Source organism: Saimiri boliviensis, chromosome Y (assembly GCF_048565385.1).
Source record: "Saimiri boliviensis isolate mSaiBol1 chromosome Y, mSaiBol1.pri, whole genome shotgun sequence".
Lineage (NCBI taxonomy): Eukaryota > Metazoa > Chordata > Mammalia > Primates > Cebidae > Saimiri > Saimiri boliviensis.
This window is the reverse complement of record NC_133471.1, coordinates 14,641,148-14,713,236: the sequence shown is the minus strand read 5'-3', so window position 1 is coordinate 14,713,236 and position 72,089 is coordinate 14,641,148.

Here is a 72,089-nt window from a genome sequence, read left to right as displayed (position 1 = left end):
TGTGTGCATGTTGGAGGCATACCTTCAATAATCAGTAAGACAGTTGACAACTCTGTCTTAGCCTTCACTTACTGTTTGCATGCATCTTCAAGGTGAGCCAGAGATTAGGGCCTTCTTAGGTATGAATACATGCAAGTGACATTCTAGATCCTAAGGAACATGTCAGAGCTTTGCAAATACCCCTATGGAGATAGGGGTCCGTACACCTATGGAAGTTTCTCAGAACTTCCTTTTATTTTTTTTTTCTTTTTGCCAGTCTTTCCCCCAGCACCAGGTTCAATAGATCCTTCTCTTTGTTAATATCAAAGTCTTAAATAGATAAATATTATTATATTTAGTAAAATTTATTAAATGACTACTTTTAGTAAAATGATTAATTCACAAAAGTAAAAATAGAAGTATAGTGAAAACAACATGATTAGAAGTTATAATAAAAAATTAAGCACAGCACACATAATTTTTCACTCATATTTTTCTGGTTTTGAAGGCATATATACTCCAATTGGGAAACATTCTGTGAATGCAACCAGCTTTTCCACATGTGGTATATAAGAATGTTGAACATATCCATCTTGTAAATACTGATTCTGAGATTCAAATATGTCCCTAGTAAGTTCTAGCCTCTCACTATCTCTTTTCCTTCTTCTTACACTTGCCTTGACAAAATACATTACTTGCATCATTTTGAAACATTTGCTGTGTCACAACTTTGTTGAAGAGGCTTCAGCTATTTTTCTTCCTGTGTAAGTGGAAAACATTTCTTAGGTGATCGAAAACTGGATTGATTGATGAATCCAATGGTTCATTTTTATTTCTACATTTATTTCCTTCTTTTTTTCTAATAAACCTTTTTCAGCTTTATTGGGTATGACTGATAAATGGAAATGGTATATTTATAATGCATATAATTTGGTGCTTTGATACATGTCTACACTGTGAAATGATGACCACAGTGCTTGTTAACATTTGTAATCTCACATTGTTATGATTGTGTGTGTGTGTGTGTGTGTCTGTGTGGTGAGGACACTTAAGATCTATCATCTTAGTAAATTTGAAGTATACAGTACAGTGTCAATAAATATAGAAACCATGATGTTTGTTAAATTTCCCCTAACCTATTCTTCTTGCGTACTGTAACTTTCCTTTTTTTTTTTTTTTTTTTTTTTTTTTGTATTTTATTTTATCCATTTTTATTTTTATTTATTATTTTATTTCTTTTTATTGCACTTTAGGTTTTGGGGAACTTGTGAATAACATGCAAGATTGTTGCCTAGGTACAGATATGGCAATGTGGTTTGCTGCCTTCCTTCCCTTCACCTGTATCTGTCATTTTTCCCCATGCTATCTCTTTGCACCTACCCACTCCCCCATCTATTCCGCATTTCACCCCAATGGACACCAGTGTGTAGTGCTCCCCTCCCTGTGTCCATGTGTTCTCATTGTTCAACACCCACCTGTAAGTGAGAACATTCGGTGTTTGATTTTCTGCTCTTGTGTCGGTTTGCTGAGAATGATGGTTTCCAGGTTCATCCATGTCCCTACAAAGAAGATGAACTCATCGTTTTTGACGGCTGCATAATATTCCATGGTATATATGTACCACATTTTCACCATCCAGTCTATCATCAATGGGCATTTGGGTTGGTTCCAGGTCTTTGCTATTGTAAACAGTGCTGCAATGAACATTCGTGTGTGTGAGTCCTTATAGTAGAATGATTTATAATCCTTTGGATATATACCCAGTAATGGGATTGCTGGGTCAAATGGGATTTCTATTTTTAGGTCATTGAGGAATCGCCACACTGTCTTCCACAATGATTGAATTAATTTACACTCCCACCAACAGTGTAAAAGTGTTCCTATTTCTCCACATCCTCTCCAGCATCTGTTGTCTCCAGATCTTTTAATGATCGCCATTCTAACTGGTGTGAGATGATATCTCAATGTGGTTTTGATTTTCATTTCTCTAATGACCAGTGATGATGAGCATTTTTTCATGTTTTTTGGCCTCCTGTATGTCTTCTTTTGTAAAGTGTCTGTTCATATCCTTCGCCCATTTTTGAATGGGCTTTTTTATTTTTTTTTATTTTTTTATTTTTATTTTTTTCATGTAGATATGTTTTAGTTCTTTGTAAATTCTGGATATCAGCCCCTTGTCAGACGGGTAGACTGAAATTTTTTTTCCCCATTCTGTTGGTTGCCAATTCACTCTACTGATGGTTTCTTTTGCTATGAAGAAGCTGTAAATTTGATTTCCTCCTTTCTGATTTGAATAACTTTTATTTCTTTTTCTTACCTGATTGCTCTGGCTAGAACTTCCAGTGTTATATTGAATAGGAGTGGTGAGAGAGGGCATCGTTGTCTAGTGCCAGATTTCAAAGGGAATACTTCCCTAGTTTTTGGCCATTCAGTATGATATTGGCTGATGGTTTGTCGTAAATAGCTTTTATTATTTTAAGATACGCTCTGTCAATACCTAGTTTATTGTCGAATTTTGTAAAAGGCCTTCTCTGCTACAATTGAGATAATCATGTGGTTTTTGTCTTTGGTTCTGTTTATGTGGTGAATTATGCATATACACTTGCATATGTTGAACCAGCCTTGCATCCCTGGGATGAATCCTACTTGATCATGGTGGATAAGCTTTTTGATATGCTGTTGCAATTGGCTTGCCAGTATTTTATTGAAGATTTTTGCATCTATCTTCATCATGGATATTGGCCTAACGTTTACTTTTCTTGTTGGGTCTCTGCCGGGTTTTGGTATCAGGATGATGTTTGTCTCATAAAATGATTTGGGAAGGATTTCCTCTTTTTGGATTGTCTGGAATAGTTTCAGAAGGAATGATTCCAGCTCCTATTTGTGTGTCTGGTAGAATTCAACTGTGAACTCATCTGGACCTGGGCTTTTATTTGGTGATAGGCTCTTAATTGCTGCTTCGACTTCAGACCTTATTATTGGTCTATTCAGGGTTTCGGCTTCTTCCGGGTTTAGGCTTGGGAGGATGTAGGTGTCCAGGAATTTATCCATTTCTTCCAGGTTTACTAGTTTATGTGCATAGAGTTGTTTGTAATAATCTCTGATGATGGTTTGGATTTCTGTGGAATCTGTGCTGTTATCTCCTTTATCGTTTTTTATTGCATCAATTTGGTTATTCTCTCTTTTCTTTTTTATTAATATGGCTAGTGGTCTATTTTGTTGATCTTTTCGAAAAACCAGCTCCTGGATTTGTTGATTTTTTGAAGAGTTTTCTGTGTCTCTATTTCCTTCAGTTCTGCTCTGATCTTAGTTATTTCCAGTCTTCTGCTAGGTTTTGAGTTTTTTTAAATCTTGCTCCTCTAGCTCTTTCAATTTTGATGATGAGGGTCAATTATAGATCTCTCCTTTCTTCTCATGTGGGCACTCATTGATATATATTTTCCTCTAGAGACTGCTTTAAATGTGTCCCAGAGATTCTTGTATGTAGTGTCTTCATTCTCGTTGGTTTTGAAGAACATCTTTATTTCCGCCTTCATTTCATTGTTTATCCCGTCAACATTCAAGAGCAAGTTGTTCAGTTTCCATGAAGCTGTGCATTTCTGAGTTAGCTTCTGCATTCTGAGTTCTAATTTGATTGCACTGTGGTCGGAGAGTCTGTTTGTTATGATTTCTGTTCTTTTGCATTTGCTGAGGAGTGATTTGTTGCCAATTACTTGGTCAATTTTAGAGTAAGTGTGATGTGGTGCTGAGAAGAATGTATATTCTGTGGATTTGGGTTGGAGAGTTCTGTAAATGTCTATTAGGTTTGCGTGTTCCAGGTCTGAGTTCAGGTCCTGGATATCCTTGTTTATTTTCTGTCTGGTTGATCTGTCTAATATTGACAATGAGGTATAAAGTCTCCCACTATTATTGTGTGGGAGTCTAAGTGTCTTTGTAAGTCATTAAGAGCTCACCTTATCTATCTGGGTGCTCCTGTATTGGGTGCATAAATATTTAGGATCATTAGCTCTTCTTGGTGCAGTGATCCATTTGCCATTATGTAATGTCCTTCTTTATCTCTTTTGATCTTTGTTGCTTTAAAGTCTATTTTTTCAGACATGAGAATTGCAACTCCTGTTTTTCTTTGCTCTCCATTTGCTTGGTAGATCTTCCTCCATCCCTTTATTTTGAGCCTTTGTGTGTCCTTGCATGTAAGATGGGTTTCCTGGATACAGCACACTGATGGCTTTTGACGTTTTATCCAATTTGCCAGTCTGTGTCTTTTGATTGGGGCATTTAGTCCATTTACATTTAGGGATAATATTCTTATGTGTGAATTTGATACTGTCATTTTGATACTACGTGGCTGTTTTGTTGGTTAGTTGATGCAGATTCTTGATTGTTTTGATGCTCTTTTACCATTTGGTATGTTTTTGGAGTGCCTGGACTGTTGTTCCTTTATATGTGTAGAGCCTCTTTCAGGAGTTCTTGTAGAGCAGGTTTGGTGGTGATGAAATCTCTGAGTGCTTGCTTGTTCACAAAGGATTTTATTTTTCCTTCACTTATGAAGCTTAGTTAGGCTGGATAGGAAATTCTAAGTTGAAAGTTCTTTTCTTTAAATATGTTGAATATTGGCCCCCAATCTCTTCTGGCTTGTAGGGTTTCTGCTGAGAGATGTGCTGTGAGTCTAATGGGCTTCCCTTTGTGGGTAACCCAACATTTCTGTCTGGCTACCCTTAGGAATTTCTCTTTCATTTCAACCCTGGTGAATCTGACGATTATGTGCCTTGGGGTTGCTCTTCTTGAGGAATATCTTTGTGGTGTTTTCTCTATTTTCTGGATTACAATATTGGCCTGCCTTGCTAGGTTGGGGAAGTTTTCCTGGATAATATCTTGAAGAGTATTTTCCAGCTTGGATTCATTCTCTTCATCACATTCAGGTACACCTATCAGACGTGGATTAGGTCTTTTCACATAGTCCCACATTTTTTAAAGATTTTGTTCATTCTTTATTGTGCTTTTTTCTCTGTTATTGCCTTCTTTTTTTATTTCATTGAGTTGATCTTCAACCTCTGATATCCTTTCTTCTGCTTGGTCAGTTCGAATGTTGATGCTTGTGCATGCTTCACGAAGTTCTCGTGTTGTGTTTTTCAGCTCCATCAATTCTCTTATATTCTTCTCTATGTTGTCCATTCTCATCAGCATTTTGTCCAATCTTTGTTGAAGGTTCCTAGTTTCTTTGTGTTGGGTTAGAATATGTTCTTTTAGCTCACTGTAGTTTCTTACTACCCACATTCTGAAGTCTGATTCTGTCATTTCATTACACTCTTTCTCCATCCGGTCTGGTTCCCTTGCTGGTGAGGAGTTGTAATCGCTTTTAGGAAGTGAGGTGTTCTGGTTTCAGGAGTTTTCATCCTTTTTGCACTATTTTGTTCCCATTTTTGTGGGTTTATCCACCTGTTGTCTTTGTAGTTACTGTCTTTCAGATTGTGTCTCTGAGTGAGCTTCTACTTTGTGGATGCTGAAGTAATTTTTTTTTTTTTTAAGCTGTCCTAACAGTCTGGCCCCTCTGCTGAGGACTGCTGCGGTACTCTCCAGGCCCTGCTTGCCTGGGGATCACCTGCAGCAGCTGCAGAACAGTAAGGGTTGCCACCAGTTTCCTCTTCCACTATCTTCATCCCATAAGGATGCTCGCCAACTCTCAGTCCATTCTGTCTTTTATGAGGTGAGTCTCTGGATCTATGAGGGTCAGGGAGCTGCTTTAGGAGACAGTCTGTCTTTTATTGTGTCTTATGTTCTGAGCTGTGAACTCTTTTGTTCGTTCAGAGCTGCTGGGCAGGTACATTTAGGTCTGCTGCAGCTGAACTCATAAACCTCTTTTTGTTCCCAGGTGCTCTGTCCTGGGGAGTTAGGGCTTTATGAGTTTCCGTTGTGCTGCTGCCCTTGCTTTTTCTTTCACGTCTGCCCCATGCAGCTAGCAGCCCACCTGGCCACTGTCTGCCTCCAGAGGCTTTGCTGAGCTGCTGTGGGCTCTGCCCAGCTGCCCTGTGCTCTTCTCTGCTGTCCTGTTTATATGGGAATATTTAGAACTGTCTGGCTATGGTGGCCCCACCTCTGTGAAGGTGGACTCTCTCGGTTTTGGCAGGTTGCCTCGGCAATGGAGACCTGCCTCCGTAGTGTTGGAGAGTCTCCGTAATGGCAGATGCCCCTTCCTCACCAAGCCAGACCTTCCCAGGTTCAGCTGTGCTTGCTTTGAAACACTCATCACAGAGGGTTTCCAATTACTGTTTTTGTGTTCCCTGTTGTTGGGGGTGGAGGGTAGGAACAACCGAGCTTGATCACCTGGCTCCCTGATTCAGAGACTTTTTTATTATTATTATTTTATTTTAATTTTTTAAGTTGAATGACCCAGAGTTCCAGTTGCTTGTTGAAAAGGCACCAGGATCTCCCATGCTGCGACTCACTGAGTAGGCTCATACAGAGGCGCCATCTCCTGGCAGACTTTTTGCCTAGGAATCTCCTGGCCTTGCTTGCTATTTCAGATGAATGGGCAACTCTGCTGTCTCAGGGCTGCAATCACCAGCTAAGAGGGCTCTGAGACCAGTGGCTTTTGTACAGAGAACCGCCGCAACAGGGCGTGGTCACAGCAGCCGCGCTGGCCAAATCAGCCCCATGGGGGCTGCAACATCCGCACTGGCCGGAACAGCGGTGCTGGTGACCCCTCTGCCTGGGTATCTCCTGGTCTGTGGGCAATAAAAATTCATCTGGAAATGCGGTGTCCACTCACCCTCTGCACTTTCACTGGGAGTTGAAGTCCTTATCTCTTCTTAGGCGGCCATCCTCCTAGCGGCAATTCTGTCATCTCCAGATTTTTTAATGAGCGTCATTCTAACTGGCATGAGATGGTATCTCAATGTGGTTTTGATTTGCATTTCTCTAATGACCAGTGATGATGAGCATTTTTTCATATGTTTGTTGGCCTCCTGTATGTTTTCTTTTTAAAGTGTCTGTTCATATCCTTTGACCACTTTTGAATGGGTTTGTTTGTTTTTTTCTTGTAAAACTGTTTTAATTCTTTGTTTATTCTGGTTACCAGATCTTAGTTAGATGGGTAAACTGCTAAAAATTTTTCCCATTCTGTTGGTTGCCAATTCACTCTACTGACTGTTTCTTTTGCTGTACAGCAGATTTTGAGTTTGATTAGGTCCCATTTGTCTATTTTGGCTTTTGTTGCCATTGCTTTTGGTGTATTGGTTATGAAGTCCTTGCCTACACCTATGTCCTGAATGATTCTGCCTAGATTTTCTTCTACGTTTTTCATGGTGTTAGGTCTTATGTTTAAGTCTTTAAGCCATCTGGAGTTAATTTTAGTGTAAGGTGTCAGGAAAGGGTCCTGTTTCTGCTTTCTGCACATGGCTAGCCAGTTTCCCCAAAACCATTTATTAAACAGGGAATCCTTTCCCCATTTCTTGTTTCTGTCAGGTTTGTCAAAGATCAGATGGTAGTAGGTATGTTGTGTTTCCTCCGAGACCTCTGTTCTGTTCCATTGATCTATATCTCTGTTTTGGTACCATTACCATGCTGTTTGGATTACTGTAGCCTTGTAGTATAGTTTGAAGTCTGATAGTGTGTTGCCTACTGCTTTGTTCTTTTTGCTTAGAATTGACTTGGCTATGAGGGCTCTCTTTTGGTTCCATATGAAGTTTAAGGTGTTTTTTTCCAGTTCTGTGAAGAAGGTCGTTGGTAGCTTTATGGGGATAACATTGAATCTATAAATTCCTTTGGGCAGTATGGCCATTTTCACGATATTGATTCTTCCTAATCATCAACATGGCATGTTTCTCCATCTGTCTGTGTCCTCTCTTATTTTGGTGAGCAGTACCTTGTAGTTCTCCTTGAAAAGGTCCCTTACCTTTCTTGTTAGTTGTATTCCTAGGTATTTCATTCTCTTTGTGGCAATTGTGAATGGCAGTTCAATCTTGATTTGGCTGTCTTTAAATCTGTTATTGGTGTATAGGAACGTTTGTGACTTTTGCACATTGCTTTTATATTTCAAAACTTTGCTGAAATTGCTTATCAGTTTCAGGAGATTTTCAGCTGAGACAATGGGGTCTTCTAGATATACAATCATGTCGTCTGCAAATAGAGACTATTTGACTTACTCCTTTCCTATTTGAATACCCTTTATTTCTTTTTCTTGTCTGATTGCTCTGGCTAGAACTTCCAGTACGATATTGAATAGGAGTGGTTAGAGAGGGCATCGTTGTCTAGTGACAGATTTCAAAGGGAATACTTCCAGTTTTTGCCCATTCAATATGATATTGGCTGTCGGATTGTCATAAATTGCTTTTAGCATTTTGAGACACCTCAGTCAGTACCTAGTTTTTTGAGGGTTTTTTAGCGTAAAGTCTGTTGAATTTTGTCAAACGACTTCTCTGCATCAATTGAGTTAATCATGCAGTTTTTGTCTTTGCTTCTATTTATGTGGTGAATTATGTTTATAGACTTGTGTGTGTTGAACCAGCCTGCATCCCTGGGATGAAGCCTACTTGATCATGGTGGATAAGCTTTTTGATATGCTGTTGCAATCAGCTTGCCAGTATTTTATTGAAGATGTTTGCATCTATATTTATCATGGATATTGGCCGGAAGTTTTCTTTTCTTGTTGAGTGTCTGCTGGGTTTTGGTATCAGGAAGATGTTGACCTCATAAAATAATTTGTGAAGGATTTCCTCTTTTTGGGTTATTTGGAATAGTTTCAGAAGGAATGGTACTAACTCCTCTTTGTGTGTCTGGTAGTATTCAACTGTGATCCTATTAGGACCTGGGCTTTTTTTTGGGTGGTAGGCTCGTAATTGCTGCTTTGACTTCAGACCTTGTTTTGGTCTATTCAGGGTTTTGTCTTCTTCCAGGTTTAGGCTATTTCTGTTTCTTAGTTTTCCTTCTAACAGTCTGGCCCCTCTGCTGTAGGACTACTGAGGTCCACTCCAGGCCCTGCTTGCCTGGGGATTGACTGCAGCAGCTGCAGAACAGTAAGGGTTGCTACGAGTTTCTTCTTCTGCTATCTTTGTCCCTGAATGATACCTGTCAAATAGCAGTCTGATCTCTCCTTTATGAGGTGACTCTTTGGATATACAAGGTTCAGGGAGCTGCTTGAGGAGACAGTCTCCTTTATTGGAGCTCAAGTGCTTAGCTGTGAGCTCCATTGTTCATTCTGAGCTGCTGGGCAAGTACGTTTAGGTCTGTTGCAGCAGAAATCATAAACCACTTTTTGTTCCCAGGTGTTCTGTCTCAGGGAGTTAGGACCTTATTTATGAATTTCCATTGTGCTGCTGCCTTTTTTTTTTTTTTTTTTTTTTTTTTTTTTTTTTTTTTTTTTTTTTTTTTTCAGGACTGCCCAGCCAAGCAAGTGTGCAGCCTAGTCACTGTCTGCCTGCAGAGGTTTTACTGAGCTGCTGTGGGCTCTGCCCAGCTGCTGTGTAAACTTCCCTGCAGTCCTGTTTATATGGGTGTAGTTAGAACCACCTCTGGCAGACTACCTCTGTAGTGGTGGAGTGCCTTGGTAATGGCAGACACCCTTCCCACACTGAGTTGGAATGTCCCGGGTTCAGCTTCACTTGCTGTGAAACTCTCAATCCAGAGAGTTTCTGATTGCTTTTCTTCTGTGGGGGTGGGAACAGCGGAGCCTGATCACCTGGCTCCCTACCTCAGAGTCTTTTTTTTTTTTTTTTTTTTTTTTTTCTTTTTTGAACTGTTGCCTCTATCCCAGGTATTCAGAATCTGTATGATTTCCCCTGCGGCGACTCACTGTGCCGGCTTAAACAGCAGCCATGAGATTCATGGTGCTTTTTTTTTGCCCAGGAATCTCCTGACCTGGCTCCCTGTTTAGTCCCCTCTTTAGATGAATGGGTGATTTCCCGGGGCTCCAATTGCCAGCCAAAAGGTCACCAGACCAGTGTGTTTTATACAGAGAACCACCACCTGGGGTACTGACACAGCAGCCAGCCACGTGGGGCAAAGCAGCCATGCCTACCACACTGGCCAAAACAGCCATGCTGGCAACACATGGGGCTCCTCCACCTGGGAATCTCCTGGTCTGTGGACAACAAAAATGCAGCATCCGCTCACCCTCTGCACTTTCACTGGGAGCTGCAACTCCAAGCTGTTCCTAAATGGCCATTTTGGATCTTCCAACTGAATATAAAATTTTATAAGAATCCTCCTTTGGTCTGGTGAGCCACTCGCCTGAAGACTTCTCCAAACTGTTCTGCAAAACAGAACAGTTTAAATCAGAGTTTAAATGCAGATGTTTCCTAGACCAACAAATTGCTACAATTTTCTACCATGTTTTCTTGGTCACTGCTTCATCCTGCTGAGGAGCCTGATGGCAGTGAGTTGGCCTGATGGAAGTGTTGAAGGGTGTAATGCAAACACTTATTACCATTTGTAATGCTCTGCTTACTTGCTTATTATCTGTCTCCTCAGTAGTCTCTAAGCAGTGGCATGTGTATCTGTTTTAGTTTCTACTGTGTGCCTAGCACAGTATCTGGTGTTCCACGTTTATTTGATGAATGAATGAATGAACTTGAAAGGAGTCTCAGTTCCAAATACCCTCAGGTTACAGTGAAATTATAGACAAGTTTTTACCTTTATTTGTTAACCTGCAACTCCAGTTAATTTGGTTCCAAAATCTCTTCCAGGTGTAGAAAATCACTCCATGTAATGCACACTGTTGGGTGGAATTCTAACAAAAGTGTTTCTGAACAAGAGCAATTGCATGTGAAACACATTTTCTTGTGACTAGCAAAAATAATTTATTAGCATCTAGCTTACTTAAATTTGATTCCTAGAAAGCAATTATAGTAAAACACAAACGCCTGTGAGAAAGGATGGGATATTTTTCCCTTAGGCCCTACTCATTCACCTTTTCTGGGACTTGGGGCACAATCGTCTTCCCTCAGAGCCTTATCCAGACTAGGAAATGGAAACAGTTTTTATTGGGTGGGTTGGAGATTTGGAGGCTTTCTCGGTTCTAGAGTTATGCCAAGAGGGATTTCATTTTGCTAGAGACTTCCTTAATGCTGGAGACATTTTGAGGCCAGGTCTGGAAGTTCTTTTCTCCTAATTTGCTGAAGAGGAAGGATTCATCCTGTCGCTGCCATTCTGGCCCATACTCTTTATACAGAATAAAAATCTAATGGAATCAAATGGTGGAGATGCCTGGCCAGCCACAGAGAAGGAAGAGGGGAAGCCTCAGGCTCAGGAAGAGGAGGTAAGACACTTACCTTAAGGAAACAAAAAGAGAGGGAGAGAGAAAGGACTTCCCTGGCCTCTCAAGGTGGTTATGTGAGGAGTTGAGTTGGTGATTTAGGAAACAACAAAACTACATTTTGTACCATACTCCTGACTCTGCACTTTAACTTTTAAGGCTTCTCTGCTAATGGACTCTATGAATATATCTCTGTTTTCTCGGAAGATGGAGACTAGGTCATCTTCTGTGAGTGAAACAAATAAATTTCATATGGAAATTTTGAAGATAATGGGGAAAGTGAGAAACAGTTATCATGAAAGTGGACCAGAAAGCTGCCAGTAGAAAATTTAGAAGGCTTTCCAGGCAGCCAAGGGCCTGAGGGTCACTTTGTTGAGAGAATATTAATGTCTTCTGACACAAACCTGATTGGTGAGCTGCACAGCCTTTAAGATACTTTTTTTGAACATAAATCTTTAGGTTTGATTTATGATTTGAATATTTCTCCCTGGTACTCTGTTGTCACCTTGGCCATGCATTAAATTCTTATTATTTGGGGTTAAAAAACTAGTTTCCTGCATCTCTCTTCTGAAGGACAGGGCATGCCTTCTTTCCTCCTTACCTGTAGGACCTAATCCTGTGGCACTGTCTTAATAGGGTCTGGGTAATGTTTGAATTAAATAGATAAGAAAAGAAGGGTGAGAAGTGATTCAGGATGGTATGTTGTCATGAAGGCTGAGGAAGTGATAGTTGATGGTAAGAAGTGCTATGAAAATGAAATGAAGAAATATTGTATATGAAGGAAGTCAGCTGATGACCTTGGAGAGAAGAGCACCAGGCAAACTTGGATTCTGAAGACAGATCACAGACGTGTGTGAAAAGAACACGCAACTGAATATTATTGTTTCCTCAAAATTTGATATAATTTGCAATTCATATTGATACTCTTTCAAATCAGGGAATAATTATTGTACACCTAAGCTTAACAGAAACTAATAGTAGTCATGTTTACCATTTAAACAAAGTTATCAGATGCTACATTTGGATGACCTGAAACTCTATAGCACTGCAGAGATGTTAGATCTTTCTTTCTTTCTTTCTTTCTTTCTTTTATTGCATTTTAGGTTTTGGGGTACATGTGAATAACATGCAAGCTTGTTGCATAGGTACACACATGGCAGTGTGGTTTTCTGCCTTCCATCCCCTCGACTGTATCTGTCTTTTCTCCCCATGCTATCTCTTCCCACCTCCCCACACTCCGTCCCTCTTCCATTTTCCCCCAACAGACCCCAGGGTATAGTGCTCCCCTCCCTGTGTCCATGTGTTCTCATTGTTCAACATCTGCCTATGAGTGAGAACATTCAGTGTTTGATTATCATTTTTTTTATTTTATTTTATTTTTATTTCATTTTTTATATAAAGTTTTGTTCCTGCTTTTTTATCTAACATAATATTATAAACATTTCTCATATTACTGAAAACCCTTTGCAAACTTACATCACTTATCATGCTGAACAGTGTTTTGCAGCATGCATGTAATGTTTAGTTATTTTCTTTCTTTATTTTTTATTGCATTTTAGGTTTGGGGGAACATGTGAAGAACATGCAATATTGTTGCATAGGTACACACATGGCAGTGTGGTTTCCTGCCTTCCGTCCTCTCACCTGTATCTGTCATTTCTCCCCATGCTATCTCTTCCCACCTCCCCACCCCCCATCCCTACCCCATTTCACCCCACGAACCCCAGTGTGTAGTGCTCCCCTCCCTGTGTCCATGTGTTCTCATTGTTCAACACCCGCCTATGAGTGAGAATATACGGTGTTTGATTTTCTGCTCTTGTGTCAGTTTGCTGAGAATGATGGGTCCAGGTTCATCCATGTCCCTACAAAGGATGTGAACTCATCCTTTTTGATGGCTGCGTACTATTCCACGGTGTATATGTACCACATTTTCTCTATCCAGTCTATCATCGTTGGGCATTTAGGTTTGTTCCACGTCTTTGCTATTGTAAACAGTGCTGCAATAAACATTCGTGTGCACATGTCCTTGTAGTAGAATGATTTATAATCCTTAGGATATATACCCAGTAATGGGATTGCTGGGTCAAATGAAATTTCTGTTTGTAGGTCCTTGAGGAATCGCCACACTATCTTCCACAATGGTTGAATTAATTTACATTCCCACCAACAGTGTAAAAGTGTTCCTATTGCTCCACATCCTCTCCAGCATCTGTTGTTTCCAGATTTTTAATGATTGCCATTCTAACTGGTGTGAGATAATATCTCAATGTGGTTTTGATTTGCATTTCTCTGATGACCAGTGATGATGAGCATTTTTTCATATGTTTGTTGACCTCCTCTATGTCTTATTTTGTAAAGTATCTGTTCACATCCTTCTCCCATTTTTGAATGGGCTTGTTTGATTTTTTCTTGTAGATCTGCTTTAGTTCTTTGTAAATTCTGGATATCAGGCCCTTGTCAGATGAGTAGACTGCAAAAACTTTTTCCCATTCTGTTGGTTGCCGATTTACTCTACTGACTGTTTCTTTTGCCATGCAGAAGCTGTGGAGTTTGATTAGGTCCCATTTGTCTATTTTGGCTTTTGTTGCCATTGCTTTTGGCATTTTGGTCATGAAGTACTTGCCTACACCTATGTCCTGAATGGTTTTGCCTAGATTTTTTTCTAGGGTTTTTATGGTATTAGGTCTGTTGTTTAAGTCTGTAATCCATCTGGAGTTAATTTTGGTGTAATGTGTCAGGAAGGGGTCCTGTTTCTGCTTTCTGCACATGGCTAGCCAGTTTTCACAACACCATTTATTAAAGAGGGAGTCCTTTCCCCATTGCATATTTTTGTCAGGTTTGTCAAAGATCAGATGGTTGTGGGTATGTTGTATTTCCTCTGAGGCCTCTGTTCCATTCCATTGGTCTATATCTCTGTTTTGGTACCAGTACCATGCTGTTTTGATTACTGTAGGCTTGTAGTATAGTTTGAAGTCCGGTAGTGTGATGGACCCTGCTTTGTTCTTTTTGCTTAGAATTGACTTGGCTATGCCGGCTCTCTTTTGGTTCCATATGAAGTTGAAGGTGTTTTTTTTCCAGTTCTGTGAAGAAGGTCTTTGGTAGCTTGCTGGGAATAGTGTTGAATCTGTAAATTACTTTGGGCAATATGGCCATTTTCATGATGTTGAGTCTTCCTAACCATGAACATGGAATGTTTCTCCATCTGTCTGTATCCTCTCTTATTTCATTGAGCAATGGCTTGTAGTTCTCCTTGAAGAGGTCCTTTACGTTCCTTGTTAGTTGTATTCCTAGGTATTTTATTCTTTTTGTAACAATTGTGAATGGCAGTTCGTTCTTGATTTGGCTCTCTTTAAGTCTATTATTGGTGTATAGGAATGCTTGTGATTTTTGCACGTTGATTTTGTATCCTGAGACTTTGCTGAAGTGGTTTATCAGTTTCAGGAGATTTTGGGCTGAGATGATGGGGTCTTCCAGATATACAATCATGTCATCTGCAAATAGAGACAGTTTGATTTCCTCCTTTCCAATTTGGATACCCTTTATTTCTTTTTATTGCCTGATTGCTCCGGGTAGAATTTCCAGTACTATATTGAATAGGAATGGTGAGAGAGGGCATCCTTGTCTAGTGCCAGATTTCAAAGGGAATGCTTCCAGTTTCTGCCCATTCAGTATGAGATTGGCTGTTGGTTTGTCGTAAATAGCTTTTATTGTTTTGAGATACGTTCCGTCAATACCTAGTTTATTGATAGTTTTTAGCATAAAGCGCTATTGAATTTTGTCAAAAGCCTTCTCTGCATCAATTGAGATAATCATGTGGTTTTTGTCATTGGTTCTGTTTATGTGGTGAATTACATTTATGGACTTGCGTATGTTGAACCAGCCTTGCATCCCCGGGATAAATCCTAGTTGATCATGGTGGATGAGCTTTTTGATATGCTGTTGCAATCGGTTTGCCAGTATTTTATTGAAGATTTTTGCATCTATGTTCATCATGGATATTGGCCTGAAATTTTCTTTTCTTGTTGAGTCTCTGCCGGGTTTTGGTATCAGGATGATGTTTGTCTCGTAAAATGATTTGGGAAGGATTCCCTCTTTTTGGATTGTCTTTTAATAATTTCAGAAGGAATGGTAGCAGCTCCTCTTTGTATGTCTGGTAGAATTCAGCTGTGAACCCATCTAGACCTGATCTTTTTTGGGCTGGTAGGCTCTTTATTGCTCCCTCGACTTCAGACCATGTTATTGGTCTATTCAGAGTTTCGTCTTCTTCCGGGTTTAGGCTTGGGAAGATGCAGGTGTCCAGGAATTTATCCATTTCTTCCAGGTTTAATAGTTTATGTGCATAGAGTTGTTTGTAATAAACTCTGATGATGGTTTGGATTTCTGTGGAATCTGTGTTAATATCACCTTTGTCAATTTTTATTGCATCAATTTTGTTATTCTCTCTGTTTTTTCATTAATCTGACTAGTGGTCTGTCTATTTTGTTGATCTTTTCAAAAAACCAGCTCCTGGATTTATTGATTTTTTTGAAGAGTCTTTTGTGTCTCTATTTCCTTCAGTTCTGCTCTCATCTTAGTTATTTACTGTCTTCTGCTAGGTTTTGAGTTTTTTTTATCTTGCTCCTCTAGCTCTTTCAATTTTGATGATAGGGGATCAATTTTAGATCTCTCCTTTCTTCTTCTGTGGGCACTCTTTGCTATATATATTTTTGGAGACTGCTTTAAATGTGTCCCAGAGATTCTGGTATGTTGTGTCTTCATTCTCATTGGTTTCGTAGAATATCTTTATTTCTGCCTTCATTTCATTGTTTATCCAGTCTACATTCAAGAGCAAGTTGTTCAGTTTCCATGAACCTGTGCGCTTCTGAGTTAGTTTCTGCATTCTGAGTTCTAACTCGATTGAACTGTGGTCTGAGCGACTGTTAGGATTTCTGTTCTTTTGCATTTGCTGAGGAGTGATTTATTGCCAATTATGTGGTCAATTTTAGAGGAGGTGTGATGTGGTGCTAAGAATGTATATTCTGTGGATTTGGGGTGGAGAGTTCTGTAAATGTCTATGAGGTTTGCTTGTTCCAGGTCTGAGTTCATGTCCTGGATATCCTTGTTGATTTTCTGTCTGGTTGATCTGTCTAATATTGACAATGGGGTGTTAAGGTCTCCCACTATTATTGTGTGGGAATCTAAGTCTCTTTGTACGTCATTAAGAACTTGCCTTTTGTATATTGGTGCTCCTGTATTGAGTGTGTATATATTTAGGATCGTTAGCTCTTCTTGTTGCAGTGATCCTTTTACCATTATGTATTGTCCTTCTTTGTCTCTTTTGATCTTTGTTGCTTTAAAGTCTATTTTATCAGAGATGAGAATTGCAACTCCTGATTTTTTTCGCTCTTCATTTGCTTGGTAGATCTTCCTCCATCCCTTTATTTTGAGCCTTTGTGTATCCTTGCATGTAAGATGGGTTTTCTGGATAAACCACATTGATGGATTTTGGCTTTTTATCGAACTTGCCAGTTTGTGTCTTTTCATTGGGGCATTTAGTCCATTGATATTTAGGGATAGTATCATTATGTGTGAATTTGGTACTGTCATTTTGATGCTACCTGACTGTTTTGTTGGTTAGTTGATGCAGATTCTTGATTATGTTGATGCTCTTTTACCAATTGGTGTGTTTTTGGAGTGGCTGGTACTGCTTGTTCCTTTATATATGTAGAGCCTCTTTCTGGAGTTCTTGTAGAGCAGGTTTGGTGGTGATGAAATTTCTAAGTGCTTGCTTGTTCACAAAGGATTTCATTTTTCCTTCACTTATGAAGCTTAATTTGGCTGGATAGGAGATTCTGGGTTGAAAGTTCTTTTCTTTAACGATGTTGAATATTGGCCCCCAATCTCTTCTGGCTTGTAGGTTTTCTGCTGAGAGATCTGCTGTGAGTCTAGTGGGCTTCCATTTGTGGGTAACCTGACCTTTCTCTCTGGCTGTCCTTAGCAATTTCTTTCATTTCAACCCTGGTAAATCTGATGACTATGTGCCTTGGGGTTGCTCTTCTTGAGGAATAACTTTGTGGTGTTCTCTGTATTTCCTGTATTTGAATATTGGTCTGCCTTGTTAGATTGGGGAAGTTTTCCTGGATAATATCCTGAAGAGTATTTTCCAGCTTGGATTCGTTCTCTTCATCACATTCAGGTACACCTATCAGACGTAGATTAGGTCTTTTCACATAGTCCCACATTTCTTGAAGATTTTATTCATTCCTTTTTGTGCTTTTTTCTCTGTTCTTGCCGTCTCTTTTTATTTCATTGAGTTGATCTTTGACCTCTGATATCCTTTCTTCTGCTTGGTCAATTCGGCTGTTGAAGCTTGTGCATGCTTCATGAAGTTTTCGTGTTGTGTTTTTCAGCTCCATCAATTCACTTCTATTCCTCTCTATGCTGTTCATTCTCATTAGCATTTCATCCAATCTTTTTTCAAGGTTCCTATTTTCTTTGTGTTGTGTTAGAACATGTTCTTTTAGCTCACTGTAGTTTCTTACTACCCACCTTCTGAAGTCTGATTCTGTCATGTCATTTCATCATCCTCCTTCTCAACCAGTCTGGTTCTCTTGCTGGTGAGGAGTTGTGATCTTTTTTAGGAGGAGAGGTGTTCTGGTTTCAGGAGTTTTCATCCTTTTTGGGCTGGTTTCTTCCCATTTTTGTGAGTTTATCCACCTGTTGTCTTCGTAATTACTGTCTTTCCGATTGGGTCTCTGAGTGACCTAGTTCGTGGATGCTGAAGTTACTTTTTTTTTTTTTTTTTTTCTAATGCTTTTCTTCTAGCAGTCTGGCCCCTCTGCTGTAGGACTGTTGAGGTCCTCTCCAGGCCCTCCTTGCCTGGGGATCACCTGCAGCAGTTGCAGAACAGTAAGGGTTGCTGCCAGTTTCCTCTTCTGCTATCTTTGTCCCAGAAGGGTGCTCTCCTACTGTCATTCCATTCTCTCCTTTATGAGGTGAGTCTTTGGATCTATGGGGGTCAGGGAGCTATTTGAGGAGACAATCTATCTTTTATCGGGGCTTAAGTCCTGAGTTGTTAGCTCCATTGTTCATTTAGTGCTGCTGGGCAGGTATGTTTAGGTCTGCTGCAGCTGAACTCATAAAGCAATTTTTGTCCCCAGGTGCTCTATCCCAGGGAGTTGGAGTTTTATGAGTTTCCGTTGCACTACTGCCTTTTTTGATTTTTCTTTCAGGTCTGACCTGCCCACTAGCAGCAAGCCTAGCCACTGCCTGCCCGCAAGGTCTTCGCTGAGCTGCTGTGGGCTCCGCCTAGCTGCCCTGAGCTCTTCCCTGCAGTCCTGTTTATATGGGTGTAGTTAGAACTGTCTAGGCAACGGTGGCCCCACCTCTGTGATGGCGGACTCTCTCTGTTGTGGCTGGTTGCCTCAGCAATGGCGGGTTGCCTCCTCAATGGCAGCCTGCCTCTGTAGTGATGGAAAGTCTCAGTAATCGTGGAAGCTCCTCCTCCACCGAGGTGGAGGGTCCTGGTTCCACTGTGCTTGGTTTGAAGGGCTCAACCCAGAGGGTTTCCAATTACTGTTTTTGTTTTCTTTGTTGTTGTGGGTGGATGGTGGGACCAACTTAGCCTGATCACCTGGCTCCCTGACTCAGAGTCTTTTCTTTTAAGTTGAACAATGCCGCGTTCCAGTAGCTTGCTGAGAAGCTGCCGGGATCTCCCGTACTGCGACTCTCTGAGTCGGCTCAAACTGCGACGCCAGCTCCTGGCAGATTTTTTGCCTAGGAATCTCCTGGCCTGTCTCGCTATTTCAGATGAATGGGCAACTCTGTCGTCTCAGGTCTCTGATCGCCAGCTAACAGGGCTCCCAGACCAGTGGCTTTTGTACGGAGAACCGCAGGGACAGAGCGTGGTCACAGCAGCCGCACGGGTGGAATCAGCCCCGTGGGGGCCAAAACAGCCGCACCAGCTGGGACTGCAATGCTGGCGACCCCTCTGCCTGGGTATCTCCTGGTCTGTGAGCAATAAGAGTTCATCTGGAAATGCGGCGCCCACTCACCCTCTGCACTTTCACTGGGAGCTGAAGTCCTGAACTGTTCTTAGGCGGTCATCTTCCCAGCATTCCCCCTATTTTTATTTCTATTATTATTTTTATTGCATTTTAGGTTTTGGGTTACATGTGAAGAACATGCAAGATTGTTGAATAAGTACACACATGTCAGTGTGGTTTTCTGCCTTCCGTCCCCTTGCATGTATCTGCCATTTCTTCCCATGCTATGTCTTCCCAACTCCCCACCCTTCTGTCCCTCACCCATTTCCCCCCAATAGACCCCAGTGTGTAGTGCTCCCCTCCCTGTGTCCATGTGTTCTTATTGTTCAACACCCGCCTATGAGTGAGAATATGTGGTGTTTGATTTTCTGTTCTTGTGTCAGTTTGCTGAGAATGATGGTTTCCAGGTTCATCCATGTCCCTACAAAGGACGCAAACTGATCGTTTCAGATGGCTGCATAATATTCCATGGTGTATATGTACCACGTTTTCCCTATCCAGTCTATTTTTGATGGGCATTTGGGTTGGTTCCAGGCCTTTGCTATTGTAAACAGTGCTGCAATGAACATTCGTGTGCATGTGTCCTTATAGCAGAATGATTTATAATCCTTTGGATACATACCCAGTAATAGGATTGCTGGGTCAAATGGGATTTCCATTTTTAGGTCATTGGGAAATTGCAACAGTGTCTTCCACAATGGTTGAATTAATTTACACTCCCACCAACAATGTAAAATTGTTCCTATTTCTCCACATCCTCTCCAGGATCTGTTGTCTTCAGATCTGTTAATGATCAGGATTCTAACTGGTGTGAGTTGGTATCTCAATGTGGTTTTGATTTTTATTTCTCTAATGACCAGTGATGATGAGCATTCTTTCATATGTTGTTGGTCTCCTGTATGTCTTCTTTTGTAAAGTGTCTGTTCATATCCTTCGTCCATTTTTGAATGGGCTTGTTTTTTTTTTTTTTTTTTTTTTTTTTTTTCTTGTAGATCTGTTTTAGTTCTTTGCAAATTCTGGATATCAGGCCCTTGTCAGATGGGTAGACTGCAAAATTTTTTTCCCATTCTGTTGGTTGCTGATTCACTCTACTGACTGTTTCTTTTGTCGTGCAGAAGGTGTGGAGTTTGACTAGATCCCATTTGTCTATTTTGGCTTTTGTTGCCATTGATTTTGAAGTTTAGGTCATGAAGTCCTTGCCCACGCCTATTTCCAGAATGGTTTTGCCTAGATTTTCTTCTAGGGTTTTCATGGTGTTAGGTCTGATGTTTGAGTCTTTAATCCATCTGGAGTTAATTTTGGTGTAAGGTGTCAGGAAGGGGTCCTGTTTCTGCTTTCTGCACATGGCTAGCCAGTTTTCCCAACACCATTTATTAAACAGGGAGTCCTTTCCCCATTGCTTGCTTTTGTCAGGTTTGTCGAAGATTGGATGATTGTAGATATGTTGTATTTCCTCTGAGGCCTCTGTTCTGTTCCATTGGTCTATATCTCTGTTTTGGTACCAGCATCATGCTGTTTTGATTAATGTAGCCTTGTAGTATAGTTTGAAGTCTGGTAGTGTGATGCCTCCTGCTTTGTTCTTTTTGCTTAGAACTGACGTGGCTATGACGGCTCTCTTTGTGTTCCATATGAAGTTTAAGGTGTTTTTTTTCCAGTTCTATGATGAAGGTCATTGGTAGCTTCATGCGAATAGCGTTGAGTTGGTAAACTACTTTGGGCAGTATGGCCATTTTCATGATGTTGATCCGTTCTAACCATGAATATGGAATGTTTCTCCATCTGTTTGTGTCCTCTCTTATTTCATCAAGCAGTGGCTTGTAGTTCTCCTTGAAAAGGTCCTTTACGTTTCTTGTTAGTTGTATTCCTAGATATTTTATTCTCTTTGTGGCAATTGCGAATGGCAGTTTGTTCTTGATTTGGCTCTCTTTAAGTCTGTTACTGGTGTATAGGAATGCTTGTGATTTTTGCATGTTGATTTTGTATCCTGAGACATTGCTGAAGTTGTTTATCAGTTTCCAGAGATTTTGGGCTGAGACAATGGAGTCTTCCAGATATACAATCATGTCATCTGCAAATAGAGACAATATGATTTCCTCCTTTCTTATTTGATAATGTTTATTTCCTTTTCTTGCCTGATTGCTCTACCCAGAACTTCCAGTACTATATTGAGTAGGAATGGTGAGAGAGGGCATGCTTTTCTAGTGCTAGATTTCAAAGGGAATTCTTCCAGTTTTTGCCCATTCAGTATGATATTAGCTGATGGTTTGTTGTAAATAGCTTTTATTATTTTTAGATACATTCTGTCAATACCTAGTTTATTGAGGGTTTGTAGCATAAAGAGCTGTTGAATTTTGTCAAAGGCCTTCTCTTCATCAATTGAGATAATCATGTGGTTTTTGTCTTTGGTTCTGTTTATGTAGTGAATAACGTTTATGGACTTCCATATGTTGAACCAGCCTTGCATTCCTGGGGTGAATCTTACTTGATCATGATGGATGAGCTTTTGGATATGTTGTTGCAATCGGCTTGCATATTCTATCGAAGATTTTTGCATCTATGTTCATCATGGATATTGGCCTGAAATTTTCTTTTCTTGTTGGGTCTCTGCTGGGTTTTGGTATCAGGGTGATGTTTGTCTTATAAAATGATTTGGGAAGGATTCCCTATTTTTGGATTGTCTGGAATAGTTTCAGAAGGAGTGGTATCAGCTCTTCTTTGTATGTCTGGTAGAATTTGGCTGTGAACCCATCTGGACCTGGGCTTTTTTTAGGTGGTAGGCTCTTTATTGCTGCCTCCACTTCAGATCTTGTTATTGGTCTAATCAGGATTTCGGCTTCTTCTGGGTTTAGGCTTCGGAGGATGCAGGTGTCCAGGAATTTTTTTCATTTATTCCAGGTTTACTAGTTTATGTGCATAGAGTTGTTTGTAATAATCTCTGATGATGGTTTGGATTTCTGTGGAATCTGTGGTGATATCCCCTTTATCGTTTTTTATTGCATCAATTTGGTTATTTTCTCTTTTCTTTTTTATTAATCTGTCTAGTGGTCTGTCTATTTTGTTGATCTTTTTGAAAAACCAGCTCCTGGATTTATTGATTTTTTGAAGAGTTTTTTGTGTCTCTATTTCCTTCAGTTCTGTTCTGATCTTTGTTATTTCCTGTCTTCTGCTAGGTTTTGAGTTCTTTTGACCTTGCTCCTCTAGCTCTTTCAATTTTGATGATAGGGGGTCAATTTTAGATCTCTCCTTTCTTCTCATGTGGGCACTCTTTGCTATATATTTTCCTCTGGAGACTGCTTTAAATGTGTCCCAGAGATTCTGGTATGTTGTGTCTTCATTCTCATTTGTTTCAAAGAACGTCTTTATTTCTGCCTCCATTTCATTGTTTATCCAGTCAACATTCAAGAGGATGTTGTTCAGTTTCCATGAAGCTGTGCGGTTTTGAGTTAGTTTCTGCATTCTGAGTTCTAACTCGATTGCACTGTGGTCTGAGAGACTGTTTGTTATGATTTCCGTTCCTTTGTATTTGCAGAGGAGTGTTTTATTGCCAATTATGTGGTCAATTTTAGGGTAAGTGTGATGTGGTGCTGAGAAGAATGTATGTTCTGTTGATTTTTGGTGGCGAGTTCTGTAAATGTCTATTAGGTTTGCGTGTTCCAGGTCTGAGTTGAGGTTCTGAATATCCTTGTTGAAGTCTGTCTGGTTGATCTGTCTTATATTGATAATGGGGTGTTAAAGTCTCCCACTATTACTGTGTGGGAGTCTATGTCTCTTTTTAAGTCATTAAGAACTTGCCTTATGTATCTGGGTTCTCCTGTATTGGGTGCATATATATTTAGGATCGTTAGCTCATCTTGTTGCAGTGACCCTTTTACAATTATGCAATGTCCTTCTTTATCTCTTTTTATTTTTGTTGCTTTAAAGTCTATTTTATCAGAGATGAGAATTGCAACTCCTGCTTTTTTTTTTTTTTTTTTGCTTTCTGTTTGCTTGGTAGATCTTCCTCCATCCCTTTATTTTGATCCTTTGTGTATCCTTGCATGTAAGATGGGTTTCCTCAATACAGCACACTGATGAGTTTTGGCTTTTTATCCAATTTGCCATTCTGTGTATTTTGATTGGGGCATTTATACCATTTACGTTTTGGGATATTATTGTTATATATGAATTTGATACCGTCATTTTGATGCTACGTGGCTGTTTTGTTGATTAGTTGATGCAGATTCTTGATTGTGTTGATGCTCTTTTACCATTTGGTATGTTTTTGGAGTGGCTGGTACTGCTTGTCCCATTATATGTGTAGAGCCTCTTTCAAGAGTTTTCATAGAGCAGGTTTGGTGGTGATGAAATCTCTGAGTACTTGCTTGTTTGCAAAGAATTTTATTTTTCCTTCACTTGTGAAGCTTAGTTTGGCTGGATAGTAGATTCAGGGTTGAAAGTTCTTTTCTTTAATGATGTTGAATATTGGCCCCCAACCTCTTCTGGCTTGTAGGGTTTCTGCTGAGAGATCTTCTGTGAGTCTCATGGGCTTCCCTTTGTGGGTAACCCGACCTTTCTCTCTGGCTACCAAATAGTGACATACCTTGCTAGGTTAAGGAACTTTTCCTGGATAATATACTGAAGCGTATTTTCCAGCTTGGATTCATTCTCTTCATCACATTCAGGTACACCTATCAGATGTAGATTAGGTCTTTTCAAATAGTCCCACATTTTTTGAAGATTTTGTTCATTCCTTTTTGTGCTTTTTTCTCTGTTCTTGCCTTCTCTTTTTATTTCATTGAGTTGATCTTCGATCTCTGATATCCTTTCTTCTGCTTGGTCAATTCGGCTGTTGAAACTTGCGTATGCTTCACGAAGTTCTCGTTTTGTGTTTTTCAGCTCTATTAATTCACTTAATATTTCTCTCTATGCTGTCCATTCTTGTTAGCTTTTCGTCCAATGTTTTTTCAAGGTTCCTGTTTTCTTTGCGTTGGGTTAGAGCATGTTCTTTTAGTTCACTGCTGTCTGTCAACTCTTAGGGTACAAGGGTTGTCTGAGGTGGTGAGAACTTCCCTCACCATTCTAGCCTCTCCTGGATCAGAATCCCCTTTAACACATGGAGGTAATTAAGCTCCCACCCACCCTCTCTGGCAGACTTTTTCTTCATTATCTACAACAGAATTTTTCTTTCCATTTCCTTTCTATTCTTTCTTGGGCTGGGCCCTTGATGTCTTACTATGGTTTTTGAAGTGCACAGTCTTTGAAATTGTCTTGTAGTCTTCTCCAGTTTCTGTGCACTGTTGGGGGAGGGCTCTGAGACATTGGAGAGCCAAGCTCCTGTCTCTGAATACTGTCCCTCAGCATGCCTCATGACTAAGATCTCCCCCAGCCCCCAGGATTAAGCCCCACAGACACAGGGGGTAGAAAGCATGTTGCCTCTGTTCTTCTGGCTTTTATCTGAGTCATGACACCAAAATGTTGCCCAGGTCAGGGTGGACTCAGATGGGAATAAGAAACATGTTGAGAATTAGAGTGAGCAAAGGTAACTCTTGTTATGTTTTAGCAAAGAGTAGCAGCATTTTATTATTTACCTAGATATTCATAGAACTTTGAAAATAAGAAGGATTATTTAAAGTTATCTGGCAGAAATTTCTAAGTGGCAAAGCATTCAACAGGTAACTTGGGTGTTCTTAAAGGCACTCCATTTTATAAGGGAAGCAGACTGTAAATGTTCAAAAAATTTGCTCCCTGACAATGTGATAAAAAGGTAAAACTTATTTTCTGAAAATAAATTTAAGCTGGCTTTATAAATGTTCATAAGTAACTAGAAGCCAAATTTTAATTTCAATTTCAAGAGAATGCGAAAAATGTTTTCAAACATGTCAGAAGTCTTCACTGAAGTCTCTTCAGTCACAGGCCAAAAGGTCAAGAAGAAAATGTTTTGTGGGCCAGGCCTAGTTTATACATGCTGTGTGCAACCTAAGAACTTGGTGCAACATCAAAAAAAAAAAAAAAAAAAATTGAAATCACAGGCAAAAATGAGGAAACTAGCACAGATTATTGCTCCTCAAGACATGCGATGGCTGCAAACATAAAGCGAACTTCATCACATTTGAGTAAAAACTTGCACAAACCTCCAGCTCACCCAGAAAAAGAAACAAGGCCCAAAGCATAAACTCCTTTATTCTAAGTGCATTTGGACATATTCCCATTAGGGTATCTTGGCCCATTAAGGTATCTTTCTAGGGTTTTGAGCAATCATGAGTAATCATGACTAATTGTGATGATTACCTCCTCCAGCCCATGCATAAAAGTCACACTTGCGTCCATGGGGTGGTACTTATGGGACCCAGGGAGAGAAGGAAGGACTAGAATGAAGTTGCCCTGTTTATCTTCTTTGTCCTCCTGGTTCAGATACACAGAAAAAGAAAGACTGAGAAATGTTTTGTTTCCCCTGTCCTTTCTAAACAACTAACAAGTCATGTGTAGTCTGCACTCCACTACCCTCAAGTACATTTTGAATCACTAGAACTTTTTTTTGTTTTTTAACAGAAACACTTTAAGGAAAATGACTTGTGTTCTATTGCATAATGTTGTAGTCATCTTACAAACTGTAGGTCTAGTCTTTTCAGCAAGACAATTTAATTGTATTACTATTCAATCATATATCTTTATTTGCCCTCTAATAAAACCTAGATCTCTGTTAGCATTGTAAAATTGGCCTGGCTTTCTTGACAACAACATCAAGCAAACCTAAATAATGTAATTCTCCAAAGTCAAACAGACATATTATTTGGGAACCCTCAAATGTAATTTCTGAGAACCATTTGTTCTCCACGTATCTGGGCTTTCCAGTAGATAAATTATTAACTCCTTTGGTTGTGCCATTCAAGAAATTGCCAACCACAAAATTGAAGTTTTTCAATTTCTTGAGTGGCACAACCAAAGGAGTATATGGTTCTACTAGGGTTCAAGTTTTCTTCTTGCAGAACCTTAGAAAAATAAAGGAGAATGTTGGCAAGTCCTCTGATGATCCTAAAAGGTAGATTGAGGCTTTCCAAAATTTAACACAAGCGTTTGATTTTACATAGAGATGCTATGCTATCTTTAAACCAAACTTTAACTCTTACAGAGAAACAAAAAGCAGACAGGCCTAAAGGAAGCAGAGATATTCAGAGATAAACATGGTGTCTCCTGACCAGTCAAAAGGGAAACCCAGTCAAAAAACCAAAGGGACTGAAAAAAAAAAAAGATAAAACTTTAATTTTTTACTAAAACAAAACATTCTGCCTAATTTGAGCCCTATAATCCCATAAATGAGTGGGTAAAATAAAAACCTTGTTGATGTGTATATTAAAGGACTTGCAAAGAACCAAAAGCTACTTCTTAATTACTCTAAAATGTCCTTTTTAAACCATACATCAGATAAAATTACCCCTCACTTAAAAAAAAAAAAAAAAAAAAAAAAACTGAGAGAAGTTTCAGTGAAAAATTTATTTCTGTCTTACAATTCAATAAAGAATGGGTTTATTTCTCAGGGAGGCTCTGAAATGGAAACAAAAATTTGATGAGACAAACTCTGTTCAAAGATCTTTATAGGTTTCCCACCACAAAACTGAATATCTGCATTATATAGGTTACACTCTGTTCCATCCAACAAGTTCTTAGGAAGAAACTAACGGTATCTTCAAATTCTACCTAAGAAGAAATATAGAGTCTCAAAATTTAAAGCTTAGACTTGTCTATCTTTAGTAAAGTATCTAGGTCTAGCCTTATCAAATGGGCTCACAACACCTGTTGAAGAAAGGATTAGTCTCTTTTTTTAACAGTAAAGAAAAGTGTGAGATAGGGGCTAAAACAGAAGCCTAAGCACTGCCATCTTATAGAGAAACTACCTGGCCCTGGGCAGAGGAAATTCTCGAAACTGTTATTGTACTGCAGTTCTTACAGGTGTTAAGGGTAAAAATTTCCACTGCTAGCCCGTTTCCCTTGCAACTAACCATTAACTGTAGCTTCTGTACAGACAGCTTGCCTTGCATGCTCCCCACTGCCCCCCGATCAAGGATGTGGTATGGCAACTTAAATGCCTTGCTTCCCCTGAGCTTGGGGCCATGGGTTGGAGAGACTTAAGTCCTCCAGGGCCACTGGCAATAAAGACCCTGCAATTGGTATACTTTTGTCTTGGTGTTGATTTTCTGCTCGCTCCAGTGCTACATCTGGAGGCCCACACGAGATTTTCCTCTTCACCAGACAAAAGCCATCTCAGATCCTTGGTTGGGCATTGCCCCCACCCCAGGGAACCCTAGGAGAGGTGTCTCCTGAGACGTTCCAGGGCCCCAGGGTTCAGGCCCCATCACAACTGTGTAACCATGCTGCTTACATTCACCTAAAATTCTTCAGGATCCTGGGAAGCTTTGGAAGTAAGTCTGGTCTGGAATCTGGGGACTTGTCCATTGGTATCTGTAGCCTGAGTCAGGGGACTGGATGCGGTAACTGCAACTCTGACCCTAGCAAGATTCCCTGAGACTTCACCTGAGGTTCTGGCATCTGGTAGCTGGTACAGTGAGTGTCAGCATTCAGCTGTTTTCTGTAACCTCTATGTGAGTATGAGAATAACTGTGTGTATATGTAGTCCCACAGCCAGTAGGCTATGGGGACTATGAGGGCCTCCACCTGTGGCTCCACGGGAGCCTCATAAGGCATAACAATGATTCACTTAAGAACCAAGAATTCTGAGGTGACCAGGCCTGGGGTTTATACGGGTACATCTTAGCAAAGACGTCCTGAAATATCCCTCCAAAAATGTGGCCAGGCAGGCATCAGACTGGTCTCTCATCTGGGGGGACCCATCCTTTGTCTGTCAATACTATATGTGTCTTACATGTGGCCCTGTCTGTATTGCAGATTCACCAGTTTTGTTAGACTTTTGTTGGCTGACATGCAATGGTTTAGGCTTGCTTCCCTTGAGGTAGGAAACATTTTACAGTGGCTGAGGGACCACTGGCTGCAGGGAACCTTTACCGAATTCATGCCCTTGGAAATAACTCTGTTCTCTTTCCTTTTCCTATTTTTTTTTTTTTTTTTCTATCATTGAGGCCTCACTTTTTATTTTCTTCCATGTCTGGGAGAAGATTCTGTCCTCAATGACTCAGATGTAGTTTCTTTGGAGTCTTGGGAAATTAAATCCTAGATAAAGAGTTGCAAGCTATTCTCTTTCAGTTAGGATGAAAAAAGAGTAGCTGTCTCTTCTGACAAAAAAAAAAAAAAAAGCATTTGGTGTTGTTATGGGCACTTCCCAACCATACATCATGAGTTTACATATTGGCACAATCCTGCTGTTGGGAGATTGGATGCCGTGACTCAATAGAAACTGATTGGCAAAGGTTTTGCACTCTCTATAGAGTGTAGTGGATTCAAAATTCTCACCCGCTAGATTTCTTAGTCCATTTGTTTTGTCACTTCCCAACCTTCCCACAGCCACTGAGTGCCAGAATACATAAAGAAGGATTATGCCAGAGCAGCATTAAATCTTCACTGGGCTTATTACTGCCCATTGTGGCTAAATAGCAGGGAGCCATATACAGTTCCCTGGCCCCTATCAGTTGTCCCCTGTCCTCTTGGCCTGGACTAGGGATAGGTCCATCAACATAACAGTCTTTTTACAAGATTTAGCAGTGGAAGCATTGCTAAAACCAATACTAGAATGAGCACAATTTGAATTCGAGTCTTTCCGGAATTGGCTATACCATAAAGGCAGAGAAACCCAGGTTGTTATTGGGGGATGTAAGAAAAGGTGATGAAAATGGGTTCATCACATTCCCAACCCTGCACCCCCACTCCAGTGCATGACAACAAATTTGAAGGCAGAGTTTTCTGGCCAGTATGACATTAAATTAATCACAAAGAAACTTTGTACCCTCTGTGAATTAGAATAGCCATCATTGTAGTGAGGTGGCCAGATACGAGGACCTACAACCCAAAACTAGCCCAGGCCACCTGTAATGTTGTAGCAGGTTCCCTGGGCCACCCCAAGCAATTCCCATATATTGATCAATGGTTGAACCTAATCCAGAAGCCCCCACCTTAGCTAAAACACTGCATCAAGCAGGCTGGGCTACAAGTTATGTTAGCAACCCCAGGCCCCCCCCCCCAAAAAAAAAAAAAACACCCTCAGCACCAACTATTCTCCCTAGTTCAGCAGAATATAAAGAGTTACCTCCACCTTATTCCAGATCCCCTGAGAAAAGGGGCCAACACCCCACTCCTGACAGTACTAGTAATCAGCCCTTATCTCCTTTACACATCCAAAGTGGGGTCCCACATCCCCCAGCTGTCCTTCCCCTCAGGGAGGAACCCACCTCAGGGTACAGTGACAGGGGCCGACCATTTTTGTCCATATTCCTTTCTCCTCAAGTGATTTGTACAATTGGAAGACTCAACACACTCCATTCTCTGAGAAACCCCAGGTGCTCACAGGGCTCCTGAAATCTGTCTTACAAACTCATCATCCCACATGAGATGACTGTCGACAATTACTCTTAATCCTCTTCACCACTGAAAAAAGGAGTAAGATTAGGCAGGAGGCATTAAAGACTATCATAGGTCCCCAGGGAGGCACAGTGGAGGAAAACCAGGGCCAGATTAATGAAATCTTCCCTTGCACCTGTCCCCAGTGGGATCCAAACACTTCAGTGGGTCTGCAGGCTTTGAACATTTTTTACTGGTATCTATTAGAGGAGGTTAGAAGGGCAGCCTGTAAGTCCACTAACCTTCCCAAAGTCGGGATCATAACTCAGGGTCCACAGGAGTCACCTGCTGCTTTCCTTGAAAGCCTGCAAGATGCATATTGCACCTACACTCCTATTGACCCTGAGGCTTTGGAAAACCAGCAGGCCATCAATCTGGCTTTTGTCTCCCAGTCCACCCCAGATATCAGGAAAAGGTTACAAAGATGGGAAGGATTCCAAGGAATACATTTAACTCAATTGTTGGAAGTTGCCCAGAAAGTTTTTAATAATAGGGACACCTCAGAAGAGAAGCAGGATAAGAGAGTTACTAAAGTCGTGATAGCGGCTCTTCAGGAAACCCAAGTTATTCCCCAGGGACCAAACCCCCAATTAAGTGACCCCACAGGGGGCCCTTGGGGTTCCTAGCCCAGGCTTAGAAATAACCAATGTGCATTTTGCTGATGGGAAGGTCATTGGAAGAATGAGTGACCTGAGAGGAAAAGGCAAGAAACAGCTCAGGGAAGGCAACCATTGGGCATTCCCAATTTACAGAGCCAGGAGTGATGGGGCCAGGGCTCTTACTTTTTAATCCCCAGGAGCCCAGGGTCATTTTAAAGATTGGGGGCACACCTGTTAGCTTTTTAGTAGATACCAGGGCAGTTCACTTGGTCCTTACTCAGCCTCTGGGACCACTATCCAGGAGAAGAACAATTATTCAAGGGGCCACAGGAAGAATCACATCAAGCCCTTGGACCATCAACCAGCTGGTTGATCTGGGGACTGGCACTGTCAACCACTCCTTTTTAGTTATTTCAGAATGTCCATACCCCCTCCTAGGATGGGACTTACTCCACAAACTTCAAGCAAATATTTCTTTTTGTGAGAGTAAGGCTTGCCTCTCAATTCTCCCTCGTTTGGCATTAGGGCCACCTCAGCAAATCCTCATCACCTGTGCCCTGTAAGATGAGTATCTCTTGCAGGAAGCCTTATCCACAGAAATGGGTCAACCAAAAACATCAGACCTCCTCCATCTGTTCCAAGAAAGATACCCAGAGTCTGGGCTGAAACAAATTCTCCAGGCTTGGCACATCACCTTACCCCAGTGATAGTCCAGCTATTGGGAACAGCAACTCCAGTTCAGGTATGACAATATCCCATGGGCCAGGAAGCCAGATGGGGAATTGCTCCACATATATCAAGGCTCGTAGAAGGAGGAATTCTTATTGCTTGTCAGTCCCCCTGGAATACTCTCTTGCTCCCCATCTTAAAACCAGGCACAAAGGACTATCTACCTATACAGGACTTAAGGGAGGTAAACAAATGAATGGAAACTGTCCACCCAGCGGTCCCAAATCTGTACACCACCCTAAGCCTCTGGGGCCCAGAGCACTATCATTATACTGTTCTGGATCTCAAGGATGCATTTTTCTGCCTCCCACTGGCTCCTGTTAGCCAGCCCATATTTTCTTTTGAATGGACTGATCCCAATGCCAGAGTCTTGGGACAACTCACTGGGACAAGATTGCCTCAGGGGTTGAAAAATTCCCCCACTTTGTTTGACGAGGCACTTAGCCAAGATTTTGCCACCTTCCAAGCTGAGTTCCCCAAGTGCACCCTACTCCAGTACATGGATGAGTTACTGTTAGCTACAAAAACCCAGGACACCTGTCAAGAGACCACCCAGTCATTGTTGAAGACCCTACAGGCTCTAGGTTACTGGGTTTCCCCTAAAAAGGAGATAAATTTAACTCAATTGTTGGAAGTTGCCCAGAAAGTTTTTAATAATAGGGACACCTCAGAAGAGAAGCAGGATAAGAGAGTTACTAAAACAGTAATAGTGGCTCTTCAGGAAACCCAAGTTATTCCCCAGGAACCAAAGCCCTGATTAAGTGACCCCACAGTGGCCTTTGGGGTCCCTGGCCCAGGCCAAAAAGGCCCAACTTTGTCAACTGAAAGTTACTTACCTGGGTTATATTATTGAAAAAGGCAACAGGGCACTGGCACCTAGCCGATTGCAAGCGGTACTGCAAATACCCATCCCTACCACAAAACGCCAAGTTCAAGAATTTCTTGGTGTGGTCGGGTATTGCAGACTATATATCTTAGGATTTGCTGAGATGGATAAACCCTTGTATGCCTGCACTGGAGGAACTCAGCCATTGACTTGGACTGAGACAGAACAACAAGCTTTTGACAAGTTCAACAGTGCCCTGACTATGACCCCAGCCTTGGCCTTGCCAAACATATCTAAACCCTTTCAGTTGTTTGTACATGAAAAACAAGGAGTCGCTAAGGGGGTGCTCACCCAGACATTGGGACAATGGTCCCAGCCAGTCACCTACCTTTCAAAAAGACTTGATCTCATAGCCTCTGGGTGGCCAGGCTGTCTAAGTGCATTTGCAGCTACAGCCGTGATGGTCAAGGAGGCAGACGAATTAACCTTGAGACAGGAGTTAAATTTAGTAACACCCCACGTTATGGAATCACCATTCCATGGAGTGCCAGGAAAACAGCTGCCAAATGACCACATAGTTCAATATCAGGCTTTGCTTTTGGACCAGTCCCACATAAAATGTTTAAAGACTACAGTTTTAAACCCAGCCATACTGCTACCTGACAGTGAGCTGGAGGAACCAGAACATGACTGCCAGCAGACAGTGAACATCCGTCATGCTGCTTGAACAGACCTTACTGATGTTCCCCTATGAAACCCAGAGGATGTACTGTATATGGATGGCAGCATTTTCATGATCGACAGACTCTGGTATGTCTGGGCAGCTGAAGTCACCCTAGAGTGGGTTGTCTGGGCCCAGGCTCTTTCCCATGAAACCTTAGCCCAAGAGGCAGAACTCATAGCTCTGACAAAGGGCTTAGACTGGGCAGAGGGAAAAAAACTGTTAATATCTACACTGATAGCTGGTATGCCTTTTCATGGCCCATGTACATGGAGCCATTTATAAAGAAAGAGGACTACTCACCTCAGAAGGAAAGATTATCAAAAATAAAGAGGAAATCCTAGCCCTACTAGAGGCTATATGGAAGCCTAAGGGAGTGCCATAATACACTGCAAAGGACATCAGAAGGGAGATTCACCAGAGGCAAGGGGAAACAAAGGCGGCTGACCTATAAGCCAGACAGGCAGCCTGGGGGCCAGTAAAATCTTTAACTCTTCTTGTAACTCTGCCAGTCCCAACCCTGCCCCATAGTCCTATGTACTCACCTGAGGAAGAAAACTTTGCAAAAGAACAAGGGGACACACAAGATTCCACAGGATGGTGAGTCCTACCGGATGCAAGGATTTTGGTCACCAAGGCTCTAGGACAGGTGCTAGTTAGGACAGACAAAACTAATTGAGCTGTTGAGAGCCAGATACCACATTTCACATTTAAATGAATGTGTTTAAAAAAAAAAATCAGTGTGATGTATGTGCCAGAGTAAATCCAGGAGGCAAAAAGTTTAAACAGGCAGGAATAAGCCTTAGGAGAACTAGCCCTGGGGGAGCACTGGGAAAATAGATTTCACTGAAGTAAAGCCCCTGGTAAGTGGCTACAAATACCTTCCTGTGTTTGTGGACACATTCTCTGGATGGGCTGAGGCTTTCCCCACTAAATCTGAAACTGCTTTGGTAGTCACAAAGAGATTCCTACAAGATTTGGTCCCTCAGTTTGGGCTGCCGTTAACACTGGGATCAGACAATGGGCCAACCTTCACGGCTCAAATCTCTCAAATCCTGGCAAAAGCATCGGGCATATCTTGGAAACTACACTGTGCCTATCACCACCAGAGTTTGGGACACGGTTTGAAAGAATGAACAGGACCATAAAGGAAACTCTGACAAAGTTTATCCTAGAGACTGGTGAGAATTGGGTCAGCTTGCTTCCTTTTGTCCTCCTCCATGTCCAATGAACCCCCTATCATTAAGGTTTCTCTCCCTTTGAAATCATGTTTGGAATGTCCCCTCCCTTGCTGCCAAAACACGCAGATACCAAGCAAGGTGAAATCTATAACCATGCATTCCTTAAGTCCTTGCAGACACTTCAGTCTGTCCAATCCCAGGTGCATTGGCTCCTCAGAGACACTCAAACCCCATCAATGGACCTCTCAAACCAGCCAGGACATTTCTTCCAGCCTGAGGACTCGATCCTTGTTAAGAGATTCACCACCTCCGGTCTGACTCCTCATTGGAAAGGACCCTACGCAGTTATACTGACCACTCCCACTGCACTTAAAGTGGACAGACTGATTGTCTGGATTCATCACACCCACATTAAGACTGCTCCACCAGAAGAGCAATGGAGAGTTGACCACTCATCACTGGATCCTTTAAAGCTAAGACTATTGAGCTCTTCACATTCACCACCCTTATCTCCCTAAACTTTCCTGTAAACCCCTGAAAAAGATCCCCCCTGGAGCCCACTCATTATTAATGGATTCTTACAGTGGGCTCCATGGGAAAATATGTTAATTCTTTAATAGAGTAGAAATTCACCCTTGTCAACTTAACCCTTGAGTGTACCCCGAGAAACCCTATTGTCTTCACCTCAGACCTCTGTGCCCTCTTGGGCCAATATCTAAAATTCAGAACAAGTTGTAAACAGCTTCTTCCTTTGAAAACTGTTAATTTTCCCTGCTTTACAATAAATAAGGCCTAGGAACATATATAATTAACCACAGTTTCTAACTGTAATAAAGAGAATAAGACTTTATTTGTTCCTAGCACTAAAAGTTATTACTATGATATGTTACTAAAACTGCAATTATAAGGTATGTGAGAAGAGTAAAATATGTTTTAATAAAAATTACAACAAAATATAGAAATGTACATTTTGCCTAGAGATAAAAGATTGTTCTAAATTAAATAGAATACAGCAGAATGTTTAAGTAAATTATAAGAATCTGTGTGTAAACACATTGACCAAATAAAAGAGCATTATATAGTTATTGTGTAAATTTAGAATTAATGTAAAAAGCAAAACTAGGTTTGCCTAAGAAGCTAATCTACTCTTTAAAGAGTTATATGACCTTGTGAAAATCTCACGTCATTGTCAAACTGATTAAAATTAAATTGATTAGTTTTTATTAAAGTCAGCATTAACATGAACATCAAATGAATGCAAGGGTAAAATTTTCGGTTCTCTCTCTTAGAAGGGATCACACAAAATAAATAAGAACTAACAAAGGTTTACCTTGTTAACATTTTTGAGCCATTATTTTTACAAAACAAATAACTTATGGAGATATAAAAAATTGTATTTTCCAATATCAAATGTGTTAAACTGTAACATATTCCACAGACTTCCCAAAATCAATTATCAGTTTCAAACATGTGTTCATTAATACCTAGAGTTTGGATGCTACAGAGGACTAGTGACACATTCAAAAATAAAATAAACAAAACTATTTTACATGTTTTGGTACTTGAGAGTGCCAAGACAATATCTCATATTCTTCAGATTATTATGTTACATATTTTAGTGGATAATATTAACATATGTTCTAAAATATTATAGGATGTCTCAGGTTCTAATGTTTTAATATGGGCTATTAATCACAATTAAGATTGTTATAATGGGTCTTATAAACAACACAAGTAGCCAAATTTCTTTGTCAATTATGTTTCTATTGCTTTCCACTATAAACATTTACTCTTTCAGTTAATTGTTGTCTTGTTTTCGTTGTCTTTTAAAAATGGTTTATAATTAACTGTAGGCCTTTAACAGTTTTTCTCAAATTCAAGTTTCTGATAAAAAGAAAATATACAGAAGTCATCAAAATGAATAACCAAAGTCTTTATCAGGATTAAGCAGAAAAAGATTTAATTAAATTGATTGACTAATAGAAAAATAAAGCAATTTCTTGACCTTTTGCTGGGACTTTGCTAATCCTCATTTTGTTTGTGAAAGTCAAAAAATCTTTCTGAAATGCTTTTAACAACTAAGCAAGACATACACTTGTGAATGAAATTTAGAACATGTTTGTTTTATTCTGCCTTATGTCTTTAAAATTTAGAAACTAGTATGAGTATTTTTGAATTACAACAAAATCATTGTTTGCAACAGTGTCCCAAAGATGCATTTTTCTTGCAACAAAACACAATTGAAAAAAACTGTTGGTTATATCAGAGCTTTGACTGGGACAATGTGGGTTTTTTTTTTTAAGTAATCAAGCTTGACTTTCAGAGCCAGTAAAAGCCTCGTGAGAAAACTGGCCTCATACCTTGTCTAACAGGTCTATGTAATGGTGTCTTCACCTGGATAAGTAAAGCATGCCACTTTATAACAGATCTAGAAACTCCATGCTCCTGGAACCTCAAGCAAAAATGGATTTACCAAAATAACAGCCATTTGAGGGTAAAATCCCATGACTGGCCTGGGCTTTAGGAGGTTCTATTTTTTATTCTGTGTGGAAAACATTTTCATCAAAGGCAACCAAAAATGCCTATGAAGATGTAATTATACTTGCTGGACTTTATGCACATAAGCCAAGTATAAGACTAAATATTTTATAAAGAGATCAGTCCTATAATGAGTTGTTTTTACAAAAATAAAAATTAGAAAGGCAGAAATTATGTTTTAAAACATCATGAATTTATCATTAACTTCTAGTTTCATTAGTTACTTTGGAGGTTTTGCCTACATTCTAAAATAATCATCCTTATTGCTGTGAGCCAACTGGCAATATCCAGCTATGGCTTAGTGGAGACAATAGGGGATGAGTAATGTATAAATCTGTATTAATATTCTATTACTTAGGAATTATGCTGCAAATTCTGTTAGGTAATGGGAATAAATAATGTAATTGTAATCTGGTGGTTCTTTCTGGGTAAAGTAAGACTATTTGAGTTGACTGAAGCTAAACTTTATGCACCCAAATTTTAGCAAGTGTAATTATAGTCAACAGTTAGGGTATGTCAGTAGACTATGAATATTATTTTTTTTTTTTTTAGCTGTCTTTGTCCCCCTTGTCTTGTTTTGGGTCCTCTGCTAACCCAATTTTTTTAAGTCACCTAGAGGCTATCAAGCTCCAAATGGTAAAGCAGATGAAACCAGGCATGAATATGTCTTCTTTTTATGAATTCTTAGAGCAATCCCTAGAGGAACTCTCTCTGTTGTTCTCTGCACAACACCTTTCTCCAGAAGGAAGTAACTATATAACAGCATTTAGGATCTCTACAACTGAGAAAGGAATTAAAGAAAATGTTTTTAGCTTGCCTTAGGTAGATAGCAAAGAGTTTTAAGAGAGCCTTTATCCATAGGTCAATGCCTTATTATCACAGAACGTAAAATGCAACCTGGGGGAAAATGCATGTTGCAGATACTGAAAAAAGAATTAGCACAAAGTTTTCTGCTTGGAGACATGCCATGGCTGAAGAAATTAAAAAAAAAAAAATCCCATTTGTTTAAAAAATGCAGAACACAACTGAAAAACAGTCTACTCACACAGGTAAATAAACAAGGGTGATATACAAATGCCTTTGATTTTTTATATAGTCAGTAGGCTCTTAGAAAAATGTTTCTTTTTCTCTTAAGAGCATGGGCACAATAGTTCCTTGTGGTCACACTAGTATTCATTTATTTAACAATAAATCTGGCCTCTCTGAATCATTTATTCAGCCCCAGATAGGCCCTAGGCTACAATCCTGAAGCATACTGAGTTGCACATTCTCCAACGCAGCCCAAGGGAATAAGCACATTTCTTTTCTCTCCCAGTTCATAAAACCCTCCAATCCTATACTCATAGATGAGCCATGTTTGAGCTGCTTCTTCTGCTTCAGAGATCTTTTCATTTGTTCATTTGTTTTTGATTTTTTTCTTTCTTTTGCTGATTAAACTTTAGTTCTAACCTCACCTTTGTGTCTGTGCTCCTTAAATTTCTTAAAGGTAATACAAAAACTTTGGCTGTTATCTTATACACAAAAAGACTGCCACATTTTCATTTGTTGCCAAGACTACAACAGTTTTCAGAGTCTCAGTGAAATGGGGGGCTGGCTCAGACCTGCAAAAGTCCAAGTCACCTTCATATCCCAAAAGATCACTTTTCTAGAAAGAAGACAATCATACCATATTCAGGTACTGACACATATCAGGGGCTTGTGGTCTTCCAAAAAACCCAGAGCCAGGCCCAGATTTCCTGTGTTCAGGACCTTCTTGAAACCACTTATTTGTCTTTTGATGGAGAAGTAGCTTTAAGATGTAAGACGATTTTATTCTTTTTAGTTTTCATTCTGGATTTGAGAGTGTGTGCAGAAATAAAGCAAGATAGGGGTAAGGATACAATCTGGTGAGGTGTGGAGAAGACACTGCAACCTTCACGTGCAGGAGAAATGGAGAAATATGTCAAAGAAATGTTTACAACTCTATTGCCACTTTCTGTTCACTGAAAAACCTGTCCACACACAGGCCCATTCCTTGCAAAAGTGGACATGAAGCTGTGGTGTAATTATAGTTCACAAAGCATAGCATTTTCAGCCAGCTCCTCAAATAAGACCTCATACCTGGAGTTACACAAAAGCTGGATAGGTTTTTTGGGGATTAATCTTTACTTGGTCCTCTTTTTCCCTGTTTTTTTTTTTTTTTTTTTTTTTTTTTTTTTTTTTTTTTTTTTTTTTTTTTTTTCTAAATCTTATGAGCCTAGGATTTTTTCTACATATTTTATAGCACATTTTCCCCATTTTATCAGATATGATGTTTATGAGGATCCATGCCATGAGTGTTTTTTTCCTGAACACTCACATTACTTAATAACTTGTTAGCTTTGACGATTTTGAAACCATGGCTTCCTGTAGCTTCTGCCAATCAGAAACTACTTAGTCTACTTGTTTCATCAGATTTCTGGATGATTACCATAAGACAAGAGGCAGCTATTGATGGCAGGTCTTTACCTACTAGTAAAGGCTGTATTTAATTATATCTGCATGTCCTTTCTCTTTTTGGCTGTTCTCTCAGTGCTGTGTTCTTGGGTGGGGCAGCCTCTCAGCACTGAGATGCTTTACTACCAAAGGTTTTACAAAGCAAAAGGGACTGGGGGTTGACTGACTGTAGACCACTCTCTGATTAGCAAACCAGTATAGGGATCAGAGCAGTTTGCATTCTGCAGAGACCTGTTGGATATTCTGGAATGAATTCATCTGTGTGGCTTGGACTCCAGCACAGGTCCTTCTGTGATGGCAGACATGCTTTGTCTGTCTGTCACTGTCTTCACAGCACACCTGAAAATCCTCTTTGGGCTTAAAATCACCTCAGATGTCCCCTTAAAACTAACTCCACCATATCTGCCCCCTTAAATGTCAGATGCAGATATGATTACCTCTGCTCCACTTTGAACTGCCTTTTGCTGTTATTCCCAAATTTTGCAGACAGAAGTTCTCAAAAGTAGGAGTCAAGAAAAAGCAAGGGAATCAACTTTGAGATTACTATGGATCCCCAGGATACATCAGGCCTGTGCAGACACTGTGAGGTGAGTATCTTTGACTTTTTTTCCTTGTAATATTAAAGCATGGTCTGCCTGTGTTCTCTGGGGTTGCTCTTTCCAAGAAAGGCATTAATGGCAGAGAGGATCATGAAGCCTAAGAAGCTGCCTGCGTGTGCTTCTACTCAATTAGTAGTGTGTGTATGTGTGTGTGCATGCATGTATGTCTTTCTGTGTTTTTGTGTTTGTGTGTATGTCTGTGGATTCTGATGAAATAAATTTGACTTGTGCACTAGAGCACAAAGTTACTTTACTCAATGTGGCAAAACCCTCTTTACACCAAAATGACAAAAATTACACAGGTGTGGTATAATGAATCTTTAGTCCCAGCTACTTGGGAGGCTGGAGGACTAGAATGGTTTGAAGCTGGGAAGTAGAGGGAACAATTAGCTGAGATTGTTCAACTGCACTCCAGACTGTGCAACAGAGCAAGACCCTCGTTGAAAAAATAACCAAAAACTCAAGTGCATCCTTCCCCAGCAAAGCCTCAGGATAACCTCAGTGTGGCTGACACCTTGACCCTAGCCTGTGAGAGCCTCTGAGTCAGAGGCACTCTACTACTAAGCCCCATCTGGCCTCCTCTCCACAGAATCTGTGAGATGATAAACCTGTGGGCTATTTGTTATGTAGCATAGATGACTAATATGAAGACAAGCTGGGGAGGTGCAGAGTGTCCTCACCTGGAGCCAGAGCTGGGCTCCAGAGTTTCATGGGGCCATACTGTCCCTCAGAGGCCATCGCAGGAACTGTGTGTGGGTCTCACTGCAAGAATCTGAGCAAAGGTTCCCTCCATCCTAAGCATGGGCTGTCCCTCTGGTTTCACTCACGGGGTGTTTCCATTCTGAGAGCTCCAGAGCCTGACTGAGGATGAGATAAAATGAAGAATCAGGGCTGAACAGAGCCGTGGATTTCTGGAACATTCCTGTGGATATGCAAGATGGTCCTGGTAGAAGGTGCTCAAAAAGACACCTGAAGAGTAGGACAGGTGGTGCATCAGGATCTGTCACACCCTGCTGCTGTTACTCCCATGGACAGAGGGCATTGCCCTAAATAGAGGTCTCCCACTTGGTTTTTTTACGTCTTTTTTTTTTTTTTTTTTTTTTTTTTTTTTTTAATTTTTGAAACACAGATTCCCTCTTACTGTCCAGGTTGAAGTGCAGTGGCACAATCTTAGCTCACTGCAAACTGTGCCTTCCCGGTACAAGTGATTCTCCTGCCTCAGCCTGCCAAGTAAACAAAATTACAGGTGCACACCACCATGCCTGGTTGTTTTTTGTACTTTCAGTAGACACAAGATTTTGTCACGTTGTTCAGGCTGGTCTTGAACTCCTGAACTCAGGTGATCCACCTGGCTCGGCCTCCCAAAGTGCTGAGATTACAGGCCTGAGCCACGGGCCCAGCCTAAACAGTGCCACCTTTTGACAGACTTCAGATTTTATGTCATGTGTAACAGGGGGTGGCTTTTATTTAAGGAAAAATCTCAGGCTTCAACACTTTATTCCCTGTGACTTGTCATCCAGAAACCAGGGTGCTTAAATGAGCTTAATTAATTAATTAATTAATGATTTATTTATTTGAGATAGAATCTTGCTCTGTTGCTCAGGTTGGAGTATGGTGGTGTAATCTCAGCCCATGACAACTTTCGCCTCCTCAGTTCAAGCAATTTTCTTGCTTCAGCCTCCCAAGTAGCTAGGATTACAGGTATATGCCATCGAGGTCTGCTAATTTTTTGTATTTTTAGTAGAGATGGAGTTTCATTGTGTTGGCCAGGATGGTCTCAATCTGCTGAACTCATGATGTGCCAGCCTCATTCTCCCAAAAGTGCTGGGATTATAAGTGCGAGCCACCATGTCCAACCATGTGTCAAGCTATGTTTATTTATAGATATATTATTGTTATAAATGTCTCACTTAATTCCACTGTGGTCAGAGAACATATTCTCTTTGGGAGGCCAACATAGGTGGATTACCTGAGGTCAGGAGTTTGAGACCAGCCTAGACAACACAGTAAAACCCCATCCCTATTAGAAATACAATGAGGCACGGTGGTGGACACCTGTAATCCCAGCTACTCAGGAGGTGGAGGCAAGGGAATAGCTTGAATCCTGCAGGAGGAGGTTTCAGTGAGCCAAGATTGAGCCATTGCACTCCAGCATGGGCAGCACGGGCAAAACTGTGTCTCAGAATAAATAAATAGGTCAGGCACAGTGGCTCCTACCTGTGATACCAGAATTTGGGGAGGCCAAGGCCAGTGGATCATGAGAATAAGAGGCAGAGATCATCCTGGCCAACAATTTGAAACCCCATCTCTATTAAAAATACAAAAATTAGCTGGGCATGGTGGCAGGCACCTGTAATCCCAGCTACTCTGGAGGCTGAGACAGCAGAATCACTTGAAATCGGGAGACAAAATCAGAGTGAGCCAAGATCATGCCACTGCACTCCAGTCTGAGCAACAGAGCAAGACTGTATCTCCAAATAAATAAATACATAAATACATACATACATACATACATACATACATACATACATACATACATAAGGAGAACACATTCTCTGCCACTTAAAGTACTTTAAGTTAATTGAGGCTTAGTTAATGGCATAGCATGTGATCTGTATTGGAGAACAGATTGTGTCTACATGTTCACTTTTTAAAAATGTTTATTCTGGTTCAGCTCAGTGGCTCATGCTTGTAATCCTAGCACTTTTGGAGGCAGAGGCAGGTGGATCCCTTGAGGTCCAGAGTTGGTGACTAGCATTGACAATATGACGAAACCCCATCTTTACAAAAATATCTTTTAAATTAGATGGTGTGGCAGTACCCACCAGATACCCATTAGAAACCATGGAGCAGTTGTTGGTCCTTCTGTCTTGGGCTGGCATGGTGCTAGGATTATAGGCATGTGCTACTGCACCTGGCCCTGGGCCACATTGTTTTTAATAGTAAGTCATATTCCATGTGGAATACAGTGTGTGCCCCTGAATGGAAGTCACCCCTTAATAAACAGGACAGAAATTGTTCTGTCTGTCAAAAGATGGCACAATTGCTGAGTACAATGGCTCATGCCTGTATCCCAGCACTTTGGAGGCCAAGGTGGGTGGAACACCTAAGGTCAGAAGTTTGAGATGAGGCTTACAACATGATGAAACATCATCTCTGCTAAAAATACAAAAACATGCCAGTTGTGGTGGTTGGCACCTGTAATCCCAGCTACTTGGGAGGCTGAGGCAGGAGAATCATTTGAACCCAGGAGGCGGAGGCTGCAGTGAGCTGAGATTTCACCACTGCACTCTAGCCTGAGCAACAGAACAAGACCCAGCCCAAAAACAGGCTGGGTGCAGTGGCTCACACCTGTGATCCCAGTACTTTGGGAGGCCAAGGCAGGTGGGTGACTAGTTCAAGACCAGCCTGATCAAGATGCTGAAACCCCCATCTCTACTAAAAATAGAAAAATTAGCCGAATGTGGTGGCTGGTGCCTGTAATCCCAGCCACTCAGGAGGCTGAGGTAGAGAATCACTTAACACTTAAACCTGTGAGGTGGAGGTTGCAGTGAGTTGATATCGCACCAGTGCACTACAGCCTGAGCAACAGAACAAGACTTCCCCCACCACCACCAAAAAAAAAAAAAAAAAAAAAAAAAAAAAAAAAAAGGAAGAAGCAAACAAACAAACAAAAAACAGGCTGGGTGCAGTAGCTCATGCCTGTAATCCCAGCACTTTGGGAAGCTGAGGAGGGCAGATCACAAGGTCAGGAGTTCGAGACCAATGTGGCCAACATGGTGAAATCTCCATCTCTACTAAAAATACAAAAATTAGCTGGATGTGGTGGCACACACCCGTATTCCCTGATACTCAGGAGGCTGAGAAAGGAGAATTGCTTGAACCTAAGAATCAGAGTTTGCAGTGAGCCAAGACCACACCATTGCACACTGCAGCCTGGGTGACAGAGTTAGACTCTCTCTCTCTCTCAAAAAATAGAATAAATAAATAAATAAATAAATAAATAAATAAATAAATAATATTCGACCAAGATTTGGTATAATGTTCTATAACCATAATTATTTCCAGTGGAAAGTTATCCTTTTCACTTTTTCCCCAGACTAGTAATGTGTCACCTTTCCCTGTCTGCTTTCAATATTTGTCTTTAAGTTTCTCTTCTTTCTTTTTTTTTTTAAGTTCATTTTCCAGCAGTTTGAGTATGATACAATTGGTTCTGATTTTCTTTGCATTGAATCTTATTAAGGATCACCAAGATGCTTGAATCTGTAAATTAATGCATTTCATCAAATTTTAGAATTTTGAGGTATTTAGGCTGGGCATGGTGGCTCACACCTGTAATTCCAGCGCTTTGGGAGGCCAAAGTAGGTGGATCACTTGAGATCAGGAGTTTGAGACCAGCCTGGTCAGCATGGTGAAACCCCACCTCTAAAAAAATTAAAAAGAAAACATTTTCTTTTTATATTCACTCAATTCCTCTCTTCCTTCCTTCCTTCCTTCTTTCCTTCCTTCCTCTCTCCCTCCCTCCCTTCCTCCCTCCCTCTCTTCCTCCCTTCCCTCCCTCCCTCTCTCTCTCTCTCTCTCTCTCTCTCTCTCTCTCTCTCTCTCTCTCTCTCTTTCTTTCTGGTGCACCTCTCCTTTACCTCTGGCACCAGAAGTAAAAGAGGCTGAGATGGAAATATTGCTTGAGCCCAGGAGATCCAGGCTGATCACATAACTTCACTAAGCCTGAACAACAGAATCAGACCTTGTCTCAAAATAAAGCAAAATGAAAAAACTCTCATAACTCAATAAGCAAAGTTCACCCAGTTCACATTCTTGTGTAACTCTAACCCGTTGAGTTTGGACTGTAGCTGGTGACTCACTTCTGACATAGCAAAAGAGACCGGATGTCACTTTATTTTTATTTAGCTGGAAATACAATGATTCTCCTGCATCCGCCTTGCAAGTAGCTGAGACTACAGGTGCACACCACCATGCCTGGCTAATTTTGTATTTTTAGTAGACACAGGGTTTTGCCAGGTTGTTCAGGCTGATCTCAAACTCCTGAGCTCAGGTGATACACCCACCTCAACCTCCCAAAATGCTGAGATTACAGACTTGAGCCACCATGCCTGGCCTAAAAGGTGCCACCTTTTGATAGACTTCACCATTTTTGTCATATGTAATAGGTGGTGACTTTTATTTAAGGACAAATTTCCAGCTTCAACATTTTATTCCCCATGACCCTCCAGCCTGGTGAAAGAGAGAGATTTTATCTCAAATATATATATATATATATATATATATATATATATATATATATATATATATATATATATATATATATATATTTGAGGCTGGAGGGCAGTATGTGATCTCAGCTCTTGGCAACCTTTGCCTTCCCAGTTCAAGCAATTTTCTTGTTTCAGCCTTTTAAGTAGCTAGGATTACAGGTACGAGCCACCACATCCAGCTATTTTTTTTATTATTTATATTATATAGATTCATTCTGTGTGAGCTCCAGACTCTACTTTGCCCTCCCTCTTTTCCTGCCTTCCATGTTTCTTTTAAGCCTTGGGTTTTACTGATCTGGCTAATCTCTTCCATGGTTCAACAAAGAACTTTGTGGAATCTACAGAATGAGTGTTTTTTTATATTTTTCCTCAACACTCATGTTTCTTAATAACTGGTGGCTGTAACGATTCTGGAACCATTTTTTTTTCTAATAGCTTTCACCAAGCAAAAAATTATTGGTCTCCCTCTTTCTTCAGCTGGCTGCATAATTTTCATTGAATGAGAGGTAACAAGCCATGGCTGACGTTTGTTTTTAAATTAAGCCTGTATTTAGTTTTATCTGCACATATTTTCTTATTGCTCTTATTTCCAAGTAAAACTGCCTCTCTGCATGGAATATGTTGACTGTCAAGTATTTCATGAAGCAAATAAAACTTCAGGTTGGCTGTTTGCAGGCCAGTGGTGGGTAGATGCCTCAATGTGAGGGTTGAATTACTTTGCACTTTTCGGGAGCCTCTTAGGTCTTCTACCAGAAATCCCAGAATGTGGCTTGGATCCTAGCATAGACACTTTCGTGAATTCAGGCAAGCATGGCTTCTCCTTCACTTTCTTTAATGTCTTTAGTGCCCCACATGAGTATAACTGAACATCATTTTTAGGATTGGAATTATGCTATACAGCCTGAGACTCTCTCTCAACCTTATTTGTCATGGTGGGATGCCCCTATTATTGTGGTTATCTCTATGTCAACTTGAACTTTCCTTTGTGCTTATTTCCATCTTTTTCTGACAGCAGTGCTAGAATCAGGAGCCTCTGAACTCTAAGAGAAGGGTAGGACCCTGTAATGTCCAGATTGTAGGAAAGCATTGAGCTCATGGTCCAAAGAATTTCTTGCTGAAACCCTCTTCTAGAGTGGTAAGTATGTTTCTCTGACCTAATGACTTCCTACACAGCTCACCAGGATATATTTCTAGCTTCGTGAGACTTGATTCCCGCCCACATCTTTCAATGCAAAATTAGTTCAGAAGAGCAATGTTGAGTTCCAACCTCATGGTCAAAAAGACCAAAGAAACAAATTCAGCTCAAGGAATCCCTGAAGTTGGACCCGTTAAATTTATGTGATAATTATTGAACACAATCTTTAGTTTAGGGCCACCACCAGCTCTGCCTTTAATGTTTTCTATTGCAGATGAAGCCCTACAGCACTGACAATCAAGTGACAGAGCCAAATTTACAAATGATATTTCAACAAGCAAGTGCAACAATGTTCAAGCACAGAGTCAAGCCTCACATCACATTAACCACAATATTTGTCTGGCCATGGATATCTGCATCTGGCTGGTAAAGAATCCCTTTGTGGCAGTGCATCAGCATTAGACTCTTGCCCATTTTGTCCAAAAAACTGATAGGATGATTCTGCAATTTCAGAAGTCTTGCAAGTCCAAACCAGGCTGAGAAAAAAAAAACAAGTCTTTCCACAGGAATGCATTGCAACATTTCTGAGAATCTTCAGTTTATATCAAGTTTGTCCAGACAGTATGGGAATTTGTATGCTTAAAAGGTGTCTTTTAAGGTATCTTGAAAGCTTAAAAGGTATCTTTCCAAAGTTGCTTTATGGCAGAGAGCATAAGCTCTTAGTTTCAGAAGCTGCTTGATGATCTATGTTTCTGTGTGTTTTTTGGATGTATGAGTGTGTATCATTCTGGGTGTGTGTGTTTGTGTATAATGTCTGATAAAACATACGCAGTTCATTCACTAGAGTGCATTATTTTCACCTCTGCCTGCCTCTGGTGTGTCTCTTTGTGGCTTCACTTAGGCTACATAGACACCTGGTTTTGGTTTTTATTCTATTTTGAAAAAAAAAAACCTTCAGTAATGTGAAACATTGGCTGAAACCTGCACATGTCCAAATCACGTCTCCAGCTTGACAGGCAATACTAATAAGAAAAAGAAAGCATACCACACCCAGGAAAAAATACCTATGGGCTCATGGATCTGTAGTAAATTTAAAGTAAGACACTTTCTTTTCTGTTCTCTATATCCATAGTCCATGTTTAATTTAGTTCCTGGCAGCACAAAAGATTTAGAAAATGTGACTATCATTCCTTCATCTTCAGGAAGATGACACGTCATTTATACTGAGTCAAATGATGTGTGCACAGATAAGGTCAAATGCACAATGAGAATGCAATGTGGTAATGCGTGGTGATTTTGCACCTTCACCCGCAGAAGAGGTGCAGACTAATGTCAAATAAGGTTCTCCAAACCACCTTCCATTTAACTGCATTGCATATCATGACCTGTTGTTGCCAGGAGAAGAAACAAACTTGTTAAGAATTTTTTTTTTTTTTTTTTCACTGTGAACTGTGACCTTTCTGCATATTTTTTGTTGGCCCAGAATTTCTTTGGTCTGCTCTCAACACTAAAAGCTAGATTTTATTTGTATCTATTCCTATGGCAGACTAAGCCTAGAAATGTATTGTCTGAGAGTCTAAACGATTTTTAAAATACTGTTTTTTTTGTTTTGTTTTGTTTTGTTTTGTTTTGTTTTTTTTCTTTTAATTGCATTTTAGGTTTTGGGGTGCACGTGTAAAATACCGTTCTAAGTCAGAACATGTTAAATTGACTGAAAATAACATCCAAAATTAATTAGATTCAAGTCATTATTTTAATATTTATCACTAGATAGTCATATATTCTTTGAAAAGCACGCTGTTCTGAGAAATGCCTGGGCTTGTATGAAACGTGTTTTCCAGAATTTTCCTAAGTCGAAACATGTAGTAAAAATGAACCCAAAACAAAACAAAATGAAAAAAAAAAAAAAAAAAAAAAAAACCCACCTCATCATAGAGTTTTTCAATCCAAAAATTGTTTTTATGCTACAGACAAGGATAATTGCATTTTTTCTAGATAAGCCTGCTTGGATCCGAAATGTCTCTTATTCCCTTCAACAAAAACAGTATGTTGGAACTGTTCTAAGTTAAAATGAGCATGAGTCATTGAAAGAAAACTGCATCTGATAAAATATTTATCACAAAGTTTTTTCTTAGCTACTAGATCTTAAAACTCATTTCTGTGAGGACCTAGAGACCTCAGAAATCTGCAACACATGTATTTTAAAAATTTTGTACATAAAAGCATTGAATTTAGTGAAAAAAAGCACATCATCAAGTTTTCTGCACAGATGTTGCATTCACTGTTTAGGACTGAATATATGTATTTTCTAGATATGGTCAGTGGGCTTAGAAATATGTGTTCTGAGCTTTTAAAAAAACATTTATGTGAAAATGGCTCTAAGTTTAAATATGTTATATTTTTGAAAGGAAATATTGCATCATCACATTATTTGCCACAAATTTTGCTTTTAGCTTTTATTCTTGTATATTTCTATTCTAGGAGTGCACACTGGGCTTATGAATGTCTTTTATGACGAACTACAAAGCACAAGTTAAAAAATGGTTCTAGAGGCCCTGGAGGCCACACCAAAATAAAAACAGTAATTGAAAACCCTCAGGGTTGAGGCCTTCAAACAAAGCAAAGCTGAACCCGAGAGGGTCTCACTCGGTGGGGGAGGGGCGTCTGCCATTACTGAGACTCTCCACCACTAAGGAGGCAGGCCACCATTGCCTAGGCAACCACTATTGCCCAGGTAACCTGCCACAAAAGAGAGAGTCTGCCATAACAGAGGTGGGGCCACCATTGCCAAGACAGTTCTAACTACGTCCATATAAACAGAACTGTAGGGAAGAGCACAGGGCAGCTGGGCAGAGCCCACAGCAGCTCAGCAAAGCCTCTGAAGGCAGGCAGTGGCTAGGCATGCTGCTATCTGGGCAGGTCATACCTGAAAGAAAAATGAAAAAAGGCAGTAGTGCCATGGAAACTCATAAAGCCCCAACTCCCTGGGAGAGAGCACTTGGGAACAAAAAGTGCTTTATGAATTCAGCTGCAGCAGACTTAACATACCTGCCCAGCGGCTCTAAATGAACAACGGAGCTCACAGCTCAGGACTTAAGCCACAATAAAAGATAGACTGTCTCCACAAGCAGTTCCCTGACCCCTATAGATCCAAAGACTCACCTCATAAAGGAGAGAATGGACTGACAGTAGGCGAGCATCCTTCTGGGACAAAGATAGTGGAAGAGGAAACTGGCAGCAACCCGTACAGTTTTGCAGCTACTGCAGGAGATCCCCAGGCAAGCAGGTCCTGGAGAGGACCTCAGCAGTCCTACAGCAGAAGGAACAGACTGTTAGAAGGAAAGCTTAAAAAAAAAAAAAAAAAAAAAAAAAAAAAAAAAAAAAAGTAACTTCAGCATCCAGGAACTAGAAGCTCACTCAGAGACCCAATCTGAAAGACAGAAACTACAAAGACAACAGGTGGATAAACCCACAAAAATGGGAAGAAATCAGTGCAAAAAGGATGAAAACTCCAGAAACCAGAACACCTCTCCTCCTAAAATGGATCACAACTCCTCATCAGCAAGGGAACCAGACCGGATGGAAAGGAGGGTGATGAAATGACAGAATCAGACTTCAGAAGGTGGGTAGTAAGAAACTACAGTGAGCTAAAAGAACATGTTCTAACCCAATGCAAAGAAACTATGAACGTTTAAAAAAGATTGGATGAAATGCTAACGAGAATGGATAGCATAGAGAGGAATATAAGTGAATTGATGGAGCTGAAAAACACCACACGAGAACTTCGTGAAGCATGCACAAGCTTCAACAGCCGAATTGACCAAGCAGAAGAAAGAACATCAGAGGTTGAAGATCAAATCAAAGAAACAAAAAGAGAAGGCAAGAACACAGAAAAAAGCACAAAAAGGAATGAACAAAATCTTCAAGAAATGTGGACTATGTGAAAAGACATAATCTACATTTGATAGGTGTACCTGAATGTGATGAAGAGAATGAATCCAAGCTGGAAAATACTCTTCAGGATATTATCCAGGAAAACTTCCCCAACCTAGCAAGGCAGACAAATATTCAAATACAGGATATACAGAGAACACCACAAAGATATTCCTCAAGAAGAGCAACCCCAAGGTAAATAATCGTCAGATTCACCAGGGTTGAAATGAAGGAGAAAATGCTAAGGGCAGCCAGAGAGAAAGGTCGGGTTACCCACAAAGAGAAGCCCATTAGACTCACAGTAGATCTCTCAGTAGAAACCCTATAAGCCAGAAGAGATTGGGGGCCAATATTCAACATACTTAAAGAAAAGAACTTTCAACCCTGAATCTGCTATCCAGCCAAACTAAGCTTCATAAGTGAAGGAAAAATAAAATCCTTTGTGAACAAGCAAGCACTCAGAGATTTCATCACCACCAAACCTGCTCTACAAGAATTCCTGAAAGAGGCTCTACACATATAAAGGAACAACCAGTACCAGCCACTCCAAAAACACACCAAATGGTAAAAGAGCATCAACACAATCAAGAAGGTGCATCAACTAACCAAAAAAACAGCCAGGTAGCATCAAAATGACAGCATCAAATTCACACATAACAAGACAATCCCTAAATGTCAATGTACTGAATGCCCCTATCAAAAGACACAGACTGGCAAATTGGATAAAAAGCCAAAACCCATCAGTGTGCTATATACAGGAAATCCATCTTACATGCAAGGACACACAAAGGCTCAAAATATAGGGATGGAGGAATATCTACCAAGCAAATGGAGAGCAAAAAAAAAAAGCAGGAGTTGCAATTCTCATGTCTGATAAAATAGACTTTAAAGAAACAAAGATCAAAAGAGACAAAGAAGGACATCACATAACGGTAAAAGGACCACTGTAACTAGAAGAGCGAAAGATCCTTAATTTATATTCACCCAATAATGGAGTACACCAAATACATAAGGCAAGTTCTTAATGACTTACAAAGAGGCTTAAACTCCCACACATTAATAGTGGGAGACTTTAACACCCCATTGTCAATATTAGACAGATCAACCAGACAGAAAATCAACAAGGATATCCAGGACCTGAACTCGGACCTGGAACAAGCAAACCTAATAGAAATTTACAGAACTCTCCACCTCAAATCCACAGAATATACATTCTTCTCAGCACCACATCACACCTACTCTAAAACTGACCACATAATCGACAATAAATCACTCCTCTGCAAATGCAAAAGATCAGAAATCATAACAGTCTCGCAGACCACAGTGCAATTGAGTTAGAACTCAGAATGCAGAAACTAACTCAGAACCGCACAGCTTCATGGAAACTGAACAACTTGCTCTTGAATGTTGACTGGATAAACAATGAAATGAAGACGGAAATAAAGATGTTCTTCAAAACCAATGGAATGAAGACACAACATACCGGAATCTCTGTGACACATTTAAAGTAATCTCGAGGGGAAAATATATAGCAATGAGTGCTCACATGAGAAGAAAGGAGAGATTTAAAATTGACACCCTATCATCAAAATTGAAAGAGCTAGAAGAGCAAGATGAAAAAAACTCAAAACCTAGCAGAAGATAGAAAATAACTAAGATCAGAGCAGAAGTGAAGGAAATAGAGACACAAAAAGACTCTTCAAAAAATCAATAAATCCAGGAGCTGGTTTTTCAAAAAGATCAACAAAATAGACAGACCACTAGCCAGATTAATTAAAAAGAAAAGAGATAATAACCAAATTGAAGCAAAAAAAGAAAATGATAACGAGTATATCACCACAGAATCCACAGAAATCCAAAACATCATCAGAGATTATTACAAACAACTCTATGCACATAAACTATTAAACCTGGAAGAAGTGGATAAATTCCTGGACACTTGCATCCTCCCAAGCCCAAACCCAGAAGAACCGGAAACCCTGAATAAACCAATAACAAAGAAGTCTGAAGTCGAGGCAGCAATTAAGAGCCTAACAACCAAAAAAAAAAAAAAAAAAAAAAGCCCAGGTCCAGATAGATTCACAGCCGAATTCTACCAGACATCCAAAGAGGAGCTGATACCATTCCTTCAGAAACTATTCCAGACAATCCAAAAAGAGGGGATTCTTCCCAAATCATTTTATGAGACAAACATCATCCTGATACCAAAACCCAGCAGAGACTCAACAAGAAAAGAAAATTTCAGCTCAATATCCATGATGAACATACATGCAAAAATCTTCAATAAAATATGGCAAACTGATTGCAACAGCATATCAAAAAGCTCATCCACCATGATCAAGTAGGATTCATCCCAGTGACTCAAGGCTGGTTCAACATAGGCAAGTCCATAAACGTAATTCATCACATAAACAGAACCAAAGACAAAAACCACATGATTATCTCAATTGATGCAGAGAAGGCCTTTGACAAAATTCAACAGCCTTTATGCTAAAATTCTCAATAAACTAGGTATTGATGGAACGTATCTGAAAACAATAAAAGATATTTAGGACAAACCAACAGCGAATATCATACTGAATGGGCAGAAAATGGAAGCATTCCCTTTGAAATCTAGCTCTAGACAAGGATGCCCTCTCTCACCACTCCTATTCAATATAGTCCTGGAAGTTCTAGCCAGAGCAATCAGGCAAGAAAAAGAAATAAAGGGTATTCAAATAGAAAAGGAGGAAATCAAATTGTCTCTATTTGCAGATGACATGATTATATATCTAGAAGACCCCATCGTCTCAGCCCAAAATCACCTGAAACTGAAAAACAACTTCAGCAAAGTCTCAAGATACAAAATCAGTGTGCAAAAATCACAAGCATTCCTATATACCAGTAACAGACTTAAAGACAGCCAAATCAAGAATGAACTGCCATTCGCAATTGCTACAAAGAGAATAAAATACCTAGGAATATAACTAACAAGGAACGTAAAGGACCTCTTCAAGGAGAACTACAAGCCATTGCTCAACGAAATAAGAGAGGACACAAACAGATGGAGAAACATTCCATGTTCATGATTAGGAAGAATCAACATCGTGAAAATGGCCATACTGCCCAAAGTAATTTACAGATTCAACGCTATTCCCATCAAGCTACCAATGACCTTCTTCACAGAACTGGAATAAAAACACATTAAACTTCATATGGAATCAAAAGAGAGGCAGCATAGCCAAGTCAATTCTAAGCAAAAAGAGCAAAGCAGGAGGCATCACACTACAGGATTTCAAACTGTACTACAAGGCTACAGTAATCAAAACAGCATGGTACTGGTACCAAAACAGAGATATAGACCAATGGAACATAACAGAGACCTCAGAAGAAATACAACATACCCACAACTATCTGACTTCAACAAATCTGACAAAAACAAGCAATGGGGAAAGGACTCCCTGTTTAATAAATGGTGTTGGGAAAACTGGCTAGCCATGTGCAGAAAGCAGAAACAGGACCCCTTCCTGACACCTTACACCAAAATTAACTCCAGATTAATTAAAGACTTAAACATCAGACCTAACACCATAAAAACCCTAGAAGAAAATCTAGGCAAAACCATTCAGGACATCAGCGTAGGCAAGGACTTCATGACCAAAACTCCAAAAGCAATGGCAACAAAAGCCAAAATAGACAAATGGGAACTAACCAAACTCTGCAGCTTCTGCATGGCAAAAGAAACAGTCAGTAGAGTGAATCAGCAACCAACAGAATGGGAAAAAATTTTTGCAGTCTACCCATCTCACAAGCGGCTGATATCCAGAATCTACAATGAACTAAAACAGGTCTACAAGAAAAAAAAACAAACAAGCCCATTCAAAAGTGGACGAAGGATATGAACAGATACTTTACAAAAGAAGACGTACAGGAGGCCAACAAACATATGAAAAAATGCTCATCATTATTGGTCATTAGAGAAATGCAAATCAAAACCACATTGAGATACCATCTCACACCAGTTTGAATGGCGATCATTAAAAAGTCTGGAAACAACAGATGCTGGAGAGGATGTGGAGAAATAGGATCACTTTTACACAGTTGGTGGGAGTGTAAATTAATTCAACCATTGTGGAAGACAGTGTTGTGATTCCCCAAGGACCTAAAAGTACACATCCTATTTGACCCAGCAATCCCATTTGACCCAGCAATCCCATTACTGGGTATATATCCTAAGGATTATAAATCATTCTACTATAAGGACACATGCACACGAATGTTCATAGTAGCACTGTTTCCAATAGCAAAGACCTGGAACCAACCCAAATGCCCAACGATGATAGACTGGATAGGGAAAATGTGGTACATATACACGATGAAATATTATGCAGCCATCAAAAACGATGAGTTCACATCCTTTGTAGGGACATGGATGAACCTGGAAACCATCATTCTCAGCAATCTGACACAAGAGCAAAAAATCAAAGACCGCAACTTCTCACTCATAGGGGGTGTTGAACAATGAGAACACATGGACACAGGGAGGGGAGCACTACACACTGGGGTCCATTGGGGGAAAATGGGGGAGGGATGAAGGGGTGGGGAGGTGGGAAGAGATAGCATGGGGAGAAATGACAGATACAGGCAAGGGGACAGCAGGTAGAAAACCACACTGCCATGTGTGTACCTATTCAACAATCTTGCATGTTTTTCATATGTACCCCAAAACCTAAAAAGCAATGCAATAAAAAAATAATAAAAATAAATTTAAAAAAAAAAAAGAAAAAAAATTCATTTCATGAATCCCCAAAATAGTTTTTTCCAATAAACTGGGAAGGGCTTGCTGTGAAATACAGTAAGTCAAACAAAGAAAATCTTAGGTCCACAAAAAAAAAAAAAAAAAAAAAAAAAAAAGAAAAGAAAAGAAAAGAAAAGGAAAAAAAAACATGAAAAACAGAAGAAAGATGAAATAGAGCTGGAGTTCACATAGAATTGATCCATCCCAATTTTATGTGTAGTTTCTCCAGGAATGAGAGCCCAAAAAGAGAGCTGAACTTAAAGGCTGCACTTTGCACTCTGGATGTTCTGTGGGTATTCCTGTTAAAATTTGCCAGTACAGGACCATGAGTTTAACAGGTTGTGCAACAAAGGTAAAGAGTGAAAATGTCAGAAAAACCTTCTTTGACATCTGGCTGCACCTCTTTTACATATAAAGGTTTAAGATAACCTCTAAACCCTATTAGATAGTATTTTTCCTTCCATCTGACATTATTTTTACACACATTCTCCAGCCCAGAATACATTATAAAGATAATGAAGGAGTGCGTCCTTCATGTCCTGAAGTTCCTGCTCTACTGAAAACCAAATAAGCGGTTTAAGGGAGTCCTGAGGACATGATAGATAGGGTTAGGCCCTGAGGATGCTGCAGAATGATAAGACCCTGAGAGGTGTCTGTTTTGTGCTTATCTTCTTTATGGAAAAGTGCCCCTTCAAAATGGGGAGGTAATTTGGATTCCTGCTTGCTGCAACTAGACAACACTTAACTGCAACTTTAGAAACTTTGAGAAAAATAAATGACATGTAGTCCCAAAATTTCTACTAAGTAATTCTCACCCTCAAACCTTCTAGGCAGGTCTAACATATTCTAGGAATTCTTAGGGATGCCATAATTTCATGCGGGCTCCCTTGAAGTTTTTTTAGCTTGGTTCATCCCTGCCCAAATAGTAGAATTATGGGACTATCCCATGGATCTCTGGAGAGAGCAAGCGAAGCCCAAGACTGACACAATTCCACAAAAGATTTGCTCTGCCAAGTCACAAAGAACTATTGCCAGGCAAGTGTCATGATCTTTATAATGTGAGCCCAATCACAGTGCTCATGCCTGGTTCCTGGCACCTGGCACGGCTACATTTGGAAGGCTGGCTCACACCTGTCAGACTGCAAGGTTTGTCAGACTACAACCAGAGATAAACATTTTGGAAGCAGAGCTAGCAGATGCATGGGGAACAAGGCTTTATAAGATAGCCAGCATAGAATAGAAATGGTCTTGACCTAAAGGCCTCTTATTTTATTTGATTTTATATTATATTTTATTTTATTATTTGTTTCATTTTGTTTTATGTAATTTTATATTGTTTTATTATTATTCTTTAAGTTCTGGGAATACATCCACAGATAATGTATGTTTGTTACATAGTTATACACGTGCCATGTTGGTTGGGTGCCTCCATCAGCCCATAACCAACATTAAGTATTTCACCTAATACTATTCCTCTCCTAGCCCCCTAGGCCTCAACAAGCCCTGGAGCCTGATGTTTCTCTCCCTGTGTCCAGGTGTTCTCATTGTTAATCTACCACTTATGAGTGATAACATTTGATGCTTGGTTTTCTGTTCTTGTGTTAGGTTGCTAAGAATGATGGTTTACAGCTTAATCTTCCATGTCCCTGCAATGGACCTGAACTCATCCTTTTTTATGGCTGCATACTATTCCATGGTGTATATGTACCACATTTTCTTTATCCAGTCTATCATTAATGGGAATTTGGGTTAGTTCCAAGTCTTTACAAAGACTTGGAAATAGTGTCACAATGAATGTACCTGTGTATGTATTTTTATGATAAAATAATTCATAATCCTTTGGGTGTTTACCAAGAAATGGGGTTGCTAGGTCAAATGGTATTTCTCATTCTAGATCCTTAAGAAATCATTGCACTGTCTTCCACAAAGGTTGAACTAATTTATGCTCTCACCAACAGTGTGAAAGTGTTCCTATTTCTCCACATATTCTCAGCATCTGTTGTCTCCTGACTTTTTCATGATCACCTCTCTACCTGACTTAAGATGGTATCTCATTGTTGTTTTGATTTGCCATTCTGTAATCATCAGTGGAATGGTGAGCTATTTTTCATGTTTGTTGGCTGCATAAATGTCTCCTTTTCAGAAGTGTCTCTTCATATCCTTTGCCCACTTTTTGATGGGTTGTTTGTATTTTTCTTGTATTTTTTTAAGTTGTGATTCTTGATATTTGCTCTTTGTCAGATGAATAGACTGAAAAACTTTTCTCACATTTTGTGGGTTACCTTTGCATTAAATTGATAGTATCTTTTGCTCTGTAGAAACTCTTTAATTTAATTAGATCCAGTTTCTCTACTTTGCCTTTTGCTGCCATTGCTTATGATGTTTTAGTCATGAAGACTGTGACCATGCTATGTCTTAAATGGTATTGCCTAGATTTTATTCTAGCGATTTTAATGGTTTTAGGTCTTATGCTTAAGTCTTTAATCCACTTTGAGTTAATTTTTGTATAAGGTACAAGAAACAGATTCAGTTTTGGCTTTCTGCATATGGCTAGCCAGTTTTCTCAGCACCGTTTATTAAATAAGGAATCTATCTTTTCTCCAATTTTTGTTATTGTTATGTTCATCAAAGATCAGATGGCTGTAAATGTGTGACACTATTTCTGAGTCCTCTGTTCTGTTCCCTTGGTCTATACATACGTTTTGGTACAAGTACCATGCTATTTTGATTACTGTATCCCTGTAGTATAGTTTCAGGTCAGGTAGTGTGATTCTTCCAGCTTTGTTCTTTTGCTTAGAATTGACTTACCTACATGGGCTCTTTTTTGGGTCCCATTTTTTCAATTCTGTGAAGAAAAACAATGTCATCTTCATGGAGATAGCATCCTATCTATAAATGGCTTTGATCAGTATGACCATATTAATAATATTAATTCTTCCTAACCATGAGATTGAAATGGAATTTTTTAAATTTGTTTTGTCCTCTTATTTATTTGAGCAACAGTTCTTTTTGAAAAGGTACTTCACGTCCTTGTAAGTTTTATTCCTAGGTATTTAATTCTTTTTGAGGTAATTACAAATGGGAATTCACTCTTGATTTGGCTCTCTGTTGTCTTTTACTGGTGTATAATAATGTTTGCAATTTTTTTCTCATTGATTGTGTATCCTGAGACTTTGCTGAAGATGATTATCAGGTTAAGGATATTTTGACCTGAGAAGAGTGGGTCTTCTAAATATACAATCATGTCATCCACAAATAGAGACAATTTTACTTCCTTTTTCTCTAAATGAATACGTTTTATTTTATTCTCTTGTTGATTGCCCTGGACAGAACTCTCAACTCTATGCTAAATAGCAGTGAGTGGGTGAGAAAGGGCATTCTTGTCATGTTTCAGTTTCCAATGTAAATGCTTCCTGCTTTTGCCCATTTAGTATGATATTGGCAGTGAATTTTTCAAAAATAGCTTTTATTATTTTGAGATTATACTTAATATTGGGACATTTTGGCATTAAGACCTGTTTGTTTTTGTTAAAGGCCTTCTTGGCATCTATTGAGACAGTCATGTGTCTGTTGTCTTTGATTCTGTTCATGGGATGAATTACATTTATTGACTTGTGTATGTTGAACGAGACTTGAGTCTCAGGGATGAAATCATGTTGATCATGATGAATACCTTTTTGATGTGCTGTTTAATGCAGGTAGCCAGTATTTTATTGAGGAGTTTTGCATCAATGTTTCTTAGGAATATTCCCTAAAATTTTCTTTTTTTGGTGTGTCTGCCAGATTTTCTTATCAGGATGATGCTTGCCTCATGAGTTAGGGAGGATTTCCCCTTTTTCCATTGTTTTGAATAGTTTCAGAATAAATGGTACCAGCTCCTCTTTGTACCTATGGTAGAATTTGGCTCTGATACTATCTAGTCCTGAATATTTTTTTGTTGTTGTTTGATTGGCTATGAATTTCTGCTTCAGTTTCAGACCTTGTTACTGGTCTATTCAGGTATTTAACTTCTTCTTGACTTAGCCTTGTGAGGGTGTAAATGTCCAGGAATGTATACATTTCTTCTACATTTTCTAGTTTATTTGCATAGAGATGTTTATAGTATTCTCGATGGTTGTTTGTATTTCTCTGGAATTAGTTGTGATATCTTCTTTATCATTTTTTTATTCTGTCAATTTTATTCTCTCTCTCTTTTTTCCTTTATTAGTCTAGTTAGTGGTCTATCTATTTTGTTGATCTTTTCAAATAACTAGCTTTTGAGTTTGTTAATTTTTTGAAGTGTTTTTTGTGTCTCTATTTTCTTCAGTTCAGTTTGGATCTTAGTTATTTCTTGTTTTCTGCTAACTTCTAAATTTGTTTGCTCTTGCATCTCTAGTTCTTTTAATTGTGATGCTATGGTGTTGATTTTAGGTTTTTCCTGCTTTCTCTGTTTCGCATTTAGTGCTATCAATTTTCCTTTACTGGACTTCTGCAAAGACTGCCAAATAGACAGCCCACCGACTAGTTTTCTGCCCATGCTCTGCAAGTTTTCAGCATAAAACTGGTTAGCCATTTCAGTTGGTGCCTGGAATGCATTTGAGACAAAACCACCCATTCTGGAAAAATAAATAAATAAATAAATAAATAAATAAATAAATAAATAAGGCTGAAGGCAGAGAGCAAAGGCATATGGGTCATTGGCCCCAACCCCACAAAGACCAGCAAGCTGAAACCCACCAGCTTGACATTTTTGAAACAGTTCCAGAGTGCAGTTCCCAGTGAGATTTATGCAGAAAATGAGTGATCTCTGCATTTTGAACCAAGGTACCAGGTTCCTTTCAATCAAATGAATTGAACAGTGAGTGTAGTCAAAGGAGGGCAAATCAAGGCAGGGTGTGCCGTTGCCTCACCTGGGAATTGCAAGGGACCAGATAACTTCCTGTCTTACCCAAAGGGGGCCATCAGGGACTTTCCCAGAAACTTCAGCTCTTCAGCTCAGGCACTGCTCATTTCCCATGGTCTTTACAGCCCACAGACCACGTTTCTGCCCTTGCTGTGCAAGTTTTCAGCATAAAACTGGTTAGCCATTTCAGCTGGTGCCTGGAATGCCTATGAGGCAAAACCACCCATTCTCCTGAAAAAAGGGAAGGCTGAAGGCAGCGAGCAAAGGGATATAGGTCAGTGGGTCCCAACCCCACAAAGTCTAGCAAGCTGAACCCCACCAGCTTGAGATTTTTGAAGCCAGCATAGCAGTTTGGGCTCAACCTGAAATGGTCAAGCTTGGTGGGAGAGGGACATCCACCATTACTGAGGCAGCCTGACATTATCAAGATCGTTTGAACCTTGCCTGTGTAAAGAAAATTGTAAGGAAGTTTACACAGCAAATGGGCAGGAACTATGGCAGCAGAGCAAGGCCTCTGTAGTCAGACTGTGACTAGATTTTCTCTTGATGGGCAGGGCATCTCAAATAAAAAGCAATAGCTCACTGGGGACTTATAAATAAAGCCCCACCTTTCTGGGAAAAAGTAACTGAGAAAAATACTGTTGTGAGTGCCATATCAGCATATTTTAATGTCCATGCCCAGCAGCTCTGAAGGTGGAAACACAGCTCCCAGCACAGCACTTGAGCTCTAATAAAGAACAGACTGCCTCCTCAAGTGGATCCCTGATCCACATTTGTACTAAAAGACACCTCATACAGGAAAACCCTGGCTGATATCTGGTAGGTACCCTTCTGGGACAAAGCTACCAGAAGAAGAAACAGAAAGCAATCCTTGATGTTTTGTAGTCCTTACAGGTGATTCCCAGGCAAGCAGGGTTTGGAATAGACCTCCAATAATTCTGCAGCAGAGGGCCCTGACTGTTAGAAGGAGAATTAAAAAAAAGGAAAGAAGTAGCTTCAATGTTAGCAGAAAGGAATTTCACTGAGAGACCCCATATAAAAGTCACCACTTACAAAGGCCAAAGTTAGATAAATCCATGAAGGTAGGCAGAAACTAAGGAAAAAGGCTGAATTTGCCAAAAAACAGAATATCTTTTCTCCTCCAAGGTATCACAACCTCTCACCAGCATGGTAATAAAACTGGATGTTGAATGAGTCTGACAAATTAAGGGAAGCTGCCATGAGACTGTGTGTAATAGCAAACCTCTAAGCTAAAGAAGCATGTTCTAACTCAATGCAAAGAAACTAAGAATATTGCAAAAAGTTTAGAGAAGAACATAAATGACTTGATGGAGCTAAAAACACAGCAAGAGGACTTTGCAAATCACATACAAGTAAATAGCCAAATCAATCAAGCAGAAGAAAGGATAAAGAGGTTGAAGATCAACTCAATGAAACAAAATGAGAAGGCAATATTAGATTAAAAAGACTGGAAATAAATTAACAAAACCTCCTAGAAATATGAGATTATGTGAAAAGACAAAAATCTACATTTGATTGGTGTACCTGAATTCAGGATACTATGCAGTAAAACTTTCGCTACCTAGCAAGGCAGGCCAACGTTCAAATTTGAGAAATACAGAGAACACCACAAAGATATTTCTCAAGAAGAGCAACCCCAACACACATAATTGTCAGATTAACCAGGATTGAAATGAAGAAAAAAAATGCCAGGGGCAGTCAGAGATAAAGATCATGTTACCCATAAATGGAAGCTCATATTCACAGTGAATATCTTAGCAGAAACCCTGCAAGCCATAACAGAGTAGAGGCCAATATTTAACATCCTTAAATGAAAGAACTTTCAATCCAGAATATTATATCCAGCCAAACTAAACTTCATAAGGGTAGGAGAAATAAAAATCCTTTATGGACAAGCAGACACTGCGGGATTTTGTCACCACCAGGCCTGCCATTCAAGAGCTCTTCAGGGAAGCATTAAGCATTGAAAGGAGCAACTAAATAACAGCCACTGCAAAAACATAGTAAATCGTAAAGACCATTAACACAATTAAGAAATTGCTCAACCAATGAGCAAAACCACTTTCTAGTATAAAAATATAAGGATCAAACTCACACATAACAATATGAATCTTAAATATAATGAGTTAAATTTCTCAATCAAAAGACAGAGACTGGCAAATTGAATGAGAAGTCAAGACCAATCACTGTGCTGTATTGAAGAGACTCATCTCACTTGCAAAGACACACATAAGTTCAAAATAAACAGATGGAGAAATATTTACCAAGCAAATAAACAACAAAAACTAAACAAACAAAAAATCAGCAGTTGCGCTCCTAGACTCTGATAAACCATCAATGATTAAAAAGAAGAATATTATGTAATGTTAAAGGGATCAATGCAACAAGAAGAGCTAACTATTCTAAATATATATGCATTCAATGCAAGAGCACTGAGATACATAAAGCAAGTTTTTAATGATCTACAAAAAGACTTTGACTCCACACAGTAATAGTGTGCTGCTTAGAAAACTTATATTCTGTTGATTTTGGCTGGAGAGTTCTATAGATGTCTATTTGGTCTGCTTGGTCCAGAGCTGAGTTAAAGTCCTGGATATCTCTGTTAATTTTCTGTTTCGTTGTCTGTCTAAAATTGATAGAGAAAGGTCAGGTGCGGTGGCTCATGCTTGTAATCTCAGCACTTTGAGAGGCCAAGGCGGGTGGATCACAAGGTCAGGAGTTTGAGACAGCCTGACCAAAATGTTGAAACCCTGTCTCTACTAAAAACACAAAAATTACCTGGGTACAGTGGCACCTGCCTGTAATCCCAGCTACTCAGGAGGCTGAGGCAGAATAATCGTTTGAACCTGGAAGGTGGAGGTTGCAGTGAGTCGAGATCGTGCCATTGCACTCCAGCCTGGGTGACAGAGTGAGTCTCCATCTCAAAATAATAATAATAATAATAATAAAATAAATAAATAAATAAAATTGACAAAGGGTGTTAAAGTCTTTCTCCATTATTGTGTGGGGGTCTAAATCTCTTTGCCGTTCTCTAAAAATTTGCTTTATGAATTTGAGTGTTCCTGTAATGTATGTATATACATTTAGGATGATAAGCTCTTTTTATTGTTGATTATTTTATCATTATGCCCTTCTATGACTGTTTTGATCTTTGAAGGTTTAAAGTCTGTTTCATCATAGACTAGGATTTCAACCAGAGCTTTTTTGGGGGCAGGGAGGTTTTCCATTTTCTTGGTAAATCTTCATCCATCCCTTTATTTTAAGTCTATCTGTGTCTTTGCACATGAGAAATGTCTCCTGAATACAGTACGCCAATGGGTCTTAATTCTGAATCCAGTTTTCCAGCCTGTGTCTTTTAATTGGGGCTTTAGTCCATTTATATTTAAGGTCAATATTGTTATGCCTGAATTTGATTCATTGTGATGCTTGTTGGTTATTTTGCCCATTAGATGATGCAGTGTCTTCATTGCATTCATGGTCTTTTTGGTTTGATATGTTTTTGCAGTGGCTGGTATTCATTGTTATTTTCCATGTTTAGTGCTTCCTTCAGGAGCTTTTGTAAGGCAGGCCTGGTGGTGATATAATCTCTGTCTTTACTTTTCTGTAATGAACTTTATTTCTCCTTTGCTTATGAAGCTCAATTTGGCTGGATATGAAATTCTGGACAAAAAATTCTTTTCTTTATGAATGTTGAATATTGGCCCTCCCTCTATTCTGGCTTGCAGAGTTCCTGTGAAGAGATCCCTTGTGAATCTGATAGGCTTCCTTTTGGGTAAACAACTTTTCTTTCTGGAAGATCTTAGCATTTTTTTCTTTTCAATCTGTGTGAATCTCATGATTATGTGTCTTGGGGTTGCTCTTCTTGAGAAATACTTTTGTGATATTCTCTGTATTTTCTGATATTAATATTGGCCTGCCTTAATCAGTTGGGAAAGTACTTCTGGATAATATCATGATATTGATTCTTCCTAACAATGAGCATGAAATGTTTTTCCAACTGTTTGTCTCTTCTCTTATTTCCTTGAGCAGTGGTTTATAGTTCTCCTTGAAAACGTTCTTTACACCCTTTGTTAGTTGTATCCCTAGGTATTTCATTTTCTTTGTAGCAATTGTGAATGGCAGTTAGAGCTTGATTTGGTTCTTTTTACTATTGGTGGATGGAATTCTTGTGATTTCTGCACATTGATTTTGTGTCCTGGGACTTTGCTGAAGTTGCTTATCAGCTTAAGGACATTTGGGGCTGGGATGATGGAGTCTCTAAATATACAATCATGTCATCTGAAAATACAGACAGTTTGGCTTCCTCCTTTCCTAATAAAATACACTCTATTTCTTTTTTCTTGCTTGATGCTCTGGCTATAACTTCTAATACTATATTAAATAGGAGTGGTAGGAGAGGGCATCCTTTTATATACCAGAGTTCAAAGGGAATGCTTCCAGGTTTTGCCCATTCACTAAGATATTGGCTGTGGGTTTGTTGTGAATAGCTTTTATTATTTTGAGATATGTTTTTTCAATACCTAGTTTATTGAGAGTTTTTAGCATAAAGCACTGTTGAATTTTGTGAAAGGCTCTCTCTGTATCTATTGAGATGATCATGTGTTTTTGTCTTTGCTTCTGTTTATTTGGTGGATTACATTTATTGACTTGCATATATTGAACCAGCCTTGCATCTTTGGAATGAAGCCAACTTGATCATGATGAAAAAGCTTTTTGATGTGCTGTTGCAATTGTTTCACCATTATTTTATTGAAGATTTTTTTCAACTATATTCATCATGGATATGGGCCTGAAGTTTTTTGTTGTTGTTGTTTTTGTTTTTGTTTTTTGTTTTTGTTTTTGTTTGTTTGTTTTTGTTGAGTTTCTGCCGCGTTTTTGGTATCAGGAGGATGTTGGTCTTATAAAATGATTTGAGAAGGATTTCCTCTTTTTGGATTGTTTGAAGTAGTTTCAGAAAGAATGGTACCAGCTCCTCTGGTATGTATGTCGGGTAGAACTCAGCTGCAAACCCATCTAGACCTGGACTTTTTTGGTGGGTAGGCTATTAATTGCTCCCTCAATGTTAGCCCTTGTTATTTGTCTATTCTGGGTTTCAACTTCTTCCTGGTTTAGGCTTGGAGGAGTGCAAGTATCCAGGAATTTATTAATTTCTTCCAGGTTTACTGGGTTATGTGCAGAGTTTTTGGTAGTAATCTCTGAAGGTAGTTTGCATATCTGCAGAATTGGTGGTGATCTCTCCTTTATCATTTTTATTGCGTCTGTTTAATTCTTCTATCTTTACATTTTTATTAATCTGGCTAGCTGTCTGTCTATTTTTATCCTTTCAAGTAACCAACTCTGAGGGGATTCAAGATGGCTGAGTAAAAATAGCTCTGGATTGCAGCTCCCAGTGAGAATACAGAGGGTTTTTATTGCATTTCCAAATGGATTTTTATTGCCCACAGACCAGGAGATTCCAAGGCAGGGGAGTACAATGGGTGTCCACTGCAGCTGTTTTGGCTGGCATGGCGGGTCTTTGGACACACACACACACAAACCTCACATGGATCCAGGCATCATTTCAGTTGATGACCAGAGCACTGAGGAGACAGTGTTGCCCATTCAACTGATAAAAAGGGACTGAAATAGGGAGCCGGGCCAGGAGATTCCAGGTGAAAAAGCACCACAAGTTCCCAGCATGGCTGTTTCAGCTAGCACAGTGTATCTCCACAGAAAATCTCACACATATCTGGGCCTCTTTTCAACAGGAGATTGGAATGCCTGGGAGACAAAATCACCCATTCAACTGGTAAAAAGGGAACTAAAATGGAGAACCAGGTCAAGAGATTCCTGGGCAAAAAAGCACCTCCAGAATGACTGTTCCACCAGCTCAGGGGGTCTCTGCACAAAATCTCACACAAATCCAGGTGAACTTTTCAACTGGCAACTAGAATATCTTGAATACAGAGTTGTCTGTTCAACTGAAAAAAAGGGAGGGATTGAAACAGAGAGCCAGACCAGGATATTCCTGGGTGAAAATTTTCCATGATCCCCCAGCATGACTGTTTCAGCTGGTGCAGCAAGTTGCCACACCAAATCTCACACAAATCTGGATGCCTTGTCAACTGGCAACTGGAATGTCTGGGAGACAGAGTCACCCATTCAACTGAAAAAAAAAAAAAAAAAGGGGGGGGGTCTGAGACAGGAAGCCAGATGATCAGGCATGGGAAGTCCCACCCACAAAAGACCAGCAATCTGAAATGCTCTGGATTGAGAGTTTCACAGCCAGCAGAGCTGAACCCAGCATGGCCCAGCTCTGTGGGGGAGGGTGTCTGCCATTACCCATGCAACCTGCCATTGTCGAGGCAGTCCACCAATACAGACAGAGTCCACCATTACAGAGGTGGCAGCCATTGACAAGGCAGTTCTAACTATACCCATATAAAGAGGACTAAAGGGAAGTTCACATGACAGCTGGGTGGAGCCCACTGCAGCTCAGCAATGCCTCTGCTGGCAGACTGTTACTAGGCTGCCTCCTCACTGGGCAGGGCATTCCTAAAAAATAAGACACCATCATGATGGAAATTTAAAAATAAAGCCCTTCCCTGGAAACAGCAACTAAGGGAAAAAAGGCTGTTATGAGTTCTGCTGCAGCAGACCTAAATGTACCTGCCCAGCAGCTCTGGATGGAACAACAGAAGTCACAGCTCAGCACTTGAGCTCCTAATAAAGAAAAGGCTGTCTCATCAAGCAGCTTCCGAACCCCATATATGCAAAGAGTCACCTCATAAAGGAGAGTTCAGACTGACATCTGGTGGTTATCCCTTTTGGACAAAGATAGCAGAAGAAGAAATTTGCAACAACCCTTACTTTTCTGAAGCCACTGCAGGTGAGCTCCAGGCAAGCAGGGCCTGGAGGGGACCTCAGAAGTCCCACAGCAGAGGCCTGACTCTTAGAAGGAAAACTAAGAAAAAGAAAGAAATACCTTCATCAACAAACAAGACGTCCATTCAGAGAACTCATCTGAATGTCACCAACTAAAAAGACCAAAGGTAAATAAATTCACAAAGATTGGAAGAAACTAGTGTAGAAAAAAGAATGAAAACACCTCAAACCAGAACACCCTCTCCTCCTCCAAGGGATCACTACTCCTCACCAGCAAGAGAACAAAGCCAGATGGAGAATGAGTCTAATGAATTGACAGATACAGGCTTTAGAAAGTGTGTAATAAGAAACTTCACTAAGATAAAAGGACATGTTCCAACCCAATGCAAAGAAACTAAGAATCTTGAAAAAAGTTTGATGAAATGCTAATGAGAATAAACTTTTTAGAGAGGAACATAAATAAATTGATGGAGCTGAAAAATGCAGCATGAGAACTTTGTGAAGCACACACAAATTACAATAGCTGAATTGACCAAGCAGAAGAAAGGATATCCAAAGTTGAAGATCAACTAAGTGAAATCAAATGAGAAGGCAAGATCATAGAAAAAAAGAAACGAACACAAAGCCTCCAAGAAATATGGGGTTATGTAAAAAGACCTAATCTACATTTGATAAGTGTACCTGAATATGATGGAGAGAATGAATACAAGCTGGGAAACACTCTTCAGAATATTATACAGGAAAACGTCCCCAACCTAGCAGGGCAGGCCAAGATTCAAGTCCAGAAAATATAGAGAACACCACAAAGCTATTCCTCAAGAAGAGCAACCCCAAGGCCTATAATCATCAAATTCACCAGAGTTGAAATGAAGGAGGAAATGCTAAGGGCATCCAGAGAGAAAGATTGGTCACCCACAAAAGGAAGCCCATCAGATCAACAGGTGATACCTCAGTAAAATCCCCGCAAGCCAGAAGAGAGTGGGGGACAACATTCAACATCCTTAAAGAAAAGAAATTTTAACTTAGAATATTATATCCAGCCAAATTAAGTTTCATAAGCAAAGGAGAAATAAAATCCTTTATGAAGAAATGGTTACTTAGAAATTTCCTGACCATCAGGCCTGCGTTACAAGAACTTCTGAAAGAAACACTAAACAGAGAAAGGAACAGCCAGTACCAGCGACTCCCAAAATGTACCAAATTGTAACAAGCAGTGGCACAATGAAGAAATTGTATCAACTAATAGGCAAAACAGTGAGCTAGCACCAAAATGGCAAGATCAAATTTATACATAACAATATTAACCTTAAATGTAAATGGAATAAATCCCCAATGCAAAGACACAGACTAGCAAATCGGATAAAAAGCCAAAACTTATCATTATGCTGTAGCCAGGAAATGAATCTCACATGCAAGGATACCCAGAGGCTCAAAATAAAGGGATGGAGGAAGATTTACCAAGGGAGTCAAAAAAAAAAAAAAAAAAAAAAAAAAAAAGCAGGAGTGGCAGTTCTCATCTCTGATAAAATAGACTTTAAAACAACAAAGAACAAAAGAGACAAAGAAGGACATTAATAGAGATAAAATGATAGATGCAACAAGAATAGCTAACGATTCTAAATATACACACATCCAATACAGGAGCACCTAGATACATAAAGAAGTTCTTAATGACTTACAAAGAGACTTAGACTGCCACACAATAATAGTGGGAGACTTTGTCACTCCACACTCAATATTAGATAGATCAATGAGATAGAGAATTAACAAGCATATCCAGGACTTGAACTCAGACCTGGACCAAGCAAACCTAATAGATATTTACAGAACTCTCCACCCCAAATCCACAGAATATACATTCTTCTCAGCATCACATCACACCTCCTCTAAAATTTACCACATAATTGGAAGTATATCACTCCTCAGCAAGTAAAAAAGAATGGAAATCATAACAAACAGTCTCTCAGACCAGAATGCAATTAAGTTAGAACTCAGAATGCAGAAATTAACTCAGAATCGCACAGATTCATGGAAACTGAACAACTGGCTCTTGAATGTTGACTGGATAAACAATGAAATGAAGGCAGAAATGAAGATATTCTTTGAAATCAATGAGAACAAAGTCCCAACATACCAGAATCTCTGTGACACATTTAAAGTAGTGTCTAGAGGAAAATATGTAACAACAAATGCCCATATGAGAAGCAAGGAGAGATCAAAATTGACATCCTATTATCAAAATTGAAAGAGCTAGAGGGGAAAGATAAAAAATACTCAAAACCTAGTAGAAGTCAAGAAATAACTAAATCAGAGCAGAACTGAAGGAGATAGACACACACACACACACACACACACACACACACAAACACTTTAAAAAATTAGTAAATGCAGGAGCTGTTTTTTGGTTTTTTTTTTGTTATTTTTTTGTTGTTGTTTTGTTTTTTAAGATCAACAACATAGACTACTAGCAGAAAAGACAGAATAATTAAATAGATGCAATAAAAAATGATAAAGGGGTTATCATCACAAGTTCCACAGAAATACAAATCAAATTAACAGAAATCAAATACAAATACAAATTAATAGAAAAGACAGAATAATCCAATAGATGCAATAAAAAATTATAAAGGGGTTATCATCACAAGTTCCACAGAAATACAAATCACCAGCAGTCATTACTATAAGCAACTCTATGCACACAAACCAGTAAATATGGAAAAAATGGATAAATTCCTGGAAACTTGCATCCTCCCAAGCCTAAGCCAGGAAGAAGTCTAAACTTGGACTAGACCAATAACAAAGGCTGAAGTTGAGGCAACGATTAACAGCTTACACAACAAAAAACCCCAGGTCCAGATGGCTTCAGAGGTGAATTCTACCAGACATACAAAGAGGAGCTGGTACCATTCCTTCTGAAACTATTCCAAACAATTCATAAAGAGGGAATCCTACCCAGATCATTTTACAAGACTAAGATCAATATCATCCTTATACCAAAACCTGGCAGAGACTCAAAAAGAAAAAAAAATTCAGGCCAATATTCATGAAGAACATAGATGCAAAAATCATCAATAAAATGCTGACAAAATGATTGCAACAGCACATCAAAAGCTTATCCATCATGATCAAGTAACCTTCGTGCCAGGGATGCAAGTCTCATTCAATATACTCAAGTCTGTAAATGTTAATTCACCACATGAACAGAACCAAAAACAAAAACTACATGATTATCTCAATTGATGCAAAGAAGGCCTTTGACAAAATTTAACAGCCTTTATGCTAAAAACTCTGAATAAACTAGGTAATGATGGAACATATCTCAAAATAATAAAAGCTATTTATGACGAACCCGCAGTCAATATTATAATAAATTGGCAAAAACTGGAAACGTTCCCTTTGAAATCTGGCACTAGACAAGAATGCCATCTCTCACCACTCCTATTCAATATTGGATTGGAAGTTCTAGCCAGAGCAATCAGGCAAGAAAAATAAATAAAGGGTATTGAATTGAGAAAGGAGGAAATAAATTGTCTCTATTTGCAGATTACATGATTATATATTTAGTAGACCCCATCATCTCAACCCAAAATATTCTGAAACTGATAAGCAATTTCAGCAAAGTCTCAGGATATAAAATTAATGTGCAAAAATCAAAAACATTCCCATACACCAACAACAGACTTAAAGAGAGCCAAATTAAGAACAAACTGTTCTTCACAGTTACTACAAAGAAAATAAAATACCTAGGAAGACAACTAACAAAGGATGTAAAGGACCTCTTCAAGGAGAACTACACACCACTGCTCAATGAAATAAGACAGGACACAAACAGATGGAGAAAAATTCCATTTTCATGGTTAGGAAGAATCAATATTATAAAAATGACCATACTGCCCAAAGTAATTTATAGATTCAACACTATCTCCATCAAGTTACAAATGACCATATTCACAGAACTGGAAAAAGCCACCATAAACTTCATATGAGACCAAAAGAGAGCCCACATAGGGAAGTCAGTTCCAAGCACAAAGAACAAGGCAGGAGGCATCACACTACCTGACTTCAAACTATACTACAAGGCTACAGTTACTGAAACAGCATGGTACTGGTAGAAAACAGGTATAGACCAATGGAACAAAACAAAAGCCTCAGAAGCAATGCCACACATCTACAAACATATGCTGTTGGACAAACCTGACAAAAATAAGCAAAGGGGAAATGATTCCCTGTTTAATAAATGGTGTTGAGAAAATTGAGTATCCATGTGCAGAAAGCAGAAACTGGACCCATTTCTGACACCTTACACTAAAATTAACTCTAGATGGATTAAATCGTTAGAGTGAATCAGCAACCAATGGAATGGGAAAAATTTTTTTTGCAATCTAACCATCTTCCAAATAGCAAATATACAGAATCTACAGAGAAATAAAATAGTTTTACAAGAAAAAAAAATTCAAAAGTGGATGAAAGATATAAACAGACACTTTACAAAAGAAGTTATATATGAGGCAAACAAACATATAAAAAATGCTCATCATTAAAGGTCATTAGATAAATGCAAATCAAAAGAACATTGAGATACCATCTCATGCCAGTTAGAATGGTGAGCATTTAAAAATCTGGAGACAACAGATGCTGGAGAGGATGTGGAGAAATAAAAACACTTTTACACTGTTGGTGGGAGTGTAAATTAGTTCAACCATTGTGGAAGACATTGTGGCAATTCCTTAAGGATGTAAAAATTAAAACTTCATTTGATCCAGCAATCCTGTTACTGAATATATATCCAAAGGATTACAAGTCATTCTATTATAAGGAAACATACACAGGAATGTTCATTGCCACACTCTTTATAAACCAAATGCCCATCCACGATAGGCTGGACAGAGAGAATGAGGCACATATACACCATGGAATACTTTGCAGTCATAAGAAATGATGAGTTTGTGTTCTTTGTACGGACATGGATGAACATGGAAACCATCATTCTCAGCAAACTGATACAAGAACAGAAAATCGATCACCACAAGTTCTCCCTCATAGGAGGGTGCTGAGTAATGAGAACACATGGACACCAGAAGGGGAGCATCATACACTGGGGTCCGTTGTCGGGGGGAACTACAGGAGGAACAGCAGGGAGTGGAGAGTTGGGGAGGGACAACATGGGGGAAATGCCAGAAAAAAGATGATGAAGAGGAAGGCAGCAAGCCACATTGCCATGTATATACCTATGCAACAATCTTGCATGTCCTTCACATGTACCCTAGAACCTGAAAAGCAATAAAACATATATATACAAAATTAAAATTAAAAAAATAAATTAAAAAAACATAAGCTCCATCTTTTCAAAAAACCAAGATTTATTGATTTTTGAAGAGATTTTTGTGTTTCTATCTCCTTCAGTTCTGTTTTAATCTTAGTTATTTCTTGTCTTCTGCTAGCTTTTGAGTTTTTTTACTCTTGATCCTCTAACTTTCAATTCTAATGACAGGGTTTTGAATTGAGATCTTTCCTTGCTTCTTATGTGGGCATTTATTGCTATAATTTTTCCTCTAGACGCTATTTTAAATGTCCCAGAGATTCTGGTACATTGTGTATTTGTTCACAGTGATTTTGAAGAACATTTTTATTTCTGCTTTCATTTCATTTTTTATCCAGTCAACCTTCAAGAGCCAGATGTTCAGTTTCCATGAAGTTGTGTGGTTCTGAGTTGATTTCTTAGTCCTGAGTTCTAATTTATATTCACTGTAATCTGAGAGACTGTTTGTTATGATTTCCATTA